This window comes from Bos mutus, chromosome 14, assembly GCF_027580195.1.
Source record: "Bos mutus isolate GX-2022 chromosome 14, NWIPB_WYAK_1.1, whole genome shotgun sequence".
In the NCBI taxonomy this organism is placed as follows: Eukaryota; Metazoa; Chordata; class Mammalia; order Artiodactyla; family Bovidae; genus Bos; species Bos mutus.
In genome coordinates, this window is record NC_091630.1 from 18,396,077 (window position 1) to 18,468,165 (window position 72,089).

At 41.7% G+C, this 72,089-nt stretch overlaps 1 protein-coding gene and 1 non-coding gene across 2 annotated transcripts; both read right to left on the bottom strand.

The window, feature by feature from the left end:
- Window positions 1–2,974: 2,974 nt before the first annotated feature.
- Window positions 2,975–20,695, bottom strand: PABPC1 (poly(A) binding protein cytoplasmic 1). Its single transcript, XM_070383056.1, has 15 exons — window positions 20,001–20,695; window positions 16,757–16,950; window positions 14,976–15,091; window positions 12,585–12,724; window positions 11,229–11,323; window positions 10,518–10,655; window positions 10,234–10,329; window positions 7,815–8,087; window positions 7,314–7,404; window positions 6,716–6,826; window positions 6,481–6,635; window positions 5,855–5,939; window positions 5,186–5,316; window positions 4,517–4,610; window positions 2,975–3,420 (listed from the first exon to the last, which is right to left on the bottom strand). Exons 1-14 carry the CDS (start codon window positions 20,191–20,193, stop codon window positions 4,518–4,520), a joined length of 1,911 nt encoding a protein of 636 aa, XP_070239157.1. The 5' UTR covers window positions 20,194–20,695; the 3' UTR covers window positions 2,975–3,420; window position 4,517.
- Window positions 20,696–40,938: 20,243 nt separating this feature from the next.
- Window positions 40,939–41,010, bottom strand: TRNAY-AUA (transfer RNA tyrosine (anticodon AUA)). Its single transcript has one exon. It is a non-coding gene; the product is annotated as a tRNA-Tyr (tRNA).
- Window positions 41,011–72,089: the final 31,079 nt, after the last annotated feature.

The window sequence follows — 72,089 nt, forward strand, 5'->3', positions numbered from 1 at the left end:
TATCTTAGATTGATTTCAATGGTTTGGGAAATATTAACATTTGGGGGATGATGAAAGACTTTTTGGATGTCAGTCTGGCATGTTTACTTAAGAGATTTGAATATCAGAATAAAATATTCCAAGTACAACATATTTTTCTTACTTCAGGTTGGGACTACATAGAAACAAAACCTTATCATCACCAGTCACATATCCACCTGCTCATATATACCTTATCAATTGTTGCTACCTATTTTGTGGGATCTAAAAAAATATTCTTGCCTTCCAACATCAAGAGCTTCTTCTCTAAAGGGAGTATGTTAGGTTAGGCTAATAAATAAATCAACTGTTTCAGACTTTCTGGGGATGTTTTCAGTAACAAAGTAAATTGCATGCTTTTCTAACTTTGTTAGGGCTTTCCTGGTGGCTCAGTCAGTAAAGAAATCTACCTGCAATGCAGGAGACCTGGATTCAATCCCTGGGCCAGCAAGATAACTGGAGGAGGGCATGGCAACCCACTTCAGTATTCTTGCCTGGAAAATTCCATGGACTACAGATCATGTACAGGTCTTAATGGACTACAGATCATGGAGTCACAAGTCTTAGCAACTAAACTACCATCACCACCACTATCTTTGTTGAAAAGACAAATTCTCCCCCAACCCTGCCCCCAAACTTAAAATTGTAGACAGAAAACCGAACCTGATCATTTCCATGAGAACTGGTCTTACACGGAGAATGCATTTATTAAGCACAGCTATCCAGGTCCTCATTTACTCACTGCAAATGAACAGGGACCATGATTTTACATCAAGAGTAAGAAAATTTCAAAGTACTCTCTAAAATTTCACTCATTTGTGATCCATTAGTTTGGTAGAGGTATAATCAAAGGTAGCATCCTGTAAACAAGATACATTAGCTTGTTTTAGCCATGCAACTTAGTGTGCATGCTACAGAAAAGGAGATTCTAGGCTGAACAAGCAGTTTCCAAGTAGCCATTATCATCTCCTACCTGCCAAGTCAGCCGTTAAGTAAGCCTTGTAAGATATAGTAGTGTCCTTCACGGTGCTTCAATTCCTACATGAAGTTGGGTGTGCTCAGTCATGTCCAACTCTTTGCAACCCCGTGGACTGTAGCCTAGAGGCTCTCCAGGCAATACTGGAGTGGGTTGCCATGCCCTCCCTCCCCAGGGGATCGTCCCAACCCAGGGATTGAACCCAGGTTTCCCACATTACAGGCAAATTCTTTACTGTTTGAGCCACCAGGAAAGCCCAGCCATACATTTATCAGACACTAGTCAGTTATCATCTATGAAGATTGTTTTGTGAAGTCTTGCTAACATTGAAACTGGTAAGTAACAGTCATTGCTCCTAGGGGAAATAAGTTAGGTACCTGTGAGCCTATCACATTTTCATCAGTTGACACACAGTTTTGTGTTTCTGCCTGAACACTGAACCCACAGCTGACAGCTCTCTATAACTTATGCCCAAATGAAACTTACATTTTCTCCAGAGGGGCCATTTAAACAGTAAAATTATACACACACTCATAGACACACACAGCACGAGAATGTCAAAGTGAGGCACAAACAGGCCTTGAAAAGGACACTTGTTTTTGAGAGCTGAAACAAGACATTATTTTTTAGTTCTGCTGGGAACACGTGGATTTCAGGTGACTCATTTTTCTGTGCTATCCACAGATGATTGAAATCTGTTTGCACAAAGACTTTGTGGGTGACAAGTAATTTCTGGTTGAGTAGGTGAACTTACACAAACAATGAAGATTTTTTTTCCTATGCCAATTCCTACAAGATTACAGACATCTACCTGTTTTGTTGTCTCCTCTAAGAAAACAGACATTTCAAAATCAAATGATTTATCTTTGGATCACACAAGAAATACTGACTTCTAGCTATCCAACACACAAAGGAAACTGTCTGAGAACACCATCTGCAACTCTAGATCTGGGACGGTTTTCAACTGTGAGAACTTTAGCTTGAGACGTCTTAGAAGCTGCTCCTTTAAAACGTGAAGATTGAACCATTCTGTATTCAAACTGATATATCCCTGATAAAGCTTTCATGATTCGTAAAAGTTGTTTTCCTCTCAACAGTCAGGGTAGGACTGCAGCCAGGCAAAATACAAAATCATCACTGTTAATAATGCCTACTAGGTGCATGATAATAAGCCATGCGGCAGGAAGTGGGGTTTGTGTATCTTGAGTTTCAGAATACAGTGAAACGCATAAGGCTTCAATATGCAGGGAGAGCTGGCACTGTCATAGCTAAGGCTTTAGACAGACTTATTTGCTCCCAAAGGCAAGATAGTTGAGGTAATTCTAGCGTGGTGATAATCAGATATGCAACTCACAAAGCAAACTCTGGCAGTAGCGTGTAGAGAATGAAAGAGAGTTAAAACTAGATCGTTCTCTAAAGCACACTGAAACTGTCAGGGATGCCTGTTTAATGTGTATGCCCTGGGCCCCAATCCTGGTGTTTTAAATCCATGCCTCTCAATGTAGAAGCCCTATTATCTTCATTATTTAAAAGTACTTTCGATGATAAAGTATTATTCTGAGTTAAGTCACAATCAATAAGTCAAATTACATGTCTCTAAAATTAAGGCTTAAAACTAATCCTAAATACACAATGTAACTAGTTTTTGGTATAATTTTTATATTATCTACACTCTCCTGTCCAGCAAACACAGTAGTTATTACTGTTTTATACCACATAAGTGATAGTTTAAAAGCTATCTCCCAGCCTAGAAACCTTAATGCATCATATATTGAAATCATCTCAAAAGAACTCACATAGAAATCTGACTTCATAAAGTGCATTAGAGGCATTGTTTTATGTTTCTTCCATTGACCTAATAAACTTCTGAAAAACAATCAGTACCTTTGTTCTGAAAGAGGCTCTTAACGTCAGTTTCAACTATCACCTATTTTCCCAAGTCAATTACAAAGAGAAATAAAATAGCGTAACATCACTATGCACTGTTTAAGGAATTTTTATTAAAGCAAGAATTTTATAATCCAAATTACGTTTCCTTGCTCAGTTATCAATTCTGTTATTTAAAACAGAAGTGACATTCTGAGCTATTCCACAGTAAAGAATTACAAAATTAAAGAAAGGAATGCTTTAAATTTTTGTACTTTGCTGAAAATTCTTTTTCCCACGGTCTATAAAACATTAATTTGTTTTTATATTTTACTATTTTTTTGTGTTTTTTGTTGTTTTTAAATCAATAAGTAATCTAGGACTAGCATTATGTTTGCTAGACCTGGCATTTGCTCGGTACATAAGGTTCAAAGTTTCCTTTCCTTTTTTTATTTATTTTCTATTTTGCAATGTTTTTTTTTCCATAGTATTTAAGTTTTTCGATGTTTAGGTATTTTTCTTCGGTGAAGCACGAGTTTCTTTTCATGGTCCCTGATCATCTGTAAATGTGGGGGAAAAAGAGATTATGATCATCAAATTTAAGACACAGAACATAATGATTCCAACCACTAAAAAGAAAGGACCTTTACCTAAGTGACAGAAGTGCTAATTATAGCTATAATGACAGTCGTATTTTACAATATATGCTGCTGCTGCTAAGTCGCTTCAGTCGTGTCCAACTCTGTGCGACCCATAGACGGCAGCCCACCAGGCTCTGCCGTCCCTGGGATTCTCCAGGCAAGAACACTGGAGTGGGTTGCCATTGCCTTCTCCAAAGCATGAAAGTGAAAAGTGAAAGTGAAGTCGCTCAGTCGTGTCCGACTCTTCGCGACCCCATGGACTGCAGCCTACCAGGCTCCTCCGTCCATGGGATTTTCCAGGCAAGAGTACTGGAGTGGGGTACCATTGCCTTCTCCTTACAATATACAAATGTATCCAATTTACACGTTACACACCTTAAATTTACACAATGTTGTTATGTCAAGTATTTTACTAAAAACAAAAGTAAGAGGACCAACACTGGCACTTGTGGGTGTGAAAGCCCTCAGCCAGGTTCAGCCTGCCGAGAGCCTGTCTCTGTAAAGCTCTATGAACCACAGCCACCCCTGCTGGTTCACAAGCTGCGCGGCCGCTCTCACAGGGTGACAGCAGGGCAGAGGAGCTTCAACACAGAACACACCCCGCACAGCCCCAGCTATTTCCTATTTTATAGGAAAGCTTTGTACACGCCTGGCTCTGGCTACAAAGCTACATCACCCTATTTCTTGGGGGTAATGAAAGGCAGTATTAGAGGCCAAAAAACAACTTCATCACTGCCACCCAAGAAAATGTATTAAGCTATGAAAGTCCTTCAGCTATCTACACAGGGCCAATCCATGTTACAGCTATTTAACACAAATTACTACGCAAAACGTCTGAAGGGGTCTTGATCTCAAAAATTCAAGTCTATACCAGGGTAACATGTAGTTAATTCCTCTGTATTTTTACTTCTCTTTGAAAAACTGGCAATGCATTTGGATTAGTGATAAAATGAGTTTTTGCTATGTTTCAATACACGCTCAAACTGTGAGAATAAGAAACAGGAGGCAGGCTCACTTTAAACAGTCGGAACCCCAGTGGCACTGTTAACTGCTTTCTGGGCAGCCTCTTTTGCTTGGTGGGCTTGGAGTACAGCTACAGCTTCATCAACCTGAAAAAACGAAAACAAACTGGTTCTGAACAACAATAATTAGAACACAGCTTCAAACCGCCAACCTACAAACGTCCAACAAAGGCAAACTCCTTTCCTCAGATGCAGGTGCTCATGACTGTTATGAAAAAAACACATTCCAACTATACATCTGTATCCCTTGGGCTCTATTCCACCACTGTTTTGGAATTATTAACCTCTTGTACCTCCTACTTTCTCCCCACCAAAAATCCCCCAAAGTTCAGAAATATCAGCGAATATCCCTTTCTTCAATACAGATGAGCAGTTAAGAGTTAATGGACGCTGGAGTTACAGTGACTGGATCTGAAACCAAGCTCTGCCATTCACTAGCTGCTTTGTGAGCAACTGGGCAAATTATTTAATCTCTCTATACTTCAGTTTCCCTGTCTATAAAATAGGGATAACAGCACCATAGGTTATTAGGATTTTCAATTAATATTTATAAAGCTCTTAGAACTGTGCGTGACTTGTACAAAGCACTTATAAATGTTCTACAAAACATCCTGGAATATGTAGTATAAAAAGCTGGTAGGTAAATGATAAATTTAAATTACTTTAGAACGGAGAGACTCTGGAGACTCAAGCATATGAAGAAGTTCTGAATTATCAATCTCCAACAACATGCCAGTGATTTTACCAGCAAGAGTAGGGTGCATGGCTTGAATTAGAGGAAAGAGCCGTTCACCTAGGAACAAAAACATTCAAAAACTCCTTCAATCAAAAAAAAATTTTTAAGGCATCTACTACAGTAAAACTGGGGTTTATGAACCCTTCGTATACAGCAAATAAATGCGAACCCATAATCCACCATTTTAGTATCTTTCATGAGATGATCAGTATAAAATGGATTAAGATCTACCACAAGGCAACTAATTCTTGAAAGCATCAGTTTGCCAAAAAAAGATGAAATGAAGCTACGTGTTAAATCTGTGTTCAGTCAAAATCAAAGTGGCGTACTCATTTGGTTCAAATTTCAAACTCTCCTTCAGAAAATGTGGTAGGATACCTGGCAAGTCATGCCCCATTACCCTGTCCATCAAAGGCAACGTCTTAATAGCTTTCCAGGCTTTTAATGAGTTCGGCAGACAAACTGCCATGGTGCTCATTCATTCCAATCCGATCCCGCCACCCTAGCTGTCATTTTTAGGTGTAAAGGCAGTCTAAGTGTCCTCTTATTTTCTAGTCTCTCACTGTAACTGAGCAGGTGGGACAAAGGTACTCACCCAACATTTGCTTCTGCTCTTGAGGAGGGGCAGATGCCAACATGGAAGCAGTCAGAGGCTCCTGACCTTGTACATGAACAGCGGGCTAGAAAGAAAATGGGAAAATTCCTAAGTACAGAAGTAATGGCAAGTACAAATACAGTCATCACTGGAAAATAACTGGATAAAGACTATAATCTAAACATAAACAGGAGAAGCTGAGTGAACCAGAAAATGCAGCCTAAGGTAGCTATTAACACCTAAGTGCTCAAGTATTATAAGCACAGGGGTGTTGAATTTTCTTTATCTGGAGTAGTCTTTGGAACCATACTTCTAGTATAATCAACCACAATTTTGGTCCCAGGGGTCAAAAAAACCAAAAAACAGTAAGCCAAATCTCACAAACTAAACTTTATTTCACCCTTTCTTACAACTATGCCAAATAAAACTCTCAAACCACATAAGCAACTCAGGAAGGGAAAACGCTGCTCTAGTTCCTGGAGTATAGCACATATTTTTACATATTAGCCATTAGTGGGACTTCAACAAAATGTTCTAGATAGCTTAAGCTCTCACACATCATATGGCTGTCCTCAAAGTCCTTGCAGTCAAGGACTGTCATCATAAAGAAGCCGTCAAATCCACACCTGCTGCATGGTGACCTGCGGCTGTGCATTCAGATGCTGTTGAGGATTGCGAACTCCCGCAGCGTATTTGTACTGTGGAACGGTGCGAACAGCAGGAGTAGCTGCAGCGGCAGCAGCTGCGGGACGTGGACCCATCGTTTGTGTTGATGTGTTAGCTAAAAAAATAAAACATTTTTTGTATTTATCTTCGTATTTCCATTGGAGACCAATTTTTACGAGAAGGGTTAAGACTCACCAACACGCTGTGTCGACATGACTCGTGGAACCTGTGAAGAAGCTGGTCTCATAGTACTAAATGGTGGTCTAGGAGCGGCTGGGCGGATAGCACCGGGCATATTTTGGAATGCTACGTTTAAAGACACGAACGCACATTAACTGGGAAAAACTCAGTGTTCATCTTGCTTTTTTTTTCAGAGCTGAGATTTACACAAAAGACTAAAAATGACCAAATATAAACAAGTGTATTTTTTTAAAAGCTTAGGCTTCTATCTGCCATTTTCTTCAGACTTTTATGCCATTTCTCATCAGAGCATAAAAATATGAAATGGAGTTGGATGTATTCCCAAACTTGTGATAAAAAGGAAAAACAAAAAGAATCAAACCAGCATACATATTACTAGCATTTTAAGATTCTTTTTAAAGAACAAAATGCTAAAGATGCCCAAATGAACACCCGTTAACTATAAATTACGGAAAGCAACAGCTAATATACCATTGGATATTATACAGTTATATATATATTAGCTGTTATATATACGGATATAACAGCTAATTTGCCTCATTTATGTTTTTTAGTTCAAATACTTTGCAACTTAAAAAAAAAAAAAGCTTACGATGAGGTCTGGCACCCTGAGCAGTCCAGCGAGGACTTGGTCTTAGTTGAGCAATTTGACTAGGAGGATAGTATGCAGCACGGTTCTGAGTCTGTTGGAAGCAAGCAAACGTATCAGTCATAGAAAAAGCAGATAATACAACACATTATGCACGTTCAAAATAGTTAACAGGTCCTCACACTCCAGGAAAGATCCCCAGGAGGAGGGCACAGCAACCTACTCCCATATTCTTGCCTGGAGAATCCCATGGACAGAAGAGCCTGGGGGGCTACAACAGTCCACAGGGTCGCAAAGTCAGACACGACTGAAGTGACTTAGTACATAGCATGCACACTCTTAAGCATTTTTCAAATCCAATCATAATTCACATCTCAATGTTTTCATCTTAAGACTTTATTCTCTTTTTTTTGGGGGGTGGGGTGGGGGGGATGACAAAACATTAAAGGAAGGTGACCTAACAGGAAAACCTTCATGAGGTTTTTGTCCTTTTCTAGAACCTACCTGTGGGATAGCTGCCATGAAGTAACCTGAAGGAGGTGCTGGCTGGTAGGGGTTGATTACGGGGTTGGGCACAGCTCTTACACTTGCCATCCTCTGCATATACTGGTTAGTGAGGTGAGCCTGGCGCTCTTCTTTGCGCTGAGCTAAAGCTACATACAATGGCTTGGTGGCCACAATTCTACCGTTCATTTCCGTAACTGCTTTAGTGGCTTCTTCTGGGGAGGAGAAACATACAAAACCAAAACCTTTGCTGCGACCACCCTCCATCATAACCTATTGAAAGAAAATTAAAAAACCACACAATTAATGCAATAGAAGGATGAGGCACAAAGACAGTATCAACTAGAGCCACCACCTCACACTTAACCCTGTCAATACTTTCATCCTTTCCCCACAATTTTCCCATTAATATCCAAATACTAAGGGTAAACTACATGCATGCATTATCCTAGCCAAGCGGAAGTAAAGGGGCGGAGACACAACAGAAACTTTAAGGTTTTTAGATTTTCAATATTAAGGTTCAATTTCTAAATACATTCAAAGCCTACTAAATTTTAGTAAAAAATTTAGAAAAATGCACAATTAAAATCTAACAAGTCAAGCTGACAAGATGCTTTATTACTCTTTGGGGTGGGGGAAGCAGTTGAGTCTCATTTTAAAGTTAAAATTTCACATTCATAACCACAGGGCCATAAATATTGGGGTATAAACAACATTCAGGAAACTTCACAATAACTCCAAAGATTTTTTAAACAAGCAGTAAGGAAATGAACCACTCAGTAGACCTACATGTACGCATGCTATACATCTGTATTAAACATCATGCTGGTGACACAGGAACAAACAAAAGAGCAATAAACCAGATTCATGGTCTTACATAAATGTGGAATCAAAACAAAACAAAAAACTGGCCTCAAGGATACAGAGAACAGATTGGTGGCTGCCAGAGAGGCAGAGGGCTTGGGGAAACGGATGAAGATGGTTAAAAAGTACAAACTCCGGCATAAAGTCACAGGGAAGCAATGACTAGGGACGCAACAAACAGGATGTACAGGGACAGTGTGGGGACTACAGTTAATATGTGTTACTCATCTGACAGTTGCAGAGAATGGATCTTTAAAGTTACCATTACAAGAAAAAAATATTTTTAATCTATGGTAATAAATGTTACACTTATCGTGGTGATCACTCTGCAGTATACACAAATATCAATGTTGTACACTTGAGTATGTTTTACGTCAATTACATCTCAACAAGAGTCTAGAAATATACCCATGCAAGTACGGGAACTTGGGATGTTAAGCTTACATTTTAGAACAGTGGGTAAAAGATGGACTTTGGACTATCTAGTATATGATACAATAGGATAATTCTGAATTAACGTAGAGCTTATAGTCACATCATATTGAAACAATTCCAATTGCCAGATAGATTTTGCAATATAAAACAAAGAGCTGACATGAAATTCTCCCTATAAAATCAATAAACAATGCAATGTGAAAACAGGCAAAGAACAGGCTAAACAAGTAAACACGTAAATAGCATGTCCCATTTAAAAAGATGTGTATCTCTTTCTACTAACTTGACAAGACTAGTAGTAATTTAATTTGTTCAGCCTTTCTGGACAATTCTGTCATATTAATGTTAAATATACATATCCACTAACCAGCTATTTCAACTCTAGGACTTCAGAAATACTGGTATGTATACATGCAAAGACATATGAGGATGTTAGAGTGGCAGGTCTAATACTGTTAACACGCAAGTAACCCAAATGTCCAACGATATGGGCACAGCAGAATAAATTATGGTACACTTATACCATGAATAGCCAGCCTTTAGTGAAAAATGAGAAAATGTCTGAGATAAATATGTACCCAGATCTGTAAATAAAAAGACAAACTGCAGAACAGGTATACTATGACTCTGTTTTATAAGAAGTTTATACGCATACGGTGAGTATACAAGCATGGAAGTATCTGGACGGCCACCCAAGCCCTTTACCAGACTTCAGCATGGAGTTGTCACCCTTCTGTCTTGTTCAATGTTTTTCAGCAAGTGTTACCAAATTAACATAATGACCTCCTCTCTCAGAATAAATTCTTGCCAAACTTTTTATCTCCTTGCCAACAGTGATATAGTGATCCACAAAGGACTTCTTTTTAAAAAGGACTTTTTATAAAGACTCTCCTTTGTAAAACATGCATGCTTCTTCATACATTCAAAATAAATGGATGCACAATACTCCATTTAAATGCTTTTCAGGGAACATAAAGGATAAACACATTTAGGAATAAATACTATCATACTCCAAGTTCTCTTACAACACTCCAGTATGAAATATCAAATTTATATACATACAACCATGGGCACATATTTTTCTCAAATCTTAAAAAAAGATATGCACCATATGCTTTACCTTTGCACTGGTGATTGTGCCAAATGGAGAAAACTCCTTCCGGAGACGTTCATCATCAATACCATCGTCAAGATTTTTCACATAAAGGTTAACACCCTTAAAATAAAAAAAAAAATTTGGAAAAAGAAAACCACAGTGGTACTTAAACATACTTCCTATTAGCTTATCCCATGTTTCCTCTCCTTTTCCCCTCTCAAACCCTCCAGTTACCTGGCAGTAACTGAAATGAACATAGAATAGGTTTCCTCACTCCTTAGTTTTACTTGTTCAGTTAAAAAATGAACCTGGTATCTGGTGATCCTGTCTTGCTTCATCTGTTCAAATTTGCGCTTAAGTTCTGTCTGTCGTTCCACTTTTTTCTGGGCTCGACCAACATAAATTTGTTTTCCATTGAGCTCTTTTCCATTCATCTCATCCACAGCCTTACCACAAGAAACCAAAAACACAAAATTTTAATTACTAACTTGCACTAATAAGTTCATTTTTTAACAATAAAGAAAATCGGTTAGATTATAAAAGCTAAAAATGGACCCACCACAAAAACTAAACTTTGAAGTTTTAAGACATAATGAAGAAGTGAAGGGAAGTGAAGTTGCTCAGTCGTGTCTGACTATTTGCGACCCCATGGACTGCAGCCCACCAGGCTCCTCCATCCATGGGATTTTCCAGGCAAGAATACTGGAGTGGAGTGGCATTTCCTTCTCCAGATCTTCCCAACCCAGGGATTGAACCCGGGCCTCCCACATTGTAGGAAGACGCCTTACCATCTGAGCCACCAGGGAAGTCTTAAGACATAATATAAGTTTTCAATTTATACTCTCAAAACTAATACACCAAATGCAAGTAATTCAAAACAATACATATGAAATACAACATGTACAATAGCCAGCCGTATGCTTGTGTATTTCGATGCAAGAGCAACTCAACTTTATATCCCCCACTTCTTATAAAATACAGAAAACCCACATTGCCTGACAATTAATATTAAGTCTTACTTTTTGTGCATCTTCATGCCTTTCAAAGCTTACAAATCCAAAGCCTTTGGATTTTCCACTCTCATCAGTCATTACTTTCACACTTAAGGCAGGTCCTGAAAAAAAATTTAATGATTCAAATATATTCCATACATTTAAGTTTATATGTTTTAAGTTTCAAAAAAGCTGTGCAGAAAAGAATATAAAAATGGGGATTAAAAAAAAATCCCAAACCTCCAGAAATTTATTCCTCCTCTAATTACCCTCTCTCCTATCATGGGCACTAAACATTCTCTTCAAAGACCCTTTATTTCTTCTAAGAAGCTAAGTAAACTCTTTCTCTGAAATATTCCTCCTTCCATTTAAGGCGGTATGTTTCAGACAAATGTAAATGACAGAGTTAATTTATTCTTAGCATTTAGTACAAAACAGATGCATTGTTCTAAAACAACTTGATTTTCTTAAGAATTCCTTAAGCCTTGGCCCACTTGATTTTCAACAGGGAGTAGAGGAAACAAAGGGTTTGACCTTTGGGGAAGACAAAACAGAAGTACCTGGAGATGGCATGTTTCTGAAGACACACTTCTCCCCCACTAACCCCTCAATAAAATAGACTTAACTGAACTGGGTATTATTTTAGGTAGGTGGGGGAAAAGGTTAAAAAAAAAAAAATCACATCTAATTACAGAGAATCTGCAAGATTTATGGGCACAGATACGACTGTTTAGAGGGTTCAATGTGGGATGACAGCTTGGCAATAATAAAGGATTACGTTTCCTGATTCTTTATGATTTGAAATACTCTTAAAAAAACAGGACACCTGTTTAAGTTAACCAGAAGGGGAAGCAAAGTTAAGGGGCACGCAAATCATCCGCAAGAGTACAATGTCAGGTTCATCTTCTGATCAGCTACACAACTGTCTAAAGTGAGACTGGTTACACTTCACTGGAAAATCTGGATCGTTGGAGTTATTATTTTGAATTGCTCAAACATGATGCTGAGACTGGCCAAATATCCTAAAGCTGGCCAGCTTTCCTAACCCATAATTAAAGACTACATTCCAACCTAAGTTGGCTGTGTCACATGCAATGCCTCTGATGAGATGGGATCTGTTAGTGCATAAATCCAGCACAATTTCGTAACATGGCAAAACCTTTTAAAGTCTGTTCCAATTACAATCACAACTTACTGTGCTAACGCAAGGCTATTGACCTTTAAACTGGATAGAATTTTACTGATATGCTAGTATAATGGACTATCAGTAGCTTAATCCAAATTAACTACAAAATTTAAGTACCATGATAAGTCTCATTTTTAGTATAAAATATTATCCAAAATTAACAATGTGAATATAAAAATTTAATTCAGACACATTACCAAACTTCCCAAAGAGATCCTTAAGGCGCTCATCATCCATGTCTTCTCCAAAGTTCTTGATGTAAACATTGGTGAACTCTTTTGCCCTAGCTCCAAGTTCTGCTTCTCGTTCTTTACGAGACTTAAATCTTCCAACAAATCTAATAAAATATGTAAGAACTATAAAATTAGGTTCTACTTTATGAAGTTCAGGTTAATTAAGCCTGATAGGTGATTCTGTAATAGTCACTGCTAATTTCAGAATCTCTAATAAAAAGGACACACTATAAAACAGAAATAGGGTCTTAAGTGAAAAAATAAAAGCACCAAATGTAACAAACCTCCCAACTATAACCACAAAAAAAGATATTCTTCCTAATATACTCCTTTGCTGTCCTTCTAGCTAACCTGGGTTAAGATTCTATCCAGAAACGCAAGGAATGGAAGTACACATGGAGCAGGCCAGTGAAGAGACAAAACTTTCATCACTGCTGTTGCAACATGGCTTCTTCCACCACAGAAATTTACGCTACTGAATTCTGTCCTCACACACCCAACAGCCTGGGACGAATTTCTTTGTGACGTTATCAACAAAAGTGTTTTTAAAACAAGGCTTTGCGCAGTGTAACAGTAGTGTGTCACTGCAGAATACGCGAATAAACATCAAAGTAAAGATCCATCAGGTAATTGCACCTGGAACACGACTGAGATTAGTGCGTCTTTTTGTTTTCTGTGTTTAAGTCTATCTAGCACAATTTCTTTTCAGAGAAGATACCTATGATTTTATTCTCTTAGAACCCCCCTCATCTCCCTCCTCCCAACAGTGGTGCTTCTCCATGCAATTAGTTTTATAAATGTTCTCAATGGGAACATTATTCCATTGTGGCTAGCACAACTTTTTGCTTTTATAAATAATGCCTTAACTTTATCAGACTGTTACTTGTTCTTAGGATAGCACTGTAGAAATCACGGCAGTTCAAAGGTTATATAAATGACCTTAAGTTTATACCTACAAACTGCTTTCCAAAACAGGGTTATACCATTTTATACTCAGAAAACAGCAATAAATCAAGTTCTTATTTTAATCTAGGCCGTCACCAGTGGTAGCCATTTTCTCCTCTAAACCATTGCTGGCATGCCAAAGACATTTTCATCTGTAAATGCTAGTAATGCTGAACATTTTTCTCATCTAAAGATGTACTAACTTTAAGAATTATCCTTTGTAAACATTGTTCACACTGAGAAGTTGCTGGTTTTTTTAGACATATGAGGTTCTTTTCCTTAACCATGCAGTTGACAGAACTCAAACAGCTAACACCACGTGGATGAGTCCTCCATGAACAGACTGACCACGCCACCTGACACAGATTTAAGAGTGATGTAGCTGACTTCTAAGAACCAAACCCAATTTGTGTGCCATTACCCCAGTTTACATGGCAACATGAACTCACAGATCACTTACAAGATGACCTCAAGGCTGAATCTGCCCAGATAAGAAAAATCCACTGGCATAGAAGATTTGTAATTTCTTTGGGCTCATAAAAATCTGTATTTTTACAAGCTGTAGCAGAAAGTCTTAGAGAGGTTTTATCAGTATCATCATTTTTAAACTTTTCAACTTTTAAGAACAAGTCTATTTCAGAAAAGATAAACCATGAAGACTTCTGATTTATTTCTGATTTATCTTTACAGGGAAAAGGGAGCCAAACTGTCACAATTACAATAATCGTTGTAGGAGTAGGGTAAACAATCCCTGGTGGCTCAGAGAGTAAAGAATCTGCCTGCCAAGCAAGAGACCCGGGTTCGATCCCTGGGTCATGAAGATCCCCTGAAGAAGGAAATGGCAACCTAATCCAGTATTCTTGCCCAGAGAACTCCACTGAACAGAGGAGCCTGGCAGGTGACAGTCCATGGGGGGCCACAGAGTTAGGACACAACTGAGCGACTAACAAGGCCAGTAAAGAGCTACCCTGGGCTCTGAATTTATCCACCAGATTTGTATCCCAGTTTATCTGTCGTACCAGCATGTAAAACATAGGCAAATCATTTTAGCCCCAGTTTTGAATGTAAAATGGGCTAATTATTACCTTAAGAATTATGACTAAGTTTCTGCCTGGATTTCTTAGTTTTCCAACTATGCACTTATTTCTGGGAAAGCTTTATATTTCAGCATACCTAGCTTCTCCTTTCTCTTTTCGGTTTGAATGCTGACCAGTTGTATTAATTCACTGTTATTTGTATGTTACAGTAAATATGGAGAAAAGACAATTATAAAATCTACCAAGATATGGTTTATTAATTTTCACTCTGTTATCTCTTTTGAGCACAAATATATTTCTTGTAAAATGGATGAACTGATTTTAACTATTAAAAACAGATTTGAAGTATTATTAACTTCATATTTATACTTACACTTTGCGATCATTTAGAAGCATCCCATTCATTTTTTCAATAGCTCTTTCAGCTGCTTCTTGTGTCTCAAAATGCACAAACCCATAACCCTTGGAACCATTTTCATCACAAACCACCTAGGGAAAAATGTATACCAATTTTTCATTACTTACTATTGATTTAGGATTTTTCCAATGTTCAGATAACTTGTCACTATTGATTTAGGATTTTTCCAATGTTCAGTTAACTTGTCAGCTACCTAACCTCAGTATTTGGGAAATAAAGATATCTATTAACAGAAAGCACAGCTGCTATCTTAAGGAATAAACAAGTAGCTTCCCCATGGCTCAGTGTGCCTGCAATGCAAGAGGTACAGGAGATGGGGGTTTGGTCTTTATATTAGGAAGATTCCTGGAGAAAGGGTTGGCAACCCACTCCACTATTCTTGCCTGAAAAACCCCATGAACAGAGAAGCCTGGCAGGCTACAGTCCGAAGGACTGCAAAGTGTCGGACAAAACTGAGCAGTCGACTAAGCACACGGCTACAACACTGTAATAAGTGTTCAGTTCAGTTGCTCACACTACCCACAACAGCTCCAGAGAAACTCCTAGATATATTTTTACTATTATCACTTAAAAATTTTTTTATTACTTTTCATTTTTATAACCTTCTATTACGAGACAAATTCCACCATGGATAGTTTGTTGTTTTGAACCAAGTATTTCGCATAGGGTTCTCTGACCTACACCAGCGTTCCCAATTATTTTCCAAATTTGGTTTCTGATAATCTAGTTAAAGATGACTGTGTGCTCAGTAAGAGCAAGCACCTTGTCTTATCCAACTTTCATCTTTGGGGCCTATTTAGGCTCTGACAGGAGTTAACAGGAGAATGTTAGATCCCACCAAAAAGATACCCCACATCCAAGGGCAAAGGAGAAGCCCAGCAAGATGGTAGGAAGGGCGAAACTGTGCGCACCAGGACCCAGAGACTGAGCCAGAACTGTGTTTGAGTGTCTCCTGCGGAAGTACGGGTCAGCAGTGGACTGCTGTGGGGCAGAGGCTCTGGGTGCAATAAGCCATTTTGGAGGAGGTCACCATTAACCCCACCACAGAGCCAGCAGAACTTACACAGGACTGGGTAAACAGACTCTGAGAGGGCCCACACAAAACCTTGTGCACACCAGGACCCAGGAGAAAGGAGCAGTGACTCCACAAGAGACTGACCCAGACTTGCGCATGAGCGTCCAGGAGTATCCCGTGGAGGTGTGGGTCAGTGGTGGCCTGCTGGAGGGTTGGGGGCAGTCCAGCAGTGCATGAGTGTGAGCGTGCATGGGACCTTTTGAAGGAGATTGCCCTTTATCTTCATTACCTCCATCATAGTTTGGCCTCAGGTCAAACAATAGAGAGGGAACACAGCCCTGCTCAATGACAGAAAATTGGATTAAGATTTACTGAGCATGGCCTTGCCCATCAGAACAAGACCCATTTTCCCCCTCAGTCAGTCTCTCCCATCAGGAAGCTTCCATAAGCCTCTTATCCTTCTCCATCAGAGGGCTGACAGACTGAAAACCACAATCACAGAACAGAAAACTAACCAATCTGATCACATGGACCACAGCCTTGTCTAACTCAATGAAACTGAGCCATGCTGTAGCTCACAGGGCCACCCAAGATGGGTCATGATGGAGAGTTCTGACAAATCATGGTCCACTGGAAAAGGGAATGGCAAACCACTTCAACATTCTTGCCTTGAGAACCCCATGAACAGTAAATTATGTTTACTTATCACATTTCTGCTTACCTTACATGAAAGGATGTTACCAAAAGCAGAAAATGTATCATACAGTGCTTTATTATCAATGGATTTATCCAAATTTTTAATGAATATGTTGCCCACTCCACTTTTGCGAAGTGATGGATCGCGCTGAGACCACATGATGCGTACTGGCTTGCCCTTTATCACATCAAAATTCATGGTGTCCAAAGCACGCTCCGCTGCAAGAAAGGACATTTTCAAAGTAAATATTATTCAAAACTTTTACAGTCTACTTAATATAATCTATTGTGGAGAGAATAATTGAGCACATGGCCCCTCTACCTCTTTAAGCTGAAGATGGCTGGACCTTATACCTGTCAGTCTAGATTTATATCATACAACACAAAGACAAGTATCAAGAAATCCCAAATTTCCCACGTTATCAGATGACATATTGTTTAGAACTAATATATTTCTGAAGCAATCTCTTCCTTTGCCATGAAATTTAAAAGCGCTTTTTTGTTCCTAGTTAACTATAAAAACAGATTTCCCCTTCACAATCTGCTTGATAAACAATATAACAAGACACCAAAAGCAACTATAGGTTATCCACAAGCAGAGCAGTTTACGGATTTTCAAGCATTTTAACTTATTCCCTGCTACTTGTTAAAAATGTTTTATTGCTTATTCCTGTCAGTATTACACAAAAACTAGCCCATCTTCTAAAAAAAAGTTCCTGACGTATTGGGGGGATTTCAGTGACTCACGGCACAACTTCCTGCTACCATGTTAAAAAAAATGAAAGGTTTTATCCGTTCAGAATCATTTGAGTCATGCCTTCAAAAACTAATGTGAAGTTGAGCATATTTAGCTATTAACAAAAATTTTTTAAATAACCTGGTTTACAATAGTCCAACTCGCTATTAATATGTATAAAACCAGTTTTATCTTAGATCATTTACTTAGTAACTGATTAGTTACTTCTGGATAGTGCTAGAAAATTTCAAAATCTGAGTTCAGAGTCTATGAAGGATCACATTATGTGCACCTGTACCATTAAAGAAACACTTATTAAAGAAGTTTGGACTCTAAATGGAAAAATATATCCTCTTAAGTAGAAAAGACTAGTTCCTAAACAAGGGACACACACAATCCATTTGAAGTTCTGAAACATCAATTTTCACAAATGCCATGCTAGTGTTAACTGTCAAGTGAGAAAACAAATTTTCCGGCCACTTCTTTCTATACATGAAAATTTCAGTTTCTAGAAGATAGTGACAATCAGCTGTCAGCTCATTTATCAACTGGCCACACCTACTCAGCTCCCCTAGTTTTTTAGCTGACTTTGCTTGAGCTTCTTTTGAATGAGTCACATTTTCCTGTTAAATTGGAAACTGTTCACTTTCAGCAGCTATTCTACAAGTACACCGATGTAGCAAAATAAGAGGGGAGTAGAAGGAAAATCACTTAATTATTTGGAAAGAGAATAATTTGTATACATACAAGAATAAAATAAACTGAAGATGGAAAAATGCTACCTTTTCAGCAGTGACAGTACAAGTCTACTGGTATAGAGAATAATACAGTGAGTGTACTGTAACCATGGTAACCTGAAGTTCAACTTTTCAAATCCTAAGAAATTAAATTTTTTTTCTGATTTAAAATTGTTAAGTTTAGAAACTATGTTAACAGTCAGTTTCAAAAGTTCACATTTCTAGAATTTGTTCGTTCAAGTTTTCTCTATCAACCCTTCAGTTTGTGATTATCTGCACCCAAATTACCTTCCCTGATCTTCCATTTAGTGATAAACTTGATCAGAGTTGGGAAGAATCCTTACAGACAGGCATTTGGAACTACTGCCTGCAGAGCAAAGGGCAGAAAACCTGCAGTGCAGTTTTACAACTTGGTGTGGCTCAACAGACTGTCTACCCCAAATCTCAGTATTCACTTTACCTAGTGAAAAACTGACCACAAAATAATTCCTTAGCGAGATAAAAGTTTTAAATTCCATCTTCCAGGCCTTTCCTACAAAAATTAATTCCTTATATTTTATAATACTTGACATATATTCAAGTAGCCAAGGGAAAAAAGGGCAAAAATGGATCATACAATTAAGTGAAAATGACTTTTTCAAGTCAATTGATTTCAGCTATAAAGAAAAATCCCGGCAACTCATCAGGCCACATACCTATTTGCCAAATATTCGAATTTCTGTGAACTGTTTAAAAATATAAGGTTAATTCCATCTTTTTTCTCATACATTCAAACTAATTAATCCCTTACTTTTCAGTCAATCATTCCCCATGATGTATGAACAATCTGGACCACTTTTATAAGGAAATCACCACTAGAATACCTCGTAAGTATAATGGTCTAGTACACACTACACTCACAAGCAACATTTTACAGTCAAAATTGGGGATGACATTTTTAAGTAAAATCCTTCAAAACCAGAGACGATTTCAGGAGGTAAAAGAAAAAAGAAAAAAACCCCGAATTACCAGTACTACGAAACTACTAGATTTAAAAAATCAAAACTAACTAAATTGCCTGAGAAAACGATGGGTCATCTTCTACATCCCCTCTCTCCTAACTTGCTGTTACAAGAACTGTCTGAACCCCCAAAGCAACGTCTCGGTGGTAATTTACACTTTTGGAGCCGTCAGTCACTCACACGTTAGTGAGAATGGTAGCAGAAACCTGAGGACGACCACCAGAGCACCAGATTAACTTTATTCAAAGTCCCCGCGACTCTCCCAGGCGACTGGCCCCGCGGCAGGATAGAGGCCTAGGGCCTGGGAGGTTACCGGGTTCAACACGTGGTATTTTTCGAGCAACGAAATGCACTTCCTCCCTGTCCTGGGGCGCCGGCAGCAGCCTGGGGGTGGTGGGAGCGCCTCCACCGACTACCGGAGAAGGGGTCTCGGCTCTCGACACCCCCCAGGATCTCGCCGCTACCGGGGGGGGGGGGCGCCGCGTGGTGTTAGAACCCAATCTCACCCACCGTCCGGGCGCGTCATCACCCTAAAGTTTGAGCGCTGCTGAGGCCGAGAAAATGGTCGCGGAGAAGGAAGTGGCCCGGCGTGCAAGGGGCGTGCGGCTGCCGGCGGCGCGGGCCCGGGCCGGCGCGGGGATCCGGGGTCCTGAAGCCCCAGCCTCGGCCCTCTGGCCTCGGGTGGGGTGACATGCCCTCCCGCCCCCTCCCCCCCGGGCCCGCCGGCCTAGCCCGCCCGCCGCCGCCTGAGCCTCATGGCCGCCCGCCCGCCCGCCCGCCGGGCCCGGCTCTCACCGTCCGCCGGCTGCTGGAAGTTCACATACGCGTAGCCCAAGGAGCGGCGGGTGATCATGTCCCTGCAGACCCGGATGGAGAGGATGGGCCCGGCCGGGCTGAACTTCTCATAGAGCATCGCCTCGGTCACGTCGGGGTGTAGGTCCCCCACGTAGAGCGAGGCCATGGGGTAGCTGGGGGCGCTGGGGTTCATCTCGGCACGGCTGCCTGCAGGGCCACAGGCCGCGCGACCTTTCCCGTCAGAAAAGGGGAGCGAGTGCCGGGGCCGGGGGGCCGGAGCCGGGGGGAGGGGAGCGGGGGCAAGCGCAGAGGGACAAAAATCAACCGGAATCGGGAACTACTCAACGGCCGCAGAACCGGGTCGATCCGCTGCCGCTGGAGGCTTGGCTGTTGGCTGCCGGCTGGGGAGCGAGGGTGGCGGTCTCGGGTCCGGGCAGCGGGAGAAGGCCTCGGTCTCTTGGTTCCTTCTTGGAGCTGCTGCGGGGCCGCGGGCGGGCGGGTCGGTCTCGGCTGCTTCACCGGGTTATTTTATAAAAGAGGAAGGAAAAAAAAAATAAAAGTCTCCGGCGGGGGAGACGCGGATTTTTTTGTAAATTTTTTTTTTGGGTTTTTTAAAAGATTTTTTTAGATTTTTTTTGGATTTTTTTAATAATAAATGTGTGTTCCGAGCCCGGAGCACACACTCCGCACTCTCAGCACTAACCGCCGGGGAGAAGGGGAAGCACCGCCTCCTGCACCCTCTACTTATACCCCCCGCCGCACTCGCCCCGCCCCCCGCGCGTCTGACGCCAGGGCCCTACGCGAGCGTCAGCGCCGGAGGGGGAGGCGACAAGGAGGCGGAGAGGGAGGAGGGAAGAGAAAAACAGGAGGAGGAAAAGAGCAGAGAGGAAGGGAGAGGAGGTGGCGGCGGTGGCGGCGGCTGCTGCGGGTGTGGGGGGGTGGGGGTGGGGCTGGGGCTGGGGCGGAGGGGCGGGGCTTCTGCGCACGCGCCGGGGTCGGGGTGGGGGAGTGTGGGCGGGCCCCGCGCGGCGTAGGGCCCGTGGGGGAGGGGAGGGGAGCGGAGGACCGGCTCGCTGGCGGCTCTCTCGGGAGTCGGGTGGGCCGGCCCCTCCTCCCACACACCCCGCCCCACCTCCACCCGGGAGAGGCGTTGAGCCGTCACCAGGGCGGTGGGCGGTGCGCGGGGCTTCCGGGTTTCTCGGCGCTTAACTACCCCCCACGTGCGCGGCCCCCAAGGACCCTCTTCCCGCCGCAGCCAGTCGTGTTCCACTCGCCCCCACCCCCGCCCTCTAGGGCCGCCGGGCGAGAGTGGGCCGGCGTGATTTTCCCCAGGCCCAGTTTCCGCAACGTGGGCGAAAAGGAGCCCAGGCTGGCTCCCCGGTTCTCCTACCAGACCGCACTACGAGTCCCAGCGGGCAGCGCCGCCACGCGCCTCGACCGCGGAAGCGGTGCCTGCTGGGAGCTGGAGTCCTCAACGGCCGCGGCGCTCGCTGACCCCCAACCGGCCGCGGGTCTTGGCCGCCCGCTCGGGGACTCACCCACCCCCGCCTCTCGCAACCGTTCCAGCGCTGGACCCGGGTCGTGCTTCCAATAGAGGACCGGGGAGCGGAGGGGCCTTCGGACTCCCGGTCCTCTCCTTTCCGAGCCCTTACGAGTCTTCCCGGGTATCCCATCTGGGCGCTGTCGTTGGTCAGCGTGATTTTAATTTGGGCAAACTATTTTGAGATCTTTGTCCGCTTCCCTTTTTAAAGTATCGTGATCACAATTCACTTAAGAGGCTAGGGTGGAGTCACTGATTTCGTGCTACTTCTGCCAGCAATTTGAAACAGAACAGGACTCCAGAAAAATGTTTTCCTGCAAAGTGCGAGTCTGTCACAGTCGTACATGGCTCCACAGACTTGCAACAAGGCAAAATCAGAAATAGTCTAAACGCAGTATTAAAAATGTGTACAACAGTTGTGGAGTTAGTTGGGGGCTTTAATAGGAAGGCCAGCTGTAATGAATCAATTGCAAAAATACCAGTTGATAGGAAAGACATTAAATCAACATACAAATCCCACTTCAAAGTAGTACTGTACAATTTTTAAAGCTTTAGCATCTTTTATTCTCTACAGCAATCTTGTGTGGAAGGTGGAGCGAGAAGTACTAATTTTATTTTACTGTTCAGATCAGATCAGTCGCTCAGTCGTGTCGGACTCTTTGCCACCCCATGAAGCACAGCAAGCCAGGCCTCCCTGTCCATCACCAACTCCCGGAGTTCACTGAGACTCACGTCGGACGAGTCAGTGATGCCATCCAGCCATCTCATCCTCTGTCGTCCCCTTCTCCTCCTGCCCCCAATCCCTCCCAGCATCATTGTCTTTTCCAGTGAGTCAACTCTTCGCATGAGGTGGCCAAAGTACTGGAGTTTCAGCTTTAGCCCTTCCAAAGAAATCCTAGGGCTGATCTCCTTCAGAATGGACTGGTTGTATCTCCTTGCAGTTTATGGGACTCTCAAGAATCTTCTCCAACACCACAGTTCAAAAGCATCAATTTTTCGGTGCTCAGCTTTCTTCACAGTCCAACTTTCACATCCATACATGACCACAGGAAAAACCATAGCCTTGACTAGACGAACCTTTGTTGGCAAAGTAATTTCTCTGCTTTTGAATATGCTATCCAGGTTGGTCATAACTTTCCTTCCAAGGAGTAAGCGTCTTTTAATTTCATGGCTGTGGTCACCATCTGCAGTGATTTTGGAGCCCAGAAAAATGAAGTCTGACACTGTTTCCACTGTTTCCCCATCTATTTCCCATGAAGTGATGGGACTGGATGCCATGATCTTCGTTTTCTGAATGTTGAGCTTCATGCCCACTTTTTCACTCTCCACTTTCACTTTCATCAAGAGGCTTTGAGTGTCACTGCCTATCTGAGGTTATTGATATTTCTCCCGGCAATCTTGATTCCAGCTTGTGTTTCTTCCAGTCCAGCGTTTCTCATGATGTACTCAGCATATAAGTTAAATAAACAGGTTGACAATATACGGCCTTGACGAACTCCTTTTCCTATTTGGAACCAGTCTGTTGTTCCCATGTCCAGTTCTAACTCTTGCTTCCTGACCTGCATACAAATTTCTCAAGAGGCAGATCAGGTGGTCTGGTATTCCCATCTCTTTCAGAATTTTCCACAGTTGATTGTGATCCACACAGTCAAAGGCTTTGGCATAGTCAATAAAGCAGAAATAGATGTTTTTCTGGAACTCTCTTACTTTTTCCATGATCCAGCAGATGTTGGCAATTTGATCTCTGGTTCCTCTACCTTTTCTAAAAGCAGCTTGAACATCAGAAAGTTCACGGTTCATGTATTGCTGAAGCCTGGCTTGGAGAATTTTGAGCATTACTTTACTTGTGTGTGAGATGAGTGCAATTGTGCGGTAGTTTGAGCATTCTTTGGCATTGCCTTTCTTTGGGATTGGAATGAAAACTGACCTTTTCCAGTCCTGTGGCCGCTGCTGAGTTTTCCACATTTCCTGGCATATTGAGTGCAGCACTTTCACAGCATCATCTTTCAGGATTTGGAATAGCTCAACTGGAATTCCATCACCTCCACTAGCTTTGTTCGTCGTGATGCTTTCTAAGGCCCACTTGACTTCACATTCCAGGATGTCTGGCTCTAGGTCAGTGATCACACCATCGTGATTATCTGGGTCGTGAAGATCTTTTTTGTACAGTTCTTCTGTGTATTCTTGCCACCTCTTCTTAATATCTTCTGCTTCTGTTAGGTCCATACCATTTCTGTCCTTTATCGAGCCCATCTTTGCATGAAATGTTCCTTGGTATCTCTGATTTTCTTGAAGAGATCGCTAGTCTTACCCATTCTGTTGTTTTCCTCTATTTCTTTGCATTGATCGCTGAAGAAGGCTTTCTTATCTCTTCTTGCTATTCTTTGGAACTCTGCATTCAGATGTTTATATCTTTCCTTTTCTCCTTTGCTTTTCGCTTCTCTTCTTTTCACAGCTATTTGTAAGGCCTCCCCAGACAGCCATTTTGCTTTTTTGCATTTCTTTTCTATGGGAATGGTCTTGATCCCTGTTTCCTGTACAATGTTACGAACCTCATTCCATAGTTCATCAGGCACTCTATCTATCAGATCTAGGCCCTTAAATCTATTTCTCACTTCCACTGTATAATCATAAGGAATTTGATTTAGGTCATTCCTGAATGGTCTAGTGGTTTTCCCTACTTTCTTCAATTTAAGTCTGAATTTGGCAATAAGGAGTTCATGGTCTGAACCACAGTCAATAGAACAGTCTCAAATGATTGTCCAATTCATTCTTTAATTCAGTAAACTTTAAGACATGTTAAATATATTTTTGGTTGTGGACTGGGTACTTTATTCTCATTTAATTCAAATTTAAACCTGCAGAATCCCACATAAGTGCCATTTTGCCCCTATCTTGGTAGGAAGAGAATAATATTGATATTTTGGAAAACAAGTTGCCTTATGTAGTTCATTAGGCAAAAGAGCAAGACTGGGGACTGAGGACTGTGCGTTAGGAAGACAGATCTTATCCTAGACGACAAACCACCATTCACTCTAATAGAACTCTCTAGTTAAAGTCAGTCCATCCATACGTTTATTGAATACATACCAAGTGCATCTGGATGTGAGGAAGATACTTGAGAGACACATTTCTTTCCTCAAGAGGCTTCTAATGAGTTCTCTGCTAATCATATAAATATAAGCATTACAGTGAGTACAGTAAATATCCAATCCCAGTGTTTTATCTGGCTGTGATGATTTTCTATTAGATTCTAAATTTGTTCTCTTAAAAAAAATGAGGATGGAAATTCCATTGTTTAAAAGAAAATATTTCATTTTAGTATTTTCATTAAATTACTGAATTGAGTATAAAAAAAAAATCAGACGAATGAAAGAAGAGGTACACTCATTAGAAGAAATGTGAAAGGAAATCACCTTCTATAACTTGGAAATTCTATCACACCAAGAGCTGAAACTACCAAAAATCATATTATTGCTAAGAATATCCACACTGCTGGTAGAGAAAGATGAGGGTGCAATTTCTGATGGAGCTCACTGAAACATCATTGTAAGTAATAAAGGTGGGGAAAAAATGGTCTGCTTTGAATCTAGAAAATTTTGTCAGCAGAAACTTTGGCAAGTGCTCTAAAGTGGATGTGGGTCCTCCAGTCACTAGAAAGGGCTTACTCTCAGGTTTCACTGCTGCTGCTGCTAAGTCGCATCAGTCATGTCTGACTCTGTGCAACCCCATGGACTGCAGCCCACCAGGCTCCTCCGTCCATGGGATTTTCCAGGCAAGAACACTGGAGTGGGTTGCCATTTCCTTCTCCAACACATGAAAGTGAAAAGTGAAAGTGAAGTCGCTCAGTCCGACCCTCAGGGACCCCATGGACTGCAGCCTATCAGGCTCCTCCACCCGTGGGATTCTCCAGTCAAGAGTACTGGAGTGGGTTGCCATTGCCTAGCTGCTGGATTAAATAACTCACAAATGACTTCTCTTTGTTATAATCCATTTTGAACAAACAACCTCCCAATTACTAGTTGAACCCCCAGGCACTTTGACCCAGGAAAAGATGCTCTAGGTGGTAGACAAAAGTATTTTTTGTCATTGGAAAGGTGTATCAGTTCTTTGTAGATTAGTAAATACTGTGAGAATCAAGTTGGTCAGGATTCCTGTGCAGCCATGGTTCTTGACATTCAGTTGGTGTCACTGTCATATTTTAGGGAGCTACAGCTGAGTCTGTACAAGGGAGACTAGAAGCAAAGTCCATCTGTGAGAGGAGGGAGCTAATAGAATCAGGAGGAGACAGAGGCCACCTTAGGAGGAAGAAGAGTGGGATCTGGAACTGGAATCAAAAACCTGTTCCCTTGATCCATCATTCACCTCTTTATTTTCAACCAGCTCATTTCTCTCCAATTAGAAACCTGTTTTTCTGATTAAAAGTCAAGACAAATTTTCCCTCAATGACAGATTTCCAACTTACTCTTTTCACAGCAAAGATTTTTATTTCCACTTCCCTTTAATTCCTCAGCATGAGTACTATATTGACTTTCCACACCTGCACCTCCCCAATTATTGCCCTATCAACAGTCACCAATGACCTCCATCTGTCAATCCAATGGACTTTCTTGTCCATACTGTTCAATAGCTGAAGGATCCGACTCTGTTTTCCTCCTCTCTCTCTCTTTTTTTTCAACACACTCTCTTGGCTTCAGGGAGGTAACTCTCCTGGTTTCTGTCCTGCTCTCAGACTTACCCCCTGTCTCCTTGTCCCCAACCCCCAAGCACCACATTGGGCTGGATACTCTTCTTCTGGCCTTCACCCTCACCACTCCTCTGCTACTACATTTACCACGTTATGTTATTGAACAACATAGTTTGTTCTTAAGCTTACAAACAGCTGTGAAAAGAGAAGCAAAAAGCAAAGGAGAAAAGGAAAGATATAAACATCTGAATGCAGAGTTCCAAAGAATAGCAAGAAGAGATAAGAAAGCCTTCTTCAGCGATCAATGCAAAGAAATAGAGGAAAACAACAGAATGGGAAAGACTAGAGATCTCTTCAAGAAAATCAGAGATACCAAGGAACATTTCATGCAAAGATGTGCTCGATAAAGGACAGAAATGGTATGGACCTAACAGAAGCAGAAGATATTAAGAAGAGGTGGCAAGAATACACAGAAGAACTGTACAAAAAAGATCTTCATGACCCAGATAGTCACGATGGTGTGATCACTGACCTAGAGCCAGACATCCTGGAATGTGAAGTCAAGTGGGCCTTAGAAAGCATCACTACGAACAAAGCTAGTGTAGGTGATGGAATTCCAATTGAGCTCTTTCAAATCCTGAAAGATGATGCTGTGAAAGTGCTGCACTCAATATGCCAGGAAATGTGGAAAACTCAGCAGTGGCCACAGGACTGGAAAAGGTCAGTTTTCATTCCAATCCCAAAGAAAGGCAATGCCAAAGAATGCTCAAACTACCGCTCAATTGCACTCATCTCACACACTAGTAAAGTAATGCTCAAAATTCTCCAAGCCAGGTTTCAGCAATATGTGAACTGTGAACTTCCTGATGTTCAAGCTGGTTTTAGAAAAGGCAGAGGAACCAGAGATCAAATTGCAAACATCCACTGGATCATGGAAAAAGCAAGAGAGTTCCAGAAAAACATCTATTTCTGCTTTATTGACTATGCCAAGGCTTTTGACTGTGTGGATCACAATAAACTGTGGAAAATTCTGAAAGAGATGGGAATACCAGACCACCTGACCTGCCTCTTGAGAAATTTGTATGCAGGTCAGGAAGCAAGAGTTAGAACTGGACATGGGAACAACAGACTGGTTCCAAATAGGAAAAGGAGTACATCAAGCCTGTATATTGTCACCTTGCTTATTTAACATATGCTGAGTACATCATGAGAAACGCTGGACTGGAGGAAACACAAACTGGAATCAAGATTGCCGGGAGAAATATCAATAACCTCAGATATGCAGATGACACCACCCTTATGGCAGAAAGTGAAGAGGAACTAAAAAGCCTCTTGATGAAAGTGAAAGTGGAGAGTGAAAAAGTGGGCTTAAAGCTTAACATTCAGAAAACGAAGATCATGGCATCTGGTCCCATCACTTCATGGGAAATAGATGGAGAAACAGTGGAAACAGTGTCAGACTTTATTTTTCTGGGCTCCAAAATCACTGCAGATGGTGACTGCAGCCAAGAAATTAAAAGACACTTACTCCTTGGAAGGAAAGTTATGACCAACCTAGATATCATATTCAAAAGCAGAGACATTACTTTGCCAACAAAGGTCCGTCTAGTCAAGGCTATGGTTTTTCCTGTGGTCATGTATGGATGTGAGAGTTGGACTGTGAAGAAGGCTGAGCACCGAAGAGTTGATGCTTTTGAACTGTGTTGTTGGAGAAGACTCTTGAGAGTCCCTTGGACTGCAAGGAGATCCAACCAGTCCATTCTGAAGGAGATCAGCCCTAGGATTTCTTTGGAAGGAATGATGCTAAAGCTGAAACTCCAGTACTTTGGCCACCTCATGCGAAGAGTTGACTCATTGGAAAAGACTCTATTGCTGAGAGGGATTGGGGGCGGAGGAGAAGGGGACGACAGAGGATGAGATGGCTGCATGGCATCACTGACTCAATGGACGTGAGTCTGGGTGAACTCTGGGAGTTGGTGATGGACAGGGAGGCCTGGGGTGCTGGGATTCATGGGGTTGCAAACAGTAGGACTCGACTGAGCGACTGAACTGAACTGAACTGAAGCTGTCTCTCCAAAATAAGTTATAAGCTCCAAAAGAGAGTCTACATGCTAGGTGTTTCCGACTCTGAGACCCTATGGACTGTAGCCTGCAAGACTTCTCCGTTCATGGGATTCTCCAGGCAAGAATACTGGAGTGGTAGTGGGGGGGGAGTCTAGATTCTATTTATCTGTATTCCTAACATGGGCATGAAGCCTGGCACATTGGAGGTGCTTTTTTCTTTTTTAACTTGACTTCAGGGAGAAGGCCAGACAGACTTATAGACTAACCACATAGGTTGGGGGTTAATAGTGAGCTCTCAGTCTGAAGTTCACGTGGGAAGCTATGGCTGGGTTCAAGTCCAGACCTCTTGGCCTGCTACAGTGCACTACTCCCAAATTCTGCAGGCAACTGGAGGGAGTGTTTCCTAACAGTGGCTTGGTGCTCATCTCCAGTACTAAGCTTGAAGGTAAATTTGAGTACCCCAGAGTCAGCCACTCAGGGACAAATCAGGGATAAAAGGAGTTCCGGGACCTCCAAAGCAGAGGACACTGTGCATAGCAATCCCATTAGTGTCCTGTCACCCTTTAGAGGCTATCAGACAGCTTCCCTCTTTGACTTCAACAGTGTGATCATTTCTGACAAAGATAATTAAGGCTACAAATAAAAGGCAGAAGATAGAATATGTGTCAGTTCCCTTTGATTTTTTGATTTACCACTCTCATTTTTCTCTCCCATCATTTCTTTTTGGTCTTAAAAAAAAAGCATGCTATGTTTTTCCGGCTTGCCTGTGTATATCTAATTTTAGATTGCAAGCTGTGGGACAGGATCATGTCTTTATATGTGTAGCATCTCTCTGTGGGTGCCTCAACATCATTCAATTAATCTGTTTTTAATCTTAGGAAATAAAATGTAAAATTCTCCAGAGAACTTGTTTGTTTGAACCTCATTCAGTTCAGTTCAGTTGTTCAGTCATGTCCGACTCTTTGTGACCCCATGAATCGCAGCACGCCAGGCCTCCCTGTCCATCACCAACTCCTGGAGTTCACTCAAACTCACGTCCATTGAGTCAGTGATGCCATCCAGCCATCTCATCCTCTGTCATCCCCTTCTCCTCCTGTCCTCAATCCCTCCCAGCATCAGGGTCTTTTCCAATGAGTCAACTCTTCACATGAGGTAGCCAAAGTATTAAGAGTTTCAGCTTCAGCATCAGTCTTTCCAATGAACACCCAGGACTGATCTCCTTTAGAATGGACTAGTTGGATCTCCTTGCAGTTCAAGGGACTCTCAAGAGTCTTCTCCAAAACCACAGTTCAAAAGCATCAATTCTTCAGCGCTCAGCTTTCTTCACAGTCCAACTCTCACATCCATACATGACCACTGGAAAAACCATAGCCTTGACTTTCTAGAGATTTATAAATAATTTTCAGGCTATATCTAGGATATATTTGGAATATATCCAAAATAATTTATTTCAAGTAGTGTATGACAAACTAAAGTTGACTGGCCTCATAAGATCTTTGGATAATACTGAGAGATATATTTGAGCTGAATAAGAAAGGAATATAATAGCCCCTCCCAACTGAAAGGATATACTTTCCATACAAACAGAAATGATATATGTTCCTTGAAACAGAAAAATACTAAACAATGTCCACAATAAGACCCAAGCTATACAGTGTTTAACAATATTAACTACTGCTTCATTGGTCTGCTGCGTTGGTGAGGAATATAGTACCTACTCAAATTTGTAATCTGTCATGCTCATGATCAGAAATATTTCCTGTAAGATTTCCCATTCAGATTTTATGTTTCCTTCCATATACATTACATATTTTCCTCATATCAAAAGAACAAAGGGATTTATACAAGAGTTTGAAAGTGGTTCTGACATTGTGTGTCAGATGACATAACATGACATTAGTTCTGAGTAAATGGCTGCTAAGTACAAAGATACAGATCTTGAAACAAAGACCCACTTAGAGTCGTAAACATCGACTCATAAGCAGAGAAACAATCTTGGGAGAAAAGGATAATTAATGGCTTTATTGCGAAAGAGAATAAGAAACTTAGAGAAATTTCAGCATACTTAGGTCTCTTACAAAATGCTCTTCTGATGGCATAGCCATCTGTGTTAGTTAAATCAGTATCATTGTTTGGTATAATGATAACAACAGGCATACCACCACCTATCTAATAGGATTATTGTGAGACCTGAATAGGGTATGATATGTAAGCTTAAATTATATAATGCACAATGCTACCATTGATTGAACAGTTCCTAGTTTTGCAAATACAAGCACATATCAATTTGGCAGATTCTAAATTCAAATCCATGGCAGAAATATTACACAGAGACGTATACATACAGACACACAAAAGAAACGACCATCACTGTCCTAAGCCAATCTGGAGAACAGAAAATTACAATGGCTACATTAAGACAGTGTTAAATGTCAGATGAATAACAACAGCAAAACTAAAGTCAGTTATCTAGGTTGTGGATTATGTGAGGAGGGGATCAAGAGAACTTTGAAATGGATTCTATTCTAGGACCATGGCACAAATAATCTAAGTACATAAATTAAGCTATAGAGAATGACAAAAATATATTTCAGGTAAATAGAAGAAATTTTATTAATTCTAAGAGCTAATATTTGTTGAGTACTCACAAGCCTCGTCACAACAACTCTATCAGATATGAAACAACAGTATTGCCAATGAGGAAACCAAGGCTTAAAGAAGTCAAATAACCTTGATTCAAACACAGGTAGTGCAAGATCAAAGGATAAAATCTTTGATCTGGGAATTAAGGGAACTAATACTTGGAATAAAAAGAGGAAAGAGCATTGTAAGGTGGAGGAAATAACATCAGGAACGTCATGGAGGTCGAATAAGCAAGACGTGCTGAGGGTATGAGAAAATCTTATGGTTGAAACATGGCACACAAATTGCAGTAAAGGCAAGCGAAAGAGTGAAAGAGAGGGGCATAAAGAGAAGAATAGATTAGGGCTTAAATATTGGAAATTAGATTGGGGCTTTATTCCTAGGAAAATAAACTGGGGCATGGGATCTAGTCCTGTGATCTGTGGATTATCAGTAATTCTGGTGACAGTGTAGAAGTATTGGTTTGAAAGAGGAGAAACAAAGGGAGACCAATTAAGATATTCTTGGAATGGCCTCACTTTGCTCTTCCAGGAAGTGAAGTCAAAGAAAACAAGTTCTTACTGCCTAATGAAAAGAAGCACACAAGTTTTTTTCAGGAATACAAACTTTTTTCCTGTAATAAATCTTGTTGTTGTTCAGCTGCTAACTTGTGTCTGACTCTTTGCAACCCCATGACTTCCCTGTCCTTCACTATCTCCTGAAGTTTGCTCAAACTCATGTCCGTTGAGTTGGTGATGCCATCTAACCATCTCATCCTCTGTCACCCCCTTCTCCTTCTGTCCCCAATCTTTCCCAGCATTAGGGTCTTTTCCAATGAGTCAGCTCTTTGCATCATGGCCAAAGTATTGGAGCTTCAGCTTCAGCACCAGTCCAGTCCTTCCAATGAATATTCAGGGTTGATTTCCTTAGGATTGACTGGTTTGATCTCCTTGGTGTCCAAGGGACTCTCTTAAAAAATCATTATTATGTATCTTTATATAAAGGACACTGAATTATAGAATTCATCCCTTTGTTTACTACAAACCAAATATTCATTTAGGCCTACGGTGTATGCTTGTTTAAGGCTCTGCATAAAGCTTACCAACTCTATAGAAACTGATCGTTTTGTAGCTGTTAGGCAACATATCTCAAATATGCATGGGCTCTTTAAAAAAGATAGATTGAAGTCACTTTCAAACTGAGGTTTCTGGTGAATGACTAAAGGAGAACTATACTGGATCTACATTTACATATGTCTTAATTCATTGAACATATATTTACTGAGTGATATGTTAAGAACCTTGAAACACAGTAGATACAGAAACGGGGAAGAGACTCTCTACCTTAAATAATGTAAAATGACATTAACATCATTTAATTCAACTCTGGTGTAGACATTTATTTAAGCTTAGTGCATAGATTGAAAAGTTCTCTAGAAAACTTGACTATTGAACTTCCTTGTTGTTGTTTCTAAGTCGTGTCCAACTCTGCGACCCCATGGACTGTAGCCCATCAGGTTCCTCTGTCCATGGGATTTCCCAGGCAAGAATACTGGAGTGGGTTGCCATTTCTTTCTCAGAGGATCTTCCTGATTCAGAGATCAAACCCACCTGTCCTGCCTTTGCAGGCGAATTCTTCACCCCTGAGCCACCAGGGAAACCCCACTGAACTTCCTTAGTGATTTATAAATAATTTTCAAACTATTGCTCTCTCAGTTCAGTTCAGTTCAGTTGCTCAGTCATGTCCGACTCTCTGTGACCCCATGAATCACAGCACGCCAGGCCTCCCTGTCAGTCACCAACTCCCGGAGTTCACCCAGACTCACATCCATCAAGTCAGTGATGCCATCCAGCCATCTCATCCTCTGTCTTCCCCTTCTCCTCCTGCCCCCAATCCCTCTCAGCATCAGGGTCTTTTCCAACGAGTCAACTCTTCGCACGAGATGGCCAAAGTATTGGAGTTTCAGGTTCAGCATCAGTCCTTCCAATGAACACCCAGGACTGATCTCTTTTAAAATGGACTGGTTGGATCTCCTTGCAGTCCAAGGGACTCTCAAGAGTTTAACAGTAAGAAGCCTCTTTGCTATGAACTGCTTCCCTGGTGGCTCAGATGGTAAAGAATCTGCTATCTGTAATGTGGGAGATCCAGGTTTGATCTCTGAACTGGGAAGATCGCCTGGAGAAGGAAATGGCAACCCACTCCAGTATTCTTGCCTGGAGAATCCCATGAGCAGATCAGCCTGGCAGGCTACAGTCCACAGGGTTGCAAAGAGTTGGACACAACATAGTGACTAACACACTTGCTATGAATAGAGTGGGAATGTAGCATCTCCCAACTGAAAAGGCAGATTTTCTGGAGACTCTTTAATGGTAAAATATTTCGTGAAGGTAATATAGTCGAGTGGGGCGACAGACATGATTGCTACCAATTGCAAGGCAGCACAGTGAGTGGTGTAGGAGTAGGTGAGCACAGGGCATTCTGGGTACACAAGCAGGTACACTGAACTCAGCTTTGGGCATTTGGGGCCAGGGACATGAGAGAAGCAATCAGGCTGACTTTTCCTAATTTAATAACAGCCACGATTTAGCAAGCTCCTTTACTCAACACACAGCTCAAGGGAGAAACAAAGCGAGGCCCAGGGAAGGTCAGCACAGAGCCAGCCCACTAGCAACACATTCAGTGCTGGTGCCACGTCCACTGGGCCAGGCCCTGACGGAGCACTGCAGCTGCTCTCCTGAGTCACTGGTGACCTACCTGTCAGATTAAATGAAGATAATCAGTTCCAGTTCTGTATCATTAATGATTAGACAGCTCCTGTAACTGTGGTTCATTGGTTTATTTTGTTTCTTCTTCTAGGAAAACAACAGGTATGAACAACTTCCTTATAGATAGCATTCTTTGAGTTCCTTCATAGGTTAAGCAAAAAAAATATGTTTACACTAAGTGATGGATAGCTGCCTATGTCCTCACGTGTATGTTGTAGTGACAAAGTTATGTAAGTACCTGTCCAGTTATGTCTCTGGCTTGGAAAACTATATCTATATAATTTGGATTGTAAACCTACTTTTACCCGGTTAGACTTACTTCAGATTTACCCAAGCATATCATTTCCTTTTCACTAATAATTTTAAAACACTGTCCCTAGACCCAGGGGCTGGGTTGCCTTAGGCCAAACAACCAACTGGGAGGGAGCACAACCCCACCCATCAGCAAATAATTGGATTCAAGTTTTACTGAGTAAGGCCCTGCCCACCAGAGCAAGAGCCAGTTTTTCCCATGGCAGTCCCTCCCATCAGGAAACTTACACAAGCCTCATCCATCAGAGACCAGACTGAAGAAGCAAGAAGCACAGTCCCACACCACTAAAAAACCATATTACAGAAAGTTAATCACGATAAAAAAAGCAGAAAGTTATGTCCCAGATGAAGAGACAAGATTGCTGTTGTTCATTGCTCAGTCATGTCTGATTCTGCGAATCCACAGACCGCAGCATGCCAGGCCTCCCTGTCCTTCACAATCTCTTGCAGTTTGCTCAAACTCATGTCCACTGAGTTGATGATGCCATCCAACCATCTTATCCTCTGTCACCCCCTTCTCCTCCTGCCTGCAATCTTTCCCAGTATCAGGGTCTTCTCCAGTGAGTCAGCTCTTTGCATCAGGTGGCCAAAGTATTGGAGATTTGGCTTTGGCATCAGTCCTTCCAATAAATTTTCAGGGTTTATTTCCTTTAAGGTTTACGGTTGGATCTCCTTGCTGTCCAAGGGACTCTCAAGAGTCTTCTCCAGCACCACAGTTCGAAAGCATCAATTCTTTGGTGCTTAGCCTTCTTTATGGTTCAACTATCACATCTGTACATGACTACTGGAAAAACCATAGCTTTGACTACACAGACCTTTGTCAGCAAAGTGATGTCTCTGCTTTTTAATACACTGTCTAGGTTTGTCATAGCTTTTCTTCCAAGGAGCAAGCATCTTTTAATTTCATGGCTTCATTCACCATCCACAGTGATTTTGGAGCCCAAGAAAATAAAGTCTTTCACTGTTTGCATTTTTTCCCCATCTATTTGCCATGAAGTGATGAGACTGGATGCCATGATCTTAACTTTTTGAATGTTGAGTTTTAAGCCTGCTTTTTCACTCTCCTCTTTCACTTTCATCAAGAGGCTCTCTAGTTCCTCTTTGCTTTCTACCAGAAGGGTGGTGTCATCTGCATATCTGAGGTTATTGATATTTCTCCCGGCAATCTTGATTCCAGTTTGTGCTTCATCCACCTCAGCGTTTCTCATGATGTACTCTACGTACAAGTTAAATAAGCAGGGTGACAATATACAGCCTTGACATACTCCTTTCCCAATTTGGAACCAGTCCATTTTTCCATGTCTGGTTTTAACTGTAGCTTCTTGACCAGCATACAGATTTCTCAGAAGGCAGGTAAATTGGTCTGGTATTCCCACCTCTTTAAGAATTTTCTACAGTTTATTATGATCCACATAGTCAAAGGCTTTAGCATAGTCAATGAAGCAGAAATAGATGTTTTTTTTCTGGAATTCCCTTGCTTTTTCTAGGACCCAACAGATGTTGGCAGTTGGATCTCTGGTTCTTCTGCCTTTTCTAAATCCAGCTTGTATATCTTGAAGTTTTCTGTTCACATACTTTTAAAGCCTAGCTTGAAGGAATTTGAGCATTACCTTGCTAGTATGAGAAATGAGTACAATTGTGCAGTAGTTTGAACATTCTTTGCCGTTGCCCTTCTTTGGGATTGGAATGAAAACTGACCTTTTCCAGTCCTGTGGCCAGGACTGCTGAGGTTTTCAAATTTTCTGGCATATTGAGTGCAGCACTCTAACAGCATCATCTTTCAGGATTTGAAATAACTCAGCTGGAATTCCATCACCTCCACTAGCTTTGTTTATAGTAATGCTTCCTAAGGCCCACTTGACTTCACACTCCAGGATGTCTGGCTCTAGGTGAGTGATCACACCACTGTGGTTATCCAAGTCATTAAGACCTTTTCTGTACAGTTCTTCTGTGTACTCTTGCCACCTCTTCTTAATATCTTCTGGCTCTGTTAGGTCCACACCATTTCTGTTCTTTATTGTGCCCATCTTTGGGTGAATGTTCCTTTGGTATCTCTAATTTTCCTGAAGAGACTGCTAGTCTGTCTGTAACAGGAGGGAAAGGGGCAGGGCACAACTTTTGAAAGAATGACATAGCCCAGGGATACAACATAAACAGATTAGAATCAAATGGGTCCAAGATGGCTTTAACATGAAGTGAAGTGAAGTCGCTCAGTTGTGTCCGACTCTTTGCAACCCCATGGACTGTAGCCCGCTAGGCTCCTCTTTCCATGGGATTCTCCAGGCAAGAATACTGGAGTGGGTTACCATTTCCTTCTCCAGGGGATCTTTCCAATCCAGGGATCGAACCCAGGTCTCCTGCATTGGAGGCAGACACTTTAACCTCTGAGCCACCAGGGAAGCCCTGGAAGATGGCTTTAACTAGACCTTAATCTTCAATCAACAAGCTAAATGACACACTCAGAGGAACCATGACAGTTCCAAGGCACTGTCAAAAGACCAAGGAGTAGGAAGTGGCCCAATTCCTGGAAATCTTCATCCTTCCCCCAAAATAGTTGGAATAATTCTCCCACTCATTAACATATGATATTACCCAAACCATAAAAATTAGCCATGCTACATGGCTCACACTCTGTATGTAGAGTGTGCTTCTCTCTGAATCTAAATAAATTCATTTCTTTAGATTTTCCTATTACTTTGTCTCTCACTGAATTCTTTCTGCAATGAGACATCAAGAACCTGAGCTTCATTAGGTCCTGAAACCAGGTAGCGTGGGTTTGCCTGGGTTCCAGTCCCAGCCAGGTGGTTTCAAGTCCCATTCTGAGGTAAATAGGTTTATTTCCCATTTTATCCTGTTCCTCTATTTCTTTGCATTGTTTACTTAAGAAGGCTTATCTCTATTTGCTATACTTTGGACTCTGCATTCAGATGGATATATCTTTCCTTTTCTCCTTTGCCTTTCGCTTATCTTCTTTTCTCAGCTATTTTAAAGGCCTCCTCAGACAACCATTTGCCTTGCTGCATTTCTTTTTCTTAGGTATGGTTTTGATCACTGCCTCCTGTACAATGTTCCAAACCTCTGTCCATAGTTCTTCAGGCCCTCTGTGTATCAGATCTAATCCCTTGAACCTCTTTGTCACTTCCACTGTATAACCATAAGGGATTTGATTTAGGTCATATCTGAATGGCCTAGTGATTTTCCCTACTTTCTTTAATTCAAGTCTGAATTTTGCAATTACAGAACTTCCACAGGACTGGGGAAACAGACTATTTGAGGGCATAAACAAAACGTTGTGCACACCAGGGCCCAGGAGAAAGGAGTTAGAGACGGAGCCAGACTTGCCTGTGAGTGTTTGGGTGTCTTTGGTAGAGGCATGGGTCAACAATGCCCTGCTTCAGGGTCAGTGCGGGGTCAGGGGCACTGAAAGCAGCTGTCCTGGGAGGCACAGCTGGCATAAGTCCTTTTGGAGGAGGTTGCCATTACCCCTACTATAGTTTGGCCTCAAGTCAAACCACAGGGAAGTAAAACAGCCTCACCAATCAGCAGAAAATTGGATTAAAGATTTACTGAGCATGGTCTTGCCCACCAGAGTAAGACCCAGTTTTCCCCACAGTTAGTCCCTCCCATCAGAAAGGTTGCACAAGCCTCTTATCCTCATCCATCAGAGGGCAGACAGAATGAAAACCACAATCACAGAAGGGACAGGATAAAATCCGAGAAAAACAACTGAATAAAATGGAGATAGGTAGCCTTCCAGAGAAAGAATTCAGACTAATGATAGTGAAGATGATCCAGGATCTTGGGAAAACAATGGTGAAGATGCAAGAGTGAGTGTAGTAAGTGAAGTCGCTCACTCGTGTCCAACGAGCAACCCCGTGGACTGTAGCCCACCACGCTCCTCTGTCCATGGGATTTCCCAGGCAAGAGTACTGGAGTGGGTTGCCATTTCCTTCTCCAGAGGATCTTCCTGACCCAGGGATTGAACCCAGGTCTCCCGCATTGTAAGCAAGACGCTTTACTGTCTGAGCCACCAGGGAAGTCCGAAGATGCAAGAAATGTTTACCAAATACCTACAAGAATTAAAGGACAAACAAACAGTGATGAATAATACACTAGAAGGAAACAATAGCAGAATAACTGAAGCAGAAGAATGGATAAATAACCTGGAGGACAGATGGTGGAAATCACTGCCACAGAACAGAGTATAGAAAAAAGAATGAAAAGATATGAGGACAGCCTAAGAGACCTCTGGGACAATATTAAAGACACCAATATTCATATTATAAGGATCCAGGAGAAGAGAGAGAGTAAGGACCTGTGAAAATATTTGAAGGGATAATAACTGAAAACTTCCTTAACATGGGAAAGAAAATAGTCAATCAAGTCCAGGAAGCACAGAGAGTCCCAGGCAGGATAAACCCAAGGAGGAACACACTGAGACACATAGTAATCACACTGACAAGAATTAAAGGTAAAAATAAAATATTAAAAGCAGTAGGGGAAAAAAATGACAAAAAATATACAAGGGAAGTCCCATCAGGCTGATTTCTCAAGGGAAACTACAAGCCAGAAGGAAGTGGCATGATACATTTAAAGTGATGAAAGAGAAGAACCTACAACCAAGAATACTTTACCCAGTAAGACTCTCATTCAAATTTGGTGGAGAAATCAAAAGCTTTCCAGACAAGCAAAAGTTAAGAGAATTCAGCACCATGAAACCAGCTTTACAACAAATGCTAAAGGAATTTCTCTAGGCAGGAAACACAAAAGAAGGAAAAGTTTTACAGAAAATAAACTCAAAACAATTAAGAAAACAGTAATAGGATCATATATATCTTAAATGTAAATGGATTAAATGCAGCAACCAAAAGACATAGACTGGCTGGGAGGATGAAAACATGAGCATGCATGCTCTTCCACTTACCACTGCACTCTGCTTGATCCCCCGAAATTGTATGTAATTATTTTATATTGTTAAGTTAATCATGTTCCCATTATGGTTTGCAATTGCAATTATCTTTTATTTTTTGTCTGGCTATTGATTGTGAAAACTGATAAACATCTTTCATATTGTGATTATGTACCTGTTATTCACTTAACACCATTGTATATGGTTGGTCAAAGAAATATAATAGAACTCTATATCAGTGGCCACAGGACTGGAAAAGGTCAGTTTTCATTCCAATCCCAAAGAAAGGGAATGCCAAAGAATGCTCAAACTACCGCACAACTGCACTCATCTCACACGCTAGTAAAGTAATGCTCAAAATTCTCCAAGCTAGGCTTCAGCAATATGTGAACCGTGAACTTCCTGATGTTCAAGCTGGTTTTAGAAAAGGCAGAGGAACCAGAAATCAAATTGCAAACATCTGCTGGATCATGGAAAAAGCAAGAGAGTTCCAGAAAAACATCTATTTCTGCTTTATTGACTATGCCAAAGCCTTTGACTGTGTGGATCACAATCAACTGTGGAAAATTCTGAAAGAGATGGAAATACCAGACCATCTGACCTGCCTCTTGAGAAATTTGTATGCAGGTCAGGAAGCAAGAGTTAGAACTGGACATGGAACAACAGACTGGTTCCAAATAGGAAAAGGAGTATGTCAAGGCTGTATATTGTCACCCTGTTTATTTAACTTCTATGCAGAGTACATCATGAGAAACGCTGGACTGGAAGAAACACAAGCTGGAATCAAGATTGCCGGGAGAAATAACAATAACCTCAGATATGCAGATGACACCACCCTTATGGCAGAAAGTGAAGAGGAACTCAAAAGCCTCTTGATGAAAGTGAAAGTGGAGAGTGAAAAAGTGGGCTTAAAGCTCAACATTCAGAAAACGAAGATCATGGCATCCAGTCCCATCACTTCATGGGAAATAGATGGGGAAACAGTGGAAACAGTGTCAGATTTTATTTTGGGGGGATCCAAAATCACTGCAGATGGTGACTGCAGCCATGAAATTAAAAGACGCTTACTCCTTGGAAGGAAAGTTATGACCAACCTAGATAGCGTATTCAAAAGCAGAGACATTTGCCAACAAAGATTCATCTAGTCAAGGCTATGGTTTTTCCTGTGGTCATGTATGGATGTGAGAGTTGGACTGTGAAGAAGGCTGAGCGCCGAAGAGTTGATGCTTTTGAACTATGGTGTTTGAGAAGACTCTTGAGAGTCCCTTGGACTGCAAGGAGATCCAACCAGTTCATTCTGAAGGAGATCAGCCCTGGGATTTCTTTGGAAGGACTGATGCTAAAGCTGAAACTCCAGTACTTTGGCCACCTCATGCCAAGAGTTGACTCATTGGAAAAGACTCTGATGCTGGGAGGGATTGGGGGCAAGAGGAGAAGGGGATGACAGAGGATGAGATGGCTGGATGGCATCACTGACTCGATGGACGTGAGTCTGGGTGAACTCCGGGAGATGGTGATGGACAGGGAGGCCTGGCGTGCTGTGATTCACGGGGTCATAAAGAGTCAGACACGACTGAGCGACTGATCTGATCTGATCTGATATCACCAAAACTATGATTTAATAGGAAAACCTGTAATCACTTTTTAAAGCCCAGATGCATATCAGAATTATCTTGAATTTTTTGAAAAATACCAAAGCCCAGGTATTGCTTTTTTTTCCTCCAGAGCTCCAGATAGGTCTCTAATGAACAGCCATGTTTAAAAACAGTGGGGTATATGATGATCTTTTATTTTTATCAGGTTTGTTTCACTTTTTGTATTTCATATTCAGTGCTCTCATTTCATTTAGTTTATGTTTTCTAATTTCTCCATCTCTTCTTTTTTCTGATATTCTCAAGGCTTTATCAAGCCTTGAGAAGTCACTCAGTTGTGTCCGACTTTTTCGACCCCATTGACTGTAGCCTACCAGCCTCCTCCATCCTTGGGATTTTCCAGACAAGAATATTGGAGTGGGGTGCCATTTCCTTCTCCAGGAGATCTTCCCCACCCAGGGATCGAACCTAGGTCTCCTGTATTATAGACAGACGCTTTACCGTCTGAGCCACCAGGGAAGTCATACATGTAATATATATATTTTAGAAAACTTACGTATTTTTGCCTAACTAAAAATTTTATTATATTTTGATTCCACTTGTTTGACTTCATATGAATAGAATGCTAGGTTTATAATTAAAAAATAGATCTGCATCAAGCAACAAAGGTTTACTGTATAGCACAGGGAGCTATAGTAAATATCTTGTAATAACATATCAGTTTAGTTCAGTTCAGTCGCTCAGTCGTGTCCGACTCTTTGCGACCCCATGAATTGCAGCACGCCAGGCCTCCCTGTCCATCACCAACTCCCAGAGTTCACTGAGACTCATGTCCATCGAGTCAGTGATGCCATCCAGCCATCTCATTCTCTGTCATCCCCTTCTCCTCCTGCCCCCAATCCCTCCCAGCATCAGAGTCTTTTCCAATGAGTCAAGTCTTCACATGAGGTGGCCAAAGTACTGGAGTTTCAGCTTTAGCATCATTCCTTCCAAAGAAATCCCAGGACTGATCTCCTTCAGAATGGACTGGTTGGATCTCCTTGCAGTCCAAGGGACTCTCAAGAGTCTTCTCCAACACAACAGTTCAAAAGCATCAACTCTTCGGAGCTCAGCCTTCTTCACAATCCAACTCTCACATGCATACACGACCACATGAAAAACCATTGCCTTGACTAGACAGACCTTTGTTGGCAAAAAAATAACATATGTGCATATATATAACTCAATCATCTTGCTGTGCATCTGAAGCATTGTAAGTGAACTATAATGAAATATATATTAAGAGAAAAAAAATCCTAATTTCTCAAGAGGAAAAAGTGAGAAGCTGAAAGTCACTTCATCCAAGAACTCAGAAGTGTCAGTCATCTGCCTACTGAAGCAGTCAGATGGACCAAAAGGAAAGAACCAGACCCTACACTGGTGAGTATAATATAAAAATGCAAAATGAAGACTTACTGAGTGGCAAAACAATTGGTGTTGACATCCTTAGTGAGATGTATTCAAAGAGAAAAGCAAAGAAAATTCAAATGTTATGTAGTAGTTTCACTCTTTGTATTACTGTTTTATGCTTAAAAGAAATAAAGAAAATTAGTGATTATTAGTGATAAAAGAATTAGTGATTATAGTAACTTTGTTAGGAAGCCAATATTTTTACTTAGAGTGATAATGTTTCACTGAATTATTAAAGAAATATAATTTGGATGAAGAATTAAAAAATGGAGGTAGGCATACTTCAATGTGAGGCTAAGTTAGAAACATTAATATAAACTAACCACTAAACCATTCAGGTATGACCTAAATCAAATCCCTTATGATTATACAGTGGAAGTGAGAAATAGATTTAAGGGCCTAGATCTGATAGATAGAGTGTCTGATGAACTATGGAATGAGGTTCGTAACATTGTACAGGAAACAGGGACCAAGACAATCCCCAAGAAAAAGAAATGCAAAAAAGCAAAATGGCTGTCTGGGGAGGCCTTACAAATAGCTGTGAAAAGAAGAGAAGTGAAAAGCAAAGGAGAAAAGGAAAGATATAAGCATCTGAATGCAGAGTTCCAAAGAATAGCAAGAAGAGATAAGAAAGCCTTCTTCAGCGATCAATGCAAAGAAATAAGGGAAAACAACAGAATGGGAAAGACTAGGGATCTCTTCAAGAAAATCAGAGATACCAAAGGAACATTTCATGCAAAGATGGGCTCGATAAAGGACAGAAATGGTATGGACCTAACAGAAGCAGAAGATATTAAGAAGAGGTGGCAAGAATACACAGAAGAACTGTACGAAAAAGATCTTCATGATCCAGATAATCACAATGGTGTGATCACTGACCTAGAGCCAGACATCCTGGAATGTGAAGTCAAGTGGGCCTTAGAAAGCATCACTACGAACAAAGCTAGTGGAGGTGATAGAATTCCAGTTGAGCTATTTCAAATCCTGAAAGACGATGCTGTGAAAGTGCTGCACTCAATATGCCAGCAAATTTGGAAAACTCAGCAGTGGCCACAGTACTGGAAAAGGTCAGTTTTCATTCCAATCCCAAAGAAAGGCAATGCCAAAGAATGCTCAAACTACCGCACAATTGCACTCATCTCATATGCTAGTAAAGTAATGCTCAAAATTCTCCAAGCCAGGCTTCAGCAATATGTGAACTGTGAACTTCCTGATGTTCAAGCTGGTTTTAGAAAAGAAAGAGGAACCAGAGATCAAATTGCAAACATCCACTGGATCATGGAAAAAGCAAGAGAGTTCCAGAAAAACATCTATTTCTTTGACTATGCCAAAGGCTTTGACTGTGTGGATCACAATCAACTGTGGAAAATTTTGAAAGAGATGGAAATACCAGACCACCTGATCTGCCTCTTGAGAAATTTGTATGCAGGTCAGGAAGCAAGAGTTAGAACTGGACATGAAACAACAGACTGGTTCCAAATGGGAAAAGTAGTACGTCAAGGCTGTATATTGTCACCCTGTTTATTTAACTTCTATGCAGAGTACATCATGAGAAACGCTGGACTGGAAGAAACACAAGCTGGAATCAAGATTGCCAGGAGAAATATCAATAACCTCAGATATGCAGATGACACCACCCTTATGGCAGAAAGTGAAGAGGAACTAAAAAGCCTCTTGATGAAAGTGAAAGTGGAGAGTGAAAAAGTGGGCTTAAAGCTCAACATTCAGAAAATGAAGATCATGGCATCCGGTCCCATCACTTCATGGGAAATAGATGGGGAAACAGTGGAAACAGTGTCAGACTTTATTTTGGGGGGATCCAAAATCACTGCAGATGGTGACTGCAGCCATGAAATTAAAAGACGCTTACTCCTTGGAAGGAAAGTTATGACCAACCTAGATAGCATATTCAAAAGCAGAGGCGTTACTTTGCCAACAAAGGTTCATCTAGTCAAGGCTATGGTTTTTCCTGTGGTCATGTATGGATGTGAGAGTTGGACTGTGAAGAAGGCTGAGAGCCAAAGAATTGATGCTTTTGAACTGTGTTGTTGGAGAAGACTCTTGAGAGTCCCTTGGACTACAAGGAGATCCAACCAGTCCATTCTAAAGGAGATCGGCCCTGGGATTTCTTTGGAAGGAATGATGCTAAAGCTGAAACTCCAGTACTTTGGCCACCTCATGGGAAGAGTTGACTCATTGGAAAAGACTCTGATGCTGAGAGGGATTTGGGGCAAGAGGAGAAGGGGACGACAGAGGATGAGATGGCTGGATGGCATAACTGACTCAATGGACATGAGTCTCAGTTAACCCCGGGAGTTGGTAATGGACAGGGAGGCCTGGCGGGCTGCGATTCATGGGGTCACAAAGAGTCGGACACAACTGAGTGACTGATCTGATCTGATCTGATCTGAATGCCATTTAATAAAACATATCTTTTCCAGCTCTGTTCAATTAAATGGTCAAGGAACAGTATTTTTCCACCATCATGAGACTGATGCTATGCACTCCTAATTTCTGAAAGTTGGGGTCTGATGCTATTTTACACTTAAAGAAAACAACATGCTTAAGAAAACTGACTGATTCAAGCCTGGGCCTGGGAAGGCACAGGTGAGCCTTGAAACATTTTATTGGTCAGTAATAATGGTATTGCATGGAAGAACACAGAAGCCAATTTAAAGGGACACTCATGACTAACTAACTCCATCAATTGGAGTATCAAAAGAAAATGATGACTATAGTCAGTTAAAATGTGTTAATCTGTGAAAAGCTGTGGTCATAAATGATAGCAAAAATGTACCAGGGGAAAAAACTAAGAACACAGGAGAATGAAGAGGAGGCAGGATAGGAGACCACCAAAAGAGGGAAACCCAGTCATGTAGAAACTTGTCCCAAACCCCTCTGAGTTGTCAACCACGCACATATGTGAATGAGTTATTAAAATCTGAACTGAGATATAAATGGCACTCAACACAGGCATTATACTGTTTGCAATTTGACTTTAAACAAGTTAATTGGCCACTAAAGCAAACAATTCAATACCTTTTGTGCTGTGCTGTGCTTGGTCGCTCGGTTGTGTCCAACTCCTTGTGACCCCATGTACATGACCCACCAGGCTCCTTTGTCCATGGGGATTCTCCAGGCAAGAATAATGGAGTGGGTTGCCATGCCCTCCTCCAGGGGATCTTCCCAACCCAAGGATCGAATCCAGGTCTCCCGCATTGCAGGTGGATTCTTTATTGCCTGAGTCATCAGGGAAGCCCAAGAATATTGCAGTGGGTAGCCTATCCCTTCTCCAGGGGATCTTCCCCACCCAGGAATTGAACCAGGGTCTCCTGCTTTACAGGTGGATTCTTTACCAGCTGAGCTACCAGGAAAGCCCACCTTTTAGGAATATATTTAAAAAAAAAAATTGGAGTTTCTGTAACATAACATTTAAACTGTCCAGGTTACAATCCAGTATTATGTGATATATGAAGTACCAGAAAAATGTGACACATTCTCAAGATAAAAGATAAAAAATAAATAAGTGATAGCAAAAATGAGAAAAGTTGGTAAATTGTACTAAAGAAGTTGAACATAATTAAATCTCATTAGTCACCCTTATCATGTTAGCACTACTGACTCATTTATTGAATCAGTGCAGAATATCAAATTCAGTAAATATCAAGTATGTTAGTTTTACTTAATCTAAATTTACATTTAGGAAAATAATTTTTAACTCTCAGGCCATAACTGTCAGTGTCTATACTAGTGCAAACTGATTTTTTTGTGGTGACAAAATTATATCCCTGCCTGCCTTAGAAATCTAGTGGTGCAAGTTTTGATTGTACCTCAAAGTACCATTCTAGTGAGTCATCTTGGGGAAATTAGCATTGGAATATATTTGAACTACTGTACTCCTGAGTCTCTATGTATTAATCAGCAAGATTAAGTCTTGAGAGCTAGATCAGACCCCTGGTGGTATTTTGCATAAGGCTATAGAGCAGACTACCTGAAAGAATTTTCCATGCTATGGAAATGTTCTGTATCAGTGCTGTCCAGTATGGTAGACATTGCACATGCAGCTAAAGGCTATTAAGCCTTGAAATGTGGCTGGTCTGACCAAGAAATGGAATTTTAAATTAAATTTAATTTGCTTAAAGTTAAAATTAAATAGACATATGGCTTGCAACTACTGTACTGAATAGCACAGGTCCAGATTTTAAGCTTCTTTTTAATTACATAAAATACCTTTAAATTTACTCAGAAATGCAAATTCATTCTCATCAATTTGGGACATTGTTCATTTCCTTTAAGATAAAGTATCTATATTGAAAAAAAATTAGGATTAAACTTTTTTTTTTGAGAAACTAACAACATTATTAATCAGCTAAACTTTGATAAAAATTTTTTTGAAAAGGTAACATGTTTACATTATTTAAAACATTAAAAAACAATTTTTTTTAAGTATACAGTAAGAATTCTCTCCCGTTCTCTTCCCCAGCTACCCAGGTCTCTTCACTATCGGTGTGACTAATGCTATCAATTTCTTATGGATCCTATGCATATACAAGGACACCTTTGTTTTGCACAAGGCTTTTTTTCCCTAACATTGTTTAGGGATATTTCATATTAGTACATCAGCAGTCTCCTTTGTTATGACTGCATAGCCGTAAATCTGTTTTAAAGGATCCCTGAAGGTGGCCTCTCTGTTGATGAGATGGCTTGCATTTGGAATGTGAAGAATCTTAATTTCACAAGACGGGTAAGGCTGACAGCAGGTAGAACCTACGGCAACCATCGCATAGCACAGACATAGTATAGCCAGCTCATCCATCCTTATGGAGGAGGCCCACATTTTAAAATGCCCAGACATTTTTCTTCTAAACTTGTATTTTGAACCAAATCATGCTAAGTTTTGTGAAGTGGCCCAAGATATTTATAAACTGACTATGATTTTTTTTAAATAGTATGATTATGATTTCAATAATATGCAAGCCGTGTTAGCAGCTTTCCATTACATGTAGAATAAAATCCAAACTCCTCACAGAGACCCACTGGGCTTTGCATGATCTGACTCCAGATGTTTTTATCACTAGGCTCCAATCACATACGCCTCTTAACACAGGCCAGCCTCTTCCTGCTTCAGAGCCTTTGCACTCACTCTGGCATGCTCTTTTCTGGGCTCTTTCTGTCACTCTCCACTTCATCCTCCAGTCTCAGCTTAAATGTCACAGCCTTCTTGATGCCTTTTTTGAATGTGCCATCTACAGGACCCCCTTGCAGTTGTCCCCTCACCACTGCATTCTTTGTAGCCCTTGTTATAATCTGCAATTATTTTATTTACATGTCCTCTCTTTCCCATTGGAATGTAAGATCCCTGAGAACAGGAACTTGAACTCTCTTCACCAGGGTAACTCTAGGACCTAAAACAGTGCTTGGTATACAGTTGGGGGACAATTAATATTTGCTAAAACAAAAAAAAATGTTGAATGAGCAAATATTGAATTCATTTCAAATATAGTGCCCAGAACCTGAGAGAATTTGGTCAAGTGCCATGCCTTTCAAATTGTCCCACATAATTGAATAAACACAGTAAATTACTCTAAAAATAAGCTGTTTGTGTATGAGGACTTTGATTCTATTAACATCTATCTGGAGTCCTATTTACTTCTTTTTTAAGTCAGAGATGTTCAGTATGTTTGAATCACTAAATCTACTTGCATCAGCTATGACATGCCTTCTATGAAGTGATGCTGCTTATGACATAATGGTTCATGCTCTTCATCTCATAATCTTTTTGAGTCATTAGGTCAACACGTATTGGTCATTATGTTAACATTTATTAGTCACATGCTTACCTTGCATCATTACTGAAAAACATACATTTACATGGTGCTTTAAGGCACAGTGTCCTGTAGAAAGCACACCAGCAAATTAGCTTGACAAAAAGAGAGGGGGCTTCATGAAGAAATAATGAAGCTGAGATGAGGAATACTCCTAGATGACAGAAGACCTTAGATGTCAAGCGGAGCTTAGATTTTATTCGACAGACACTGGGGAGTTGGTAAAAGCTCATGCAAATAAACATTAGGGATGAAAACAAAGTTTGATGGCTCTTCTGGCAGCTCCGTGTAGAACGAATTGCAGCAGGGGAGACTGACCAAGGCTGGTGCAGTAATCCTGGTGCAGGGTTACATGGTCATAGACTGTGGTGATGACAGAAAATGGGAAGGAAAGTGGACCTTGCAAAGAAAGGCCCATCAGGACTAGGTGATGAATTTAGAGTGAGGGAGGACAGAATAGAATGAAAACTGGCTACAAGGTTTCCAGTCTATTGACTTGGACTGACTGTGGTGCAATAATGTGTGATTTCTACAGGGAAGGCTTTAACTGAGGCCAGGAGTAGAGAGCTGGGTATAAAAAAGCACGAGCTAAGTTTTTAAAATACAAAGTTGAAGGTGGTGCAGGATATTTAGTTGAAGGCAATAGAGAATCAAGTCTGGAAAGAAGGTGAGACATCAAAATTTATACTGTGTCATTTTTATCAATTTCTGTCTCTCTTTCTCAAACTATACACTCACTGCCTACTTACATAGCCTCAGATGCTCCTTTCTCAGCAATTCACTACTCAGAAGAATCTACATTTATGAATTTGTATATTTCCTTATGAACTTTCTCCATGGTAGCATAAAAGAAATAGAAGAAAGGATTTAAAAAATGCATTAAACTTTTCACCCTGAAACATTTATTAAGAAGTTACTTTGGATTTTAAAAATTCATTACTTTTAAATTCCAAATTTGTGCTTCAGCTTTACATTAAGTATACCCATTTATTATTCTATTTATAAATCTAATAAACTGATGTCTGATCTATTTGGTTAATCACTTTAAACTGCATTTGTTCATTTAATAATTTGTTTATTTTTTCAAACACATTAATTTTGTGATTAACCCAGCTTCCAAAATACTTAAGTAATTCTCATAAAACTAATAAATCAAACAAATAAATATGGTAAGTGGTATTCTTGCTTGGGAAATTCCATGGATAGGGGAGCCTGGCAGGCTACAGTCCATGGTGTCACCAAAGAGTTGGACACAACTTAGCAACTAAACAACAAGTTCTCTTAAAAATTTCAATATGGTGTATAAGTTTTTCAAAGATTTTTAACTTGATATCAAAAGTTGAAACTAATTAGTCAGTTACATACTTTAAATCAGCATTGCAAGGTTAATTTTCAGATACTTTATTAAACATTGTTGTTGTTTAGTCACTAAGTCATGTCTGACTCTTTGCAACCCTGTGAACTGCAGCACGCCAGGCTTCCCTATCCTTCACTATCTCCTGGAGTTTATTGGAGAGTTTATAAACTCATGTCCATTGGAGTCAGTGATGCCATCCTACCATCTCATCTTCCATTGCCCCCTTCCCCTCCTGCCTGCAATCTTTCCCAGCATCAGGGTCTTTTCCAGTGAGTTGGCTCTTCACATCCAGTGAGTTTGGCTCTTCACACAAACTCTTAAGGCCAAAGTATTGGAGCTTCAGCTTCAGCACCACTCCTTTTAATGAATCTATTAAAAATTCGAAGTATTTAAAACATCAAACAGGGAATTGCATGGTGGCCCAGTGTTTAGGATTCAGCTTTCACTGCTGGGGCTCAGGTTCAATCCCTGGATGGGGAACTGCTGCTGCTGCTAAGTTGCTTTAGTTGTGTCTGACTCTGTGCGACCCCATAGACGGCAGCCCACCAGGCTCCCCAGTCCCTGGGATTCTCCAGGCAAGAACACTGGAGTGGGGTGCCATCGCCTTCTCCGGGATGGGGAACTAAGATCCTATAATTTGCACAGTGTGGCCAAAAAATAAAAATAAAAAATTAGAAGCATTTAAAACACAGAGATTTCTTTAATAGAAAGGTACAACGCCATGAGGTTTGATTTCCTTCACTATCTCTGTTTAATTCTAAACCTTCTCAGGATTAAGAGATGCATTTTCAGTAAGAAAACAATTATGTTATCCCAAACAAATCCAGGAACACCTTCCCAAGAAATGTTTGGGTTTACCTTCTTAGCTAGGAGGTTTCTCTTCGGGAAGAGTGTCTCTTGGTCTCTGGGTGTTTAGTTGTTGGCCTCTCTCTTGGCATCCAAAATTAAAGGGGTCAGCGTTCTCTGTGAAAGTACAGTCAGCCAGATTCCAGTACCACACTTCCTTCCCAGCACCCTCAAGGCTGGTTCATTTCCTTCAGTATTCCAGCACACTCAGGAAGCCTCTGTGGCCCTAAACTCTGCCTGCAGGCCTGGGCTAGGCCTGGTCACCTGGATAGCCCACTGCAGTCTGAACTTCTCCATCCTTCTCCTTCTCTATCTCTTTAGTGGGGAGAAAAACTCTTAAGGTTAAAAGCAGTCAACAGAACCTCCTTTAGGAGAAAGAACTGTCTTCAGTTAATGAGCTGAATTTAGCAAAGCAATTTCTTAGGCTATTTTAATTGTCAAAAGGTAGTTCTGAGGGGATGGTAGGAAGAACTAGCTTGACATGATGAAGAATAAACTTTGAGTTCCAAAGGGAAGGGGAGAAAAATCAGAGTAAATGGGAGAGAGAGGAGCCTAACTCGAAGGAGAGGTGAAGGAGGTGGACAAGGCAGGTGGATGGAGTCTATGGGAGAAACCTGTGACAATTCCCTGGTGACAGAAATGCTGCCTTCAAGAGCAGGGGTGTGCAATGCTCACGACCGTTTGTTCTGCAGTGTTCCCCTCCTGTCAGGATCATAGTGGTATCTGATGAAAATTGATCTGACAGTGATGAGCTGTGGTTAGGCCAGAGCTAGGAGAGATTTGAGGTAGAGAGCAGCTGGGTGCTAATCACAGTTGTCCAGGAATTAAGATGTTAGCCACTGTGGTGTTGACAGCAATGAATGGATACAAAAGATGCAGGAGAGACTCAGGGATGTCAGTAAGAGTTGGAACCACAGCAAGAGAGAACAGTGAGACCAGGTCAGACAACCGGGGGCAGGATGGGCAAGAAGGAAAGTCAGCGCCAGCGCTTGTAGTGGCCATGTTGAATATGATACCCTGGGCCTTCTGGTGGAAGTTACCCCACAGCGTGATATTTAAAGCAGCATGAATGTTTCTGCGGGACTGAGTTTAGAGGAGAAAGAACACACTAAGTACCATAGGACCTTAGAGAGCTCTGTATATTATTCAGGGAGGTGGGGAAGGGGAAAGGGAGCCTTTGGGGGAAAAGAGAAAGAAACGCTATGAAAGAGAGGTGATCTTGGTTATTGCCAAATTGTAGAGACCTAAGGGCCTAGATCTGATAGATAGGGTGCCTGATGAACTATGGACTGAGGTTCGTGACATTGTACAGGAGACAGGGATCAAAACCATCCCCATGGAAAAGAAATGCAAAAAAGCAAAATGGCTGTCTGGGGAGGCCTTACAAATAGCTGTGAAAAGAAGAGAAGCAAAAAGCAAAGGAGAAAAGGAAAGATATAAGCATCTGAATGCAGAGTTCCAAAGAATAGCAAGAAGAGATAAGAAAGCCTTCCTCAGTGATCAATGCAAAGAAATAGAGGAAAACAACAGAATGGGAAAGACTAGAGATCTCTTCAAGAAAATTAGAGATACCAAGGGGACATTTCATGCAAAGATGGGCTCGATAAAGGACAGAAATGGTATGGACCTAACAGAAGCAGAAGATATTAAGAAGAGGTGGCAAGAATACACAGAAGAACTGTACAAAAAAGATCTTCATCTCCCAGATAATCACGATGGTGTGATCACTGACCTAGAGCCAGACATCCTGGAATGTGAAGTCAAGTGGGCCTTAGAAAGCATCACTACGAACAAAGCTAGTGGAGGTGATGGAATTCCAGTTGAGCTATTCCAAATCCTGGAAGATGATGCTGTGAAAGTGCTGCACTCAATATGCCAGCAAATTTGGAAAGCTCAGCAGTGGCCACAGGACTGGAAAAGGTCAGTTTTCATTCCAATCCCAAAGAAAGGCAATGCCAAAGAATGCTCAAACTACCGCACAATTGCACTCATCTCACACACTAGTAAAGTAATGCTCAAAATTCTCCAAGCCAGGCTTCAGCAATATGTGAACCGTGAACTTCCTGATGTTCAAGCTGGTTTTAGAAAAGGCAGAGGAACCAGAGATCAAATTGCAAACATCCACTGGATCATGGAAAAAGCAAGAGAGTTCCAGAAAAACATCTATTTCTTTGACTATGCCAAAGCCTTTGACTGTGTGGATCACAATCAACTGTGGAAAATTCTGAAAGAGATGGAATACCAGACCACCTGACCTGCCTCTTGAGAAATCTGTATGCAGGTCAGGAAGCAACAGTCAGAACTGGACATGGAACAACAGACTGGTTCCAAATAGGAAAAGTAGTACGTCAAGGCTGTATATTGTCACCCTGTTTATTAACTTCTATGCAGAGTACATCATGAGAAACGCTGGACTGGAAGAAACACAAGCTGGAATCAAGATTGCTGGGAGAAATATCAATAACCTCAGACATGCAGATGACACCACCCTTATGGCAGAAAGTGAAGAGGAACTCAAAAGCCTCTTGATGTGAAAGTGAAAGTGGAGAGTGAAAAAGTGGGCTTAAAGCTCAACATTCAGAAAACGAAGATCATGGCATCCGGTCCCATCACTTCATGGGAAATAGATGGGGAAACAGTGGAAACAGTGTCAGATTTTATTTTTGGGGGATCCAAAATCACTGCAGATGGTGACTGCAGCCATGAAATTAAAAGACGCTTACTCCTTGGAAGGAAAGTTATGACCAACCTAGATAGCATATTCAAAAGCAGAGACATCACTTTGCCAACAAAGGGTCATCTAGTCAAGGCTATGGTTTTTCCTGTGGTCATGTATGGATGTGAGAGTTGGACTGTGAAGAAGGCTGAGCGCCGAAGAATTGATGCTGTTGAACTGTGGTGTTGGAGAAGACTCTTGAGAGTCCCTTGGACTGCAAGGAGATCCAACCAGTCCATTCTGAAGGAGATCAGCCCTGGGATTTCTTTGGAGGGAATGATGCTGAAGCTGAAACTCCAGTACTTTGGCCACCTCATGCGAAAAGTTGACTCATTGGAAAAGACTCTGATGCCGGAAGGGATTTGGGGCAGGAGGAGAAGGGGATGACAGAGGATGAGATGGCTGGATGGCATCACTGACTTGATGGACGTGAGTCTGGGTGAACTCCGGGAGATGGTGATGGACAGGGAGGCCTGGCGTGCTGCGATTCATGGGGTCGCGATGAGTCGGACACGACTGAGCGACTGAACTGAACTGAACTGAAGAAATAAATGAACTTATTATGTCACTATGTATAGTTCAGTTTATGTAATTCATTTTAGTCCATTAGCCATGTAGTAAACCCCTTGAGTGTGTGGACCCATAGAAGACAGGTACATCAAACAAGAACCCTGAGGCTGGCCCAGGTAAAGCCACTTCTAAACATGAAGGGGGAATCCATCCAGAAAATAGGTCTGCCTGGATGTGGGTGGGGTGTGTGGGCCATGGGTTCATAGTTCTCCAATTTTGCTGCATATCACCCTTACCCTGATGGCCTGTTGACACAGATTACCAGGTCGCACTCCCAGGGTTTCTGAGAGGCCAGGAGAATCTGCATTTCTAACAAACTCCCAGTTGATTCTCTTGCTTCTGGTCTGGATTCCACTTGAGAACCACTGCGCTAGGTAGATGGGGGGATGGCGCTGGAGGTGTGAAAGCACACAAAGCCATGCTGCCTTTGGCTTTCTTCTCTGAAGGTTCCAAGGTCTGACCACTGAATTTCAATCACTTTCTCTAAAGTCTTTTCACCACAACCGTAGAGGCAACTTCTCACTCTAAAGCATTGTTTAAAAGGCCATTGCTGGCACTTCCCTGATAGTCCAGTGGCTAAGACTCCTTATTCTCAATACAGGGGACCTGGGTTCAGTCCCTGGTCAGGGAACTGGATCCCACACGCTGCAACTAAGTGTTCGAATGCTGCAACAAAGACCTCGCATGCCCCAGCTAAGACAGGGTGTGGTGGTGGTGGTGGTGGTTTAGTCACTAAGTCCTGTCTGACTCTTGCGATCCCATGGACTGTAGCCCACCAGGTTCCTCTGTCCATGGGATTCTCCAGGCAAGAATACTGGAGTGGGTTGGCATTTCCTTCTCCAGGGGATCTTCCTGACCCAGGAATCGAACCCTGATCTCCTGCATTGCAGGCAGCTTCTTTACTAACTGAGCTACAAGGGAAGTCCAAGACAGGGTGTAGCCAAATAAATAAACAAATATTTTTTTTTAAAAAAAGAAGGCTGTTGCTTTTAGAAACTGGAATGGAAGTGGCAGAGGGGAATCAATCCTTACACCTCTCTCCATTGCCCTCACCCCCTCACGGCTGCCTCCCCTGCAAGGCCCTGGCCCCTGTTTCTGACAATGAGGAAATGAGCGTTAAATGTTAAAGTTTCTAGTTTCTATCTGGCTGCTACTTGATGGAGGCCTCTCTGGCTCCTACAGAGAGGCCTCCATCAAGTACCTGGAAATAAGGTTGAGTTCTTTTTTTTTTTGATGTAATTTATTTTTGCCTGTTTTTTTTTTTTTTGGCTATACCATGTGGCACGTGGGATCTTAGTTCCCTGACCAGGGACCAAACCCATAACTACTGGACCACCGGGGAAGTCGCAAGATTGAGTTCTTAAACTACAAAATCCACACTTAAGTGATCAAAGCAAAAGCCAAAAGGATGGCTTTAGCCAAGAGCCTCTTCAATAACTTCACTAAAGGATTCATGAGAGAGAGAAGCACTGAGAGCAGGGGGCAGGGGAAGTAAACCCGGAATGACAGAGACAAGCATTGGCAGTGACTATCCAGGCTTTGGCCAGGGAAAAGGAAACATGACTTGACAGGCTTCTAACATTACGGTCCTGTGGGCAAGGAGGCTTTTCCTGATGTGGAGATAGAGGCATCAGGTTTTTTAGCCTGATTCCGTTTGTGTTTGATTCATCTAGCTTCCGTTGTTCTGATTCTCATTCATCTCTACAGGCAAGTCTCTCTGTAGGGAAAGAAGGCACTGGTCTCTCACATTCCAGTCTTACCATCCTTAGGAAAGTTATACTTCTTATAATTAATTTTTTATATTCTGTCTTTATACATTTTTCAAGAAGTTAAGTAATTTGAGTCTGCCATTAAGAGACGGATTTATTTTCAATCAATTTGCTGATGAAATCTGCAAAGGTTGAGTACCAGATTTCAGTATCTGAATCTGCCAGGTTGACTACCAGACCCCCGTCACGGGAAAACCTTAGGAGACTGGGTGCTAGTCTCTCCAGTTTCTCCCCAGGACATGGTCATAGAATAAATGACAGGGAGCTGCAAGCCACCTGAGCATTCAGAGGAGGGTTCTTGGCCATGATAACATCTAAGTTGTATCTTAAAGGCTTAGTGACCGTTGGTGGGTAAAGAGAGGTAGGCAGGGAATTCTCAGCATAACCTAGGCCACAGAAAAGGGAATGAGCGATAGGAAGTTGAGTTGTGAGGTGGCTGGAAAAATAGACAGGGGTCAAATCAAGGAGAGCCTCAAGTCTCACGGGTAAGAAGGAGTCATTTGAGTTTTTTAAGTGAGAAGACGACAGGGAAATTTTGGATTTACCACTCCTGCTCCAGGAGAATATGAATACAAAGTCTAGAATATGATTTTAAGAAGCAGCTAATCCAGAGACAGTTAGGGATCATAGCCCAGAAGAAAGTTGGTTCTGAATTCTTTTATTTTTTTAAAAATTTTTTTATTTTATACATTATAACATTTAATTTTTATTTTATTTTTAAACTTTACAATATTGTATTAGTTTTGCCAAATATTGAAATGAATCCGCCACAGGTATACATGTGTTCCCCATCCTGAACCCTCCTCCCTCCTCCCTCCCCATACCATCCCTCTGGGTCGTCCCAGTGCACCAGCCCCAAGCATCCAGTATCGTGCATCGAACCTGGACTGGCGATTCGTTTCATACATGATATTATACATGTTTCAATGCCATTCTCCCAAATCTTCCCACCCTCTCCCTCTCCCACAGAGACCATAAGACTGTTCTATACATCAGTGTCTCTTTTGCTGTCTCATACACCAGGTTATTGTTACCATCTTTCTAAATTCCATATATATGCGTTAGTATACTGTATTGGTGTTTTTCTTTCTGGCTTACTTCACTCTGTATAATAGGCTCCAGTTTCATCCACCTCATTAGAACTGATTCAAATGTATTCTTTTTAATGGCTGAGTAATACTCCATTGTGTATATGTACCATAGCTTTCTTATCCATTCATCTGCTGATGGACATCTAGGTTGCTTCCATGTCCTGGCTATTATAAACAGCGCTGTGATGAACATTGAGGTACACGTGTCTCTTTCCCTTCTGGTTTCCTCAGTGTGTATGCCCAGCAGTGGGATTGCTGGATCATAAGGCAGTTCTATTTCCAGTTTTTTAAGGAATCTCCACACTGTTCTCCACAGTGGCTGTACTAGTTTGCATTCCCACCAACAGTGTAAGAGGGTTCCCTTTTCTCCACACCCTCTCCAGCATTTATTGCTTGTAGACTTTTGGATCACAGCCATTCTGACTGGCGTGAAATGGTACCTCATAGTGGTTTTGATTTGCATTTCTCTGATAATGAGTGATGTTGAGCATCTTTTCATGTGTTTGTTAGCCATCTGTATGTCTTCTTTGGAGAAATGTCTATTTAGTTCTTTGGCCCATTTTTTGATTGGGTTATTTATTTTTCTGGAATTGAGCTGTAGGAGTTGCTTGTATATTTTTGAGATTAGTTGTTTGTCAGTTGCTTCATTTGCTATTATTTTCTCCCATTCTGAAGGCTGCCTTTTCACCTTGCTAATAGTTCCTTTGTTGTGCAGAAGCTTTTAAGTTTAATTAGGCCCGATTTGTTTATTTTTGCTTTTATTTCCAATATTCTGGGAGGTGGGTCATAGAGGATCCTGCTGTGATGTATGTCAGAGAGTGTTTTGCCTATGTTCTCCTCTAGGAGTTTTATAGTTTCTGGTCTTATGTTTAGATCTTTAATCCATTTTGAGTTTATTTTTGTGTATGGTGTTAGAAAGTGTTCTAGTTTCATTCTTTTACAAGTGGTTGACCAGATTTCCCAGCACCACTTGTTAAAGAGATTGTCTTTAATCTATTGTATATTCTTGCCTCCTTTGTCAAAGATAAGGTGTCCATATGTGCGTGGATTTATCTCTGGGCTTTCTATTTTGTTCCATTGATCTATATTTCTGTCTTTGTGCCAGTACCATACTGTCTTGATAACTGTGGCTTTGTAGTAGAGCCTGAAGTCAGGCAGGTTGATTCCTCCAGTTCTATTCTTCTTTCTCAAGATTGCTTTGGCTATTCGAGGTTTTTTGTATTTCCATACAAATTGTGAAATTATTTGTTCTAGCTCTGTGAAGAATACTGTTGGTAGCTTGATAGGGATTGCATTGAATCTCTAAATTGCTTTGGGTAGTATACTCATTTTCACTATATTGATTCTTCCAATCCATGAACATGGTATATTTCTCCATCTATTAGTGTCCTCTTTGATTTCTTTCACCAGTGTTTTATAGTTTTCTATATATAGGTCTTTAGTTTCTTTAGGCAGATATATTCCTAAGTATTTTATTCTTTCTGTTGCAATGGTGAATGGAACTGTTTCCTTAATTTCTCTTTCTGTTTTCTCATTATTAGTGTATAGGAATACAAGGGATTTCTGTGTGTTGATTTTATATCCTGCAACTTTACTATAATCATTGATTAGTTCTAGTAATTTTCTGGTGGAGTCTTTAGGGTTTTCTATGTAGAGGATCATGTCATCTGCAAATAGTGAGAGTTTTACTTCTTCTTTTCCAATTTGGATTCCTTTTATTTCTTTTTCTGCTCTGATTGCTGTGGCCAAAACTTCCAAAACTATGTTGAATAGTAATGGTGAAAGTGGGCACCCTTGTCTTGTTCCTGACTTTAGAGGAAATGCTTTCAATTTTCACCATTGAGGATAATGTTTGCTGTGGGTTTGTCATATATAGCTTTTATTATGTTGAGGTATGTTCCTTCTATTCCTGCTTTCTGGAGAGTTTTTATCATAAATGAATGTTGAATTTTGTCAAAGGCTTTCTCTGCATCTATTGAGATAATCATATGGTTTTTATTTTTCGATTTGTTAATGTGGTGTATTACATTGATTGATTTGCGGATATTGAAGAATCCTTGCATCCCTGGGATAAAGCCCACTTGGTCATGGTGTATGATCTTTTTAATGTGTTGTTGGATTCTGATTGCTAGAATTTTGTTAAGGATTTTTGCATCTATGTTCATCAGTGATATTGGCCTGTAGTTTTCTTTTTTTGTGGGATCTTTGTCAGGTTTTGGTATTAGGGTGATGGTGGCCTCATAGAATGAGTTTGGAAGTTTACCTTCCTCTGCAATTTTCTGGAAGAGTTTGAGCAGGATAGGTGTTAGCTCTTCTCTAAATTTTTGGTAGAATTCAGCTGTGAAGCCGTCTGGACCTGGGCTTTTGTTTGCTGGAAGATTTTTGATTACAGTTTCAATCTCCATGCTTGTGATGGGTCTGTTAAGATTTTCTATTTCTTCCTGGTTCAGTTTTGGAAAGTTGTACTTTTCTAAGAATTTGTCCATTTCTTCCACATTGTCCATTTTATTGGCATATAATTGTTGATAGTAGTCTCTTATGATCCTTTGTATTTCTATGTTGTCTGTTGTGATCTCTCCATTTTCATTTCTAATTTTATTGATTTGATTTTTCTCCCTTTGTTTCTTGATGAGTCTGGCTAATGGTTTGTGAATTTTATTATTCTTTCAAAGAACCAGCTTTTGGCTTTGTTGATTTTTGCTATGGTCTCTTTCGTTTCTTTTGCATTTATTTCTGCTCTAATTTTTATGATTTCTTTCCTTCTACTAACCAAAAAGAAATCATTCCAAGCATCTTTTCTGACCACAATGCAGTAAGATTAGATCTCAATTACAGGAGAAAAAGTATTAAAAATTCCAACATATGGAGGCTGAACAACACGCTACTGAATAACCAACAAATCACAGAAGAAATCAAAAAAGAAATCAAAATTTGCATAGAAACGAATGAAAATGAAAACACAACCCAAAACCTGTGGGATACTGTAAAAGCAGTCCTAAGGGAAAAGTTCATAGCAATACAGGCATACCTCAAGAAACAAGAAAAAAGTCAAATAAATAACCTAACTCTACACCTAAAGCAACTAGAAAAGGAAGAAACGGTTCTGAATTCTTACAGTGGAATTGAAACATTGCAGAAACAAACACCATCAGGATTTAGTATTTGGACATACAGCATGAAAAGGAAGGATCTGGGAGACAGGAGTCTAAGAGAATATCCAGGCTCTGGTTTGGGTATCAGAGTGGATGGCAGTGCTGTGAAATCATGTAAGGAATAGAGGCGGGAACACGCCAGGGTTAGTTTCATAGAATCTAGTGGGTGAGGGATTAAGTGGGGTGAAAATAATGAGGGTAGGTCTGAAAATGTTACTAATCTCAACAGGAAGATGGAGACTCATCCTCGGAAACCACCAGACACTGATGCTACTTAGAGTCAGATGGGGCCAGTCACGTAAGTTGTTCTTGGGGGAGGTCATCTCTGGATTTTCAGTGAATTATAAAGTTGTTTAAGGAGGCATGCCTCCTTGGTGAGAGCCCATTTGCACATATGATTTCATTTCATCCTCACAATAGCCCTAAGGGGTAGATATTATTTTGATTTTACACTAGAGGGAAAAGCCTCAGGGAAGTTAAGCATCATGGTCCGGGTCACACAGTTCACACAACACAGACATGGGCTCTGATCCAGGCCTGCCTAGCACATGTTCTCTGTGTAACTCCACACTGTACTGTGTTGCCTTAGAGCAGAGGAGAGGCCACTGTGCTGTCTGTCTCAGAGGGCCCAGGGCGGGGTGTATTGTTGTCATTTAGTCGCTCAGTCATTTCCAACTCTTTTGTGACCCTATGGACTCTAGTCTGCCAGGCTTCTCTGTCCATGGGATTTTCCAGGCAAGAATATTGGAGTGGGTTGCCATTTCCTTCTCCAGGGGATCTTTCTGACCCAGGGATTGAAACCAGGTCTCCTGCATTGACAGGTGGATTCTTTACCACTGAGCCACCAGGGAAGCCCAGTGGGTGGTATTGGAGGATAGCAAATCTTTTCATCTTGGAAAGCACCATACACATGTTATCTGCCTTGCTGTGGAGGCTGTCCTAGATTCCAGATTTTCTAGTTTGTCTGGAAATCTGTCCAACTACAGTAAACAGCACAGAGGCACTGAGGAGTCAGGAGATAGCCTGGTAAGTATTTGAATTAAAAATCAGCAGACAGCAGATGCAGACTGTTATATATAGAATGGATAAGCAACAAGGCCCTACTGTAGAGCACAGGGAACTAGACTCAATATCCTGTGATAAACCATAATGGAGAAGAATGCTGGCTCAGATGGTAAAGACTCTGCCTGCAATGCAGGAGACCCAGGTTCCATCCCTGGGTTGGGAAGATTCCCCTGGAGAAGGGAATGGCAACCCACTCCAGTATTCTTGCCTGGAGAATTCCATGGACAGAGGAGCCTGGCAGACTACAGTCCATGGGGTCACAAAGAGTCAGACACGATGAGTGACTAACACTTTTCACTTTTTTCAATAGTCCATAATGGAAAACAATATGAAAAAGAATATATATGTATAGCCGAATCATTTTGCTGTACACTGGAAACTATCACAACATTGTAAATTGACTATACTTCAGTAAAATACGTTTGAAGAAGAAAAACAATCAGCAATCTCCTGATTTTGTGTCTTGTAATGTGGTATTCATTACAAAGTGTCTTTGTGATTGTCAAAAATGTGGGAAGGCCTAGAGAAAATATCTGTAGTCTCTGAGTTTCTTAACCTACTTACCCTATCTTATCTAAATCCTGTGAATTAAGTAACCATCTATCAGACGGTCACAGTGGTTGCATCTAGAAAAAGGGACCAGAGGACCAACCACAGCTGGTGTACGTACCTTATCCATTCGAATACATTTACAGTATCCCTCTGTATGGCTTCCCTGGTGGCTCAGAGGGTAAAGCGTCAGCCTACAATGCGGGAGACCCAGGTTCGATCCCCCCTGGGTCGGGAAGATCCCCTGGAGAAAGAAATGGCAACCCACTCCAGTACTCTTGTCTGGAAAATCCCACGTTCTGAGAAGCCTGGTAGGCTACCGTCCATGGGGTCTCAAAGAGTCGGACACGACTGAGTGACTTCACTTCTGTATGGAGGCCATAGCTGACTTATCAAATGCTGAGTAGTCAGGTAACTCCCCGAAGGCAGGCCTTTCCAGGCACTCTGGCTCCATGAGCCCAGTTACCGGGAGAGGAACCAGGTGTCCCATGGTCTCTGTGTTCCACAGCCCCAAACGTGCAGAGCCTTTGGATCGGCATTCAGAGACCCTCTCAGCGCACTCTGCCCAAAGCTCTCTCCCACTGCATGAGCATGTCCCATGTGGGGTGATAGGGAAAGGCGGGACAAGGAAAGAGCCTCCCTTTGGAACACTGGGTGTTCTGAGAATTAGCGCCAGAAGGAGGAAGAGGTTCCCGGGCTGACCTGGTTGTTCTATAACAATCACTGTCTCCTGAAGTTGTCTGGAGATCAAGCTGATGAGAGAGGCATGCAGGAATTTAGTGATAAGAAAGGGGAAGGATACTATAAGGAAAGTGTCTGAAAATACCAAAAAGATGGCTAAAAAGTAGGTAATAAAATAACACATATTAATTGGAAAAAATAAACAGAGAAATTAAAATCTCCCAAGTATAACCAAAATTCACATATTTCTGAATGATATACAAAAATGCATTTTGAACATTCTTAATACATGTCTTGTATTTTGCTTTTTTAAAAAAAATTTGCCATGAACTTTACTTAATTATAATCAAAAGTATTTAAAATATAATTTTATTGGTTTGTAGGCTCTCTTCCCTGGTGGCTCAGACGGTAAAGCATCTGCCTACAATGCGGGTGACCCGGGTTCGATCCCTGGGTCAGGAAGATCTCCTGGAGAAGGAAATGGCAACCCACTCCAGTACTCTTGCCTGGAAAATTCCATGGACGGAGGAGCCTGGTAGGCTACAGTCCATGGGGTTGCAAAGAGTCGGACACGACTGAGCGACCTCAATGTCATGTCATTCTTGATCTGCATGAAACTGCCACATCAGCTCTGCCTTCCTAATGGTCTCCAGGTTGCTACATTTTGGAGTTTTTGCCTCTGCATTAACCTTCCCATATTCCCTCCACCCCATTCCCCCAAGTAGGAATCTTATACTTGCCCAGAGGTCCCTAAGGGTATGGCAGGGTCTTCTCAATGACTCGTCTCACCGCCCTGAGCCACCACCTATTATCACTACCACCAAGAAGCAGAGACCTTGGTGGCGGCCTGCCTGGCATCATCTTCCGCGACACAAAAAGAAAACACACCTAACATATTTCAGGTGAATCACCGTGGGAGCCTCCAGTGGTAGCCTTTTTTCCAGAAATGGAACCCAGGTGGCTAGTTTCGAAGCCCACTCTCTCCAAGCTCCTGGGACCACCTGGCATGGCACAGGCAGTGTCACCAGGAATAGCCACTTGGATCCACACCCCTTCCCACAAGAGGACATGTGTGTTTTCCCCCTGGTCTCGAGTGTTTCTACCCCGCTGTCACATCTACCCTGCTTCTAAGCCTGCCTATCCTGCGTGAATCCTCCCACCTTCAAACAGGCAGGAGATGATAAGGCTGGGATCACTCACTCATTTGAAGGAGGTAGATAAGAAAGTCTAGAGCCACCTGGGGACAGGTACTCAGTGCCTGCTTCTTGACTGATTGATTGATTGAAAGATACACCCTTCTTACTTACATCATCATAATTAGTTTCTTATCATAGGCAGATAGTGCCACAGTTATTATCGCAAAAAGAATTTATTTTTAAACCATAGATGAGTCTGAATTTCATAATCATCAGTCTGAGTAACTGCCACAAGGAAACATGCATCAGCTGCATAAATGTGAGCTGATGCAGAGTGGAAAACTGAATGGATAGCAGTGCTTTGTATTTCTACCACATGTTATGTTTCCATGTTCTCCCAAATTATCGCATTCGCATGTTACAATAACTTGTTGAGACAGGCAGAATTGATATTTTTATTTCCATTTTATAGGCTTAGTTCATCAAATACTTATTGATTCCTTTTTATATACCTGGCCCTACACTGGGTCCTGGTGATACTGAGAGAAAGGTAATACAATTTCTATCCTCAATTTGCTCACAGTCTGGCAGGAGACACGAATATAACAACTAACTAAATTATGTGTGGTGAACATTATGCAAGTGATGGGAACAAAATGTTATAGGTGCCAAGAGGAAGGAGTGGAACTGGGGGTGGGGCAAAGCAAATATCACTGACTGACTACAAAGTGCCAGGTTCTGAGCTAGGGCCTTCCTACTCCATGTGTGGTCTGTGGACCATCGGAGGCTACATCTCCTGGGCCCTTGTTAGAAATGCATAATCCTAGGCCCTACTCCAGACCCACTGATTCAGAATCTGCATTTTATCAAGATGTTCAGGACATATCTCTGCCTGCTAAAGGTTGAGGAGCATGGGCCTAGGTGACTTACAGATTTTATTTAATAGACAGCCAGTGAATTTATTTCTATTAGCCCTATATTATAGATAGGAGTTGGAGTTACAAAATTCTAAGTCACACAGCTATGTCATGGAGCTGGAATTCGAACTAGGCAGATGGGCTGGGCTTCTGTCATTACCCTGATGTTATTTACTCTCTAGGGGTATCAGAAAGACCTCACAGATGATGTCTGAGCTAGATTTGGAAGGTCCTCGATGGAAGGAAGGAGGGCCTTCCATTCAAAATGCCTGTTGAGTGAATTCTCGGTATGGCAATGGAATAAGTCCCATAGTGGACAGTGTGGCAAGTATGGTGAACAAAGAAGATTGAAATCAAATTACACAGTTTGAATGTCACCCTAAGGAACTTGAGTCTATCCCATGAGTTGGTTTGGCAAACTGCTGTGGAACTGTGATTATGTGGAGATGGCTATGTCGGAAGTCCAGCCTCACCAGTCACTAGCTCTGTGATTCCAAGCAGCATTGCTGGTGGGGTTCTCTGGAGGCAGATACTGAGATGCACTTGGGAGAATGGTTATTAGAAATCAAGGTTTGGGAGAAAGAAGAAGAAAACAGGGTTGGGCAGAGGAGGAAAATAAGATCAGCCCCTGAAAGTCTTGGCCAGCCTGACAGGGAGCTCCAGAGTGAGGATATTGGCCAGTCCAGGTTGTGGCAGGTCAGGGTGAAACAGCCAGGCCTTTACCTCCACCCCGCCCCGGCGTCAGAGGCCAGGCCAGACATGAGCTCAGGTGATGTGGGTCTCTGTGGCTGGAGCAGACCCCGAAGGAGGCAGTTGTCTGCAGACAGCGGGGCAGCAAGTCCTCCCTTGGGGGGACTCTGAGCAGGGCACTCTCGGGGTCTGCCACAAAGAGTTTTCTTACTTCTTTGTCTCTGTCTTCTCATTGGCAAAATGGAAATATTATAGTAGATCACCCATGGGGCAATTATATGCCTGGCATGTAACTCCCAGGCTGCTAGGGTTATCTGCTCTTTTGGTTATCTACCCTGACAAGATAGGGTCTTGTCACTGTTTCTCCCTTGCAGCACTTAAAATTTGAAAATATCTTACCGCGGCCTGAGGAATAGAAGACGATCCTGTCCAATTCCCAGTTTGCCTGAAGTTCCGCCATTTTCTCATGACGTTCCAGGCCTCATCATTTGTCCGGAGATCCTGGTTGAGTTAAGCTGTGCTAGGCAAAAGGCGAGATTTGAGAAATGTAAAGTAAATCAGTGGTTTGAAAATACCTAAGTTGAATCATAAAGGGGGGAATACAGGCTGCATTTTAGGGGTATAGACCAGGCTTCTGTACCATGGAGACTCAAAATAAGACTCAAACAGCAGAGTTTCCTTCTTCCTCATGTAAGAGTCTAAAAATGAGTGGTCAAAGGCCATGTAAGTGACACTATTCCATAAGGCCACTTGGGAACTGAGATCGCTTTTGATCTTGTTGCTCTACTATCCCCCAAGACAGTGGTTCTTAAAGTGTAGTCCCTAGACTAGCAGCATCAGAATCACCTGGGAACTTTATTAGAAACCCATATGGTAGGGCCCAGAAATCTGTTTTACCAAGCTCTTCAGGTGATTCTGTTGTTCAGTTGCTCAGTCATGTCCGACTCTTTGTGACCCCATGGACTGCGGCACACCAGGCTTCCCTGTCCTTCACCATCTCCCCGAGTTTGCTCAAATTCATGTACATGGAGTTGGTAATACTATTCAACTATCCCATCTCTGTCGTGCCCTTCTCCTCCTGCCTTCAATCTTTCCCAGCATCAGGGTATTTTTCAATGAGTCAGCTGTTCACGTCAGGTGGCCAAAGTCTTGGAGCTTCCACTTCAGCATCAGTTCTTCCAATGAATATTCAGGGTTGATTTTCATTTAGGATTGACTGTTTTGGTCTCCTTGCTATCTGAGGGAGTCAAGAGTCTTCTCCAGCACCACAGTTTGAAAACATCAATTCCTCAGTGCTCAGTCTTCTTTATGATCCAACTCTCTTATCCATACATGACTACTGCAAAAACCATAGCTTTGATTATGCAGACCTTTGTTGGCAAAGTGATGTTTCTGCTTTTTGATATGCTGTCTAAGTTTGTCATAGCTTTTCTTCCAAGCAGCAAGTGTCTTTTAATTTCATGACTGCAGTCAGAGTGTGTAATGATTTTGGAGCCCAAGAAAATAAAGGTGATTCTGAGGTAGACTCAAGTCTGAGAAACACTCATCTAGGATTTTTTTCCTCATCTATCAGGTCAAAACTGTGGGATGAGCCTGTGGAAAGGTGGAAAGAAAGCAAAAAAGAGGGCAAACCATTTCTTAAAAAAAAAAAAAAAAAGTGCCTTGAAGGTGAATGCATTAATTCCTCTGACATCCTTTTGGCTGACAACTGGTCATGCAGCCACCCAGCTACCAGGAGTCTTGGGAAATGTAGTCTCTAACTGGGCAGTCTGTGTCTAAAACTTGGGGCTCTATATTAAAACAAAGATCAGGGAGTGAATACTATTCAGAAAATTAGTAGCCTCTGTCACTATTGCAACAGGACAGGCAAAAAAGTGAGGGGCACCACTCCCACTAACGTAGTGGGTTATGGGGACTTCCCTGGTGGTCCAGTGGTTAAGAATCTACCTTGCAGTACAGGGGACTCAGGTTCAATCCCAGTTTGGGGAACTGGGATCCTACATGCTGTGGGACAATTAAGCCCCACTTGCAGCAACTAGAGAGAAGCCCATGTACCGCAAGGAAAGATTCCACATGCTACAGTGAAAATCCCTTGTGCTGCAACTAAGACTCAATGTGGCCAAAAATACTTTTTAAAAGGAGTAGTGGGTGTGTATGGAGAGGAAGGGATGTATTTGAGAAATAGGTGCTGTTTTGATCCTATGGTGAGGGAGAGGAAGGAGAAGTGATAACTCCTAGGTTTCTAGGTGGGTATTTGGTGATGGTGTCGCCTGGGGTAGAGATTCTAGAGGAAGAGGAAAGAGGAAAATATGACCTTTGACACTAGGCATAGTGAATTTAAGCTGACTGAGGATGTCCAGGGAGAAATATCCAGATCTGTAGGTAGTTGGAAACACTTGTCCAAAGACCCTGAGAAAGGTTGGTGCTAGAATTAGAGCCTGCAAACACCATGGTGATGGGAGCTTGAGCATGAACTGCTCGCTCCAGCATAGGACATGGGAAGAGAGATCAGGGCAGGGGACATTGGCATTTAAAGTGAGTGCTGGGTTATACAGAGTGAAGTAAGTCAGAAAGAAAAAACCGATACAGTATATTAACACATATACATGGAATTTAGAAAGATGGTAACGATGACGCTATAAGCAAGACAGCAAAAGAGACACAGATATAAAGAACAGACTTTTGGACTCTGTGGGAGAAGGCAAGGGTGGGATGATTTGAGAGAATAGCATTGAAATATGTATATTACCATATGTGAAATAGATCGCCAGTCCAAGTTCGATGCGTGGAGAGCGCTCAAAGCTGGTGCACTGGGACAACCCTGGGGGATGGGATGGGGAGGGAGGTGGGAGGGGGTTTCAAATGTGGGACACATGTACACCCGTGGCTGATTTATGTCAGTGTATGGCAAAAACCACTACAATATTGTAAAGCAATTAGCCTCCAATTAAAATAAATTAATTAAAAACAATAAAGTGGGTGCTGGAAAAGAGGTACATGTAGCGTGGTCAGCATGGTATTGGGACTGAGACCAGGAGATTAGAGAAATCAGTGGAGGAAGGAAGGCACTTCAAGGTCAGGATGGTACCAGTGTCATACGCTGCAGTGGGACAGATCCTCCGAAGTGGTCTTTGATGACAAATCAGAAAACCTGTGACTCAGACAACTTAGGAGACACACCCAAGGTTCCAAGGCTAGTAGGTGGCAGAGCTACGTTGTCTGGTTCCAGCCTTCCCCTTCGAAGGTGCCGAGGCAGCCATTGCTCCTCTCCTAACGCTGACTGCACAGTAGTTCTTAGCATTCTCTCAATACTGTGCCGGGGTATGAACACGGTCTATCGGCTTGTGATTCTCTAGCCATCTGCAGGACTGGTTTCCGAAACTGTCACAGTTCTTTCTGCCTCCATTTGCTTGCGCTGGCCCGCCCTGAGTCTGATTGTGACACAGGTTGGTTTATAGGCTTCCCTTTCCTCCTGAGCATTCAGCAGTCACGTTGCCTTTGTCCTCGTGGCGTGTCTCACCCAGCATCCCAGCAATGAGAAGCAGTTGTTGTCACACCCTTAGCCACCATACTCTGTCAGCCCAGTGCTGGAAAGAGGAGCTTGATGACTAAAGGACTCAAGCTTAAATCCACTGGACTGCTGACCCTCTATTCCATGCATTTTCAAGTGCTTGACCGGCTGAAGATGCCAGACACCTGGGTCATGGACAAACCCCGACAATGTGACCTTATTCTCAGCCTTCCTGTTGTCCTGGAGGTCAGTCATGAATCTGGCACTGTGCAAAGTTGCTTATTTCCAAAGTGTTCAATTTTTTTTTTTTTTAATCTTAGTTCCTAAATGTTTGACAATTGTGTATCAGGCTATTTTCAAGGCAGCTGAATTCTATGGCAACTTTCAGCATCCCGCTTCTGATGAATATTTTTGCCTGTTAAAAAGGACTTTGAAGCTACAGGCAGACTCCCACCATCCACCGACGGGCTCATTATCAATCCATAGTCATGTGCTGACTGCGGAGTGGCCCCAGGTTTTTGCATATCTTGTGAGATCTCTATGGGAACACAGTCATTATGATACAGCAGTTCCTGTCTTGAGTGCATTAGATAGGTGATTTTTTTTTTTTTATGGTTTCATTTCCTTTTGATACAAAAGAGAGTCTTGATAACCAAAGATATTCGCAAATTCCAGATTCCTTGTTTCATACATGAGCATGACTTCATTATCTTAAACTGAATAAACCCAGTTCATTGGAAGGACTGATGCTGAGGCTGAAACTCCAGTACTTTGGCCACCTCATGCAAAGAGTTGACTCATTGGAAAAGACCCTGATGCTGGGAGGGAGTGGGGGCAGGAGGAGAAGGGGATGACAGAGGATGAAATGGCTGGATGGCATCACCGACTCGATGGACATGAGTTTGGGTGAACTCTGGGAGTTGGTGATGGACAGGGAAGCCTGGCGTGCTGCAATTCATGGGGTCACAAAGAGTCAGACACCACTGAGCGACTGTACTGAACTGAGATCTGTGATGCAGCTGTGTCTTCTCTTGGCAGGTGAGTCAGACAGAATTCCATCACCCCTGACATGTTGGATGACCTGAGAATTCAGTGATTTCCTATGACGTAGAACAAACCAGATTAGTAGCTGCCAGCAGAAACTAGGCATAAATACTGCTGCTGGTTCTCAAATATATACCTTATCAGCTCATTCTTCACTTTCTGCTGTTACCATCAAAGTCCAAGCTATCTTGACACAATCATTGACCTGGGCTATTAACCAGCCTCCTTGATTTCATTCTGACCCCCTCCATCCATTTTCCATACTGAAGCTGGAGTCATCTTCTACGTAAAATGTATCATGTCACTCAACTGCTTAAAACTCATCTGTGTTCCATCTCATCTCAGACTAAAACCCAAGTTTAACACCACAGTCTGTGAGGCCCTCTGAGATCTGATCACTGCCTGACTCTCCCATCTCGTATGCCACTCTTTTTGCTTTGTAGTAATCTGTCTGCACCAACTTTCCTCTACCTTGCAATGATTATTCACAATGGCCTTCCTGTTTCTTGCTCACGGGGCCACCATGTACAGATATGCAGGTCGTGTGCTGCACAACTCTGGGAGGGGGGTTCAGTAAGTTCAGGGTACGTGACAGACCCAGAAATGCCCAGCATAGCAGTCCAGTTTACACTCAGGAAGGCTTCAGCACTTGCTAGTCCTTCTACCTGGTACAACCATCTGCAGGTTTGTCTCACAGCTGGCTCCTTCTTGCCATCTAGTCAACAAATATTCCACAAAGCATTATTCTCTACCAGGCAGAACTAGTTACATAATTTACAGGGCCTGGTGCAAAATGAAAATCAGGGCCTCTTATTCCCAAATTATTCAGAATTTCAAGAAGTTAACAGCAGGGCATTAAACCAAGCACAGGCCCTTCTGAATGTGGACCCTCTGTGACCACACAAGTCTTGCCCCCTTGAAGTTGGCACTGCCTTAGTCTCAGCTTAAATGTCACTTTCCCAGGGGGGCCCTTCCCAACCAACCATGCCAAAGGAGGCTTCTGAATGCTATGTGAAGGCGTGCTAAGGACTTCCTTTCCTTTCCAGCTAAAATCACAGCAATGGAATTACAGATGAAATAAGGATCCTGAGTTCCATTTGCACTGAACATCCAATCAGCTTAAAGGATTTTGTGTTTCTCTTTAGTGAGGTCTTGGACAGGTTCTCATTTTTCTATAAATTGGCCCTGAAGGTGCTGATGGGCCTCATAAGCCAAGCCAAGCCAAGGAGAACTTCGGTGTACAAAGATCAAAAAGGACTTATTACAACAGTAAAAATTTGAAAAGGATATTATGATTGCAAGTTTTTCTAATGAAAAAACAACAATGCACATTTTATGGAACTAAGGATTTCATGTGTAATAATGAACTCAATTGTATTTTAAAGTTTAATAGAAATTGCACAGTTACTAATTGGCTAGCATGTATGTTCCTGTGTTCAGAAATTAAATTTTTGCTTTGGATGAAATAAAAATTAAGTACAACTTCATCCTTGAAGAGTCAAAAGTTTTGTTGTTCTGTAGCCCTGTGAAGTTTCTTATATAAAATGTGGTTAGTTTGAAATGTCTATTGCTTTCATTCATAAGACATTTATAATTAATGGCTTACAAATTTCCACGTACTGTATTCGACTCAGGAAAAAAGGATGCATAGGACAGTTTCTTTATAAGATCTTCTCATCTTGTTATGGTTTCCCTCCTGCTCCTAGGAATCTAATACTCTCAGCCTAATGACAGGGGAAGGAAAAAGTTCAAGGCTCTGTGACAGTGAGATAAGGTGAGAACGTGTCATTTTCAGAGAGACTGCCATTCCTGCCACCATCCTCTGACTAGGCAATGCCATCTGGGGGCTTCAGATATGGTTTTCTGTAGTGGATTACCCTTGGGTTACTGCCAGGAGCAAAGCAGTTGTAAAAAAAAAAAAAATTGCAACTTCCTAAAAGCTTTTGCAACCGAGGGAGAAAACAAGTTTCTGCCCCAGTTTTTGCTAATTTTGTAAACAACCATTTAAAAAAAAAAGAAGAGAAAAAAACAAGCCTAAGAATGATATGCATTTATACTTGTGGGAGGCAAAGAGTCGGACACGACTGAGCAACTGAGCACACACAAGGCAAAGAACGAAAGTAAAAGCTAAGCATGCTTAAGGTACCTCACTCAATTCGTCTATAGTCCTAGACAAAATTACGAAGGAAGCAAACCCTGACTTCCTTACTTCTTGCCCCATTTGTTCTCAGAAAAGTAGCTGATAAACAAATTTATGAAAAAAAAGTGCAAGTGTTAGTCCCTCGGTCATGTCCAACTCCTCGTGATCCCATAGACTGTAGCCTGCCAGACTCCCCTGTCCCTAGAATTCTCCAGGCAAGAATACTAGAGTGGGTAGCCATTCCCTTCTCCAAGGGATCTTCCCAATCCAGGGATCGAACCTGGGTCTTCTGCCTTACAGGCAGATTCTTTGTTGTCAGAGCCACCAGGGAAGCCCAAATTAACTTATACTAAGGTATAAATGACTGATAAAGCAGGTAAAAGGAATCTTTGGTAAAGAGCAGAAAAGTTTTAGAGGTAGAATTTCAGCAGAGCCAAAAATTCACCCACAAACTTTCCCATCTTGAGAGAAGAGAGAGCTATCTATATTTTTCACCTTCTCTCATTTTTCTTTCTCTCTCTCTCTCAACTTTTGTTTTGGAAATAGTTTCAGATTTACAGAGAAGCTGCAAAGATAAACAGGAGCGTCCCCACGTGTCTTTTACCCAGTTACTCCCAATGTTATTTTATATTACTCTGGTACATTTGTCAAAATCAAGAAACTAACATTGGACTCTTCCTATTCATTGCACTCCAGACTATTAGGGTTTAACCAGTTTTTCCACTGATGTATTGTACCATTTGCCCCAGTCCAGGACACCACACTTTGTTTAGTCCACACTGCATTTTTTTATACCCAATCTGATCTTTTATCCCCAGAATTCCACATGTAACTCTGGTCGTGTTACTTCTCTCCTCAAACATGCCAATGGCTTCCATTCTCACTCAAAGTAGAATCCATAGCCATTGCCACACAATCTGTGCCTTCCTTCAGTTCCCCTTCCTAACTGCCCACCAGCTGTCTCCAATTTATCCCACTCCAGCCACAATGGCCTCTTCGCTCTTCCTTCCACCTATCAAGCATGTTTTGCCTCAGGACTTCGTACTTACTGTGACCTCTACTTGCTATGATTCCACTAAGAATGCTTTGT

Coding starts and splice junctions, on each gene's coding strand:
- PABPC1 (XM_070383056.1), bottom strand. CDS start 20,193: ATGAACCCCAGCGCCCCCAGCTACCCCATGGCCTCGCTCTACGTGGGG. Junction 10,656..11,228: donor GGCATGAAGATGCACAAAAA/GTAAGACTTAAT, acceptor TCTTGTGGTAAG/GCTGTGGATGAGATGAATGG. Junction 6,636..6,715: donor CATGTCGACACAGCGTGTTG/GTGAGTCTTAAC, acceptor TTATTTTTTTAG/CTAACACATCAACACAAACG.